This window comes from Solanum verrucosum, unplaced genomic scaffold, assembly GCF_900185275.1.
Source record: "Solanum verrucosum unplaced genomic scaffold, falcon-dt-bn FXZP01000125.1, whole genome shotgun sequence".
In the NCBI taxonomy this organism is placed as follows: domain Eukaryota; kingdom Viridiplantae; phylum Streptophyta; class Magnoliopsida; order Solanales; family Solanaceae; genus Solanum; species Solanum verrucosum.
Window position 1 is genome coordinate 1,416,129 of NW_026019923.1, and position 72,063 is coordinate 1,488,191.

Genomic DNA, 72,063 nt, shown 5'->3' on the forward strand with positions numbered 1-72,063 from the left:
TTCAGGTGAATTGTTTTCAAGAATTAGAATCTCAAGGCAAGAGAATAGTGAACAGTGATAAACTAGTGGTACCATATCTAAGAATCCGACAATGCAGAAAATAAACACATATCAGAAGCAGGAGGAGGTCCATCAAAGGAAATTTGTTCCTCAGTTTCAAATCCTCAGAGAGGCGAATTATGAGGAACTGATTTTTTCTAATAATTGGCTCAATTTTGCAGTACCAAGAAAAAAAATAATATGAAAATGGGCAAAAGCACAACAATAAGATAGGGGCATACACACAAGTACAAACAGTGAGCCACAGTGGTAAACACAAAAAGCAAGCAACTCAAATAGAAGTGGTGGTTCATGCTACTACTGAAAAATCAATGAAACACAGGAAAACCCCAACAGACAGAGCTCATCCAATAGTCACAGGATCTCGACATAAAGTATCCAATGAATATGGATCACTGATCGTACCAAACGATGGATCCCAACATCAATCTTGCAATTAACACACAAAAATGGAAAATGAGAATCACAACAAAAAGAAGAAGAGAAAGAAGGGGACTGAACAAAGAGGCAAACATTCACTCAAAAGAGAAATGGTCCTTACCAGGACAAAAATCGATGAGGAAATGGCTGACCATGGAGTTCTGGAGAGTTCCAAGAGTCATTTCAATTTTCACTTTAGTGCTTTTAGATATAGAATTTATTTGCTTTGTTTTTATTTGATTTATGTTGGGTCAATTTTGGTCCATCTTTTGAACATAGCCCAATGGGCATTTCTTTAATAAAAATGGCCTGATGGCCAAAAAGTGTTAAAAAAAAAAAAAAACATCTTTTCCTTAAATATAGTGTTTTATAATTAGCATGATATATCTATCCCTTGATTTTCTCCCATATAGTTTGGTCACTATTTTGATTGCTATCAATTTCTTAATTAATAACCTTATTCATCTCCTATTTTGATTTTTCCTTCATCCTTTTTCTCTAGGAATTTTTTTACTGCTTTGAAAATTTATATAGTTTTTATTTTTAGTTTTATTTGAAACTATATTTTTAGTTTTATTTGAAATTCATTTTTTTTATAAACAAACTAAGTATTCTTATTCCTTAAATCTGTTCTTGTCTCTTAAATTTGTTTTGTTTTTGGAATATGTATTTCTTGTAATATATTTTTTAGACAAATACATTTTTATTGTAGGGATCAACATAAAGTTGACAATAAATTTCTGTTTGACAAGACGGTTTAATTTACCATTAGCATCTTATACCATGGTTTTTATTTTAAAATTTTTTTAAAACAAATAAGTATTCTTATTTCTTAATGTATAATTTACAATTATCATCTCATATAAAATAAATCAAGTTTATCAGTTTGTACAAATTTTTCATACGGAATGTATAATAACTCACACGATAAATTTAACTTTAACGAATATTATTGAAATCAATTTGTATACCAATTTCATATATTAAATAATAATTTTTTTGATAACTCACATGTAATTTCTATACCAAATTCATTCAAAAGTTTAACCACGAATGTGTGTATATAGTTGTTATATAATTAGACTTAAACGAATTCATGTTATATATATAATTGATATATAAGTAGAATTCCAATGTATAACTAAAGTGGATATAAAAATTCAAATCGCATATCATATTCATATCAAGATATTTTGTGAATCTAATTTATATTCGATTAGTATATAAATAAAACTTCAATGACTAACAAATATTCAAATTTCATACAAAATTCATACGAAATACTTTTGTGTATACATTTAATATGTAACTGAATTTCAATGGTATAAATTAATTTACACAGTTTGAATATTACGTAATTGCTTATGTATACAAAATTACATAAATAAATATGAAATATAATATAGAATAGTTGCCCTTTTTGACCCTTGGTGGCTATGCTGGATCTGCTAACCTAATTTGATTTTAAAATGAATTTATATTTGGTTGATTCACGTAAATATCACTTTTCATATTATTTTTTAAATTTTGTTTTTATATTTTAGAAAAAAGTACTTAAACACATAATTTATTTTATGGTATTCTCTAAAATTCGCTACTATAAATTTACAAAAAAAATAATTAATTATCTCCTATTCTCGGATACATCGCTCTTACGCGATGTATAAATACATGTGTGTCTTGTATCGATAAAAGTAATGTATCAGGACACGATGTATCAGACATTGAGTGATATATTTGAAATCGAGACACTATGTATCGGAACATTAAGTAATATGTCCGAAATCGAAATACAGTGTATCAGGACGTTGAGTAATTATCCTAAATCATTAAATTTTAAGGCATTTTGTAATTTGAAAAAGAGTAAGTGCATGATGTAATTAACTCTTAACACTATGAAATTCGTGTAAACTTACCTATATTTTAAAATATGTAATATAATCTTGGGAACTTTAATCATTAGAATATTCTCTAACTTCTACAGAGTTTTAGATCGCGTTCTAATATTTTCTTACAAAAATTGATCTACTCAACATAAATTTCGGATCATGGTCCAAGGATTCATTAATTACAAAAAAAATAAACATACATAGTAATTAAGTTATTCAAAAAAGGGTTTATGGACCTTTTAGAAAAATAAATTTAAATTATGACCTAAAAAAAGGATGTTTATGTAAATTTGAATTAAATATTGGAATTCCTATTCCCAAGAATTTCTTTTTCTTCAGAGTCACATGGAGAGTTCGGAATCTAAATAAGCCACAAAAAAGATAAAAGTGATCAAAATAAGTCACTATCCTAGTAAGTAACTAAAATAGGCATAATGGAAGAAAAAACTTTGTTTTATGAAATATTTCAAACGTTTTTTGTTAGTCTCATAACGGATATATTTTAATATATAACGGAACTATTTCTTACACTTTGTAAAGTGTAAGTTTTTCTTACACTTTGTAAAGTAGATGTTTTTCTTACACTTTATAAAGTGGAAGAAAAAATTATGTTTTACAAGGAATATTTTTCATGTTTTGCATTAAATTGTATCTTTTTATGAAGCTTTTGCAGTGTTTGTCATACAATTATATTGATTTGACATATCATAAAAACAAAAAAAATTATTACATTATGTATTTTTATTTTTTTATTCTGAAAACTCCTCCAAGCTCTATTTAAGGAAAAAATTATTACATTATGTATCATAAATGTTAACTTGATTTGATCTATGTAGTCATTTGGAACCCTCAAAAAGTCGGTCAACGATTCGTTACTATAGATAATTCACTCTTCAAAATTTACCTGTCCTTGTGACAAAAATAAAGTAGGATATTTTCCGACTATAATCAAATTATAATCAGTACTATTTATACCCATTCTTTTATAAATTGATGAAAAAAATTTATGATATCGGACATTAATTAAATGTTTGGCATTGTGTTTAGAAAGACAATTATAATAAACAATATTTTCGTCATGTACAATTTCGTCATCCCAATAAATCGAAACTCTAACTTTTGGTTTAGAAGACATTTTTTTGTGATTGAAATGAAGAAAAATAGAAGAATAAAGATGTTGAAGGTACTATGTTTGAACGTCCTTAAATAGAGGTTGGAGGAGTTTTCAGAATAAAAAAATAAAAATACATAGTGTAATAATTTTTACCGTTTTAATGATATGTAAAATCAATATAATTGTATGACAAACACTGCAAAAGCTTCATAAAGAGAACATGAAAAATATTCCTCTTTGTAAAACATAATTTTTTCTTCCACTTTATAAAGTGTAAGAAAAACTTCCACTTTACAAAGTGTAAGAAATAGTTCCGTTATATATTAAAATATACACGTTATGAGACTAACGAAAAATGTTTGGAATATTGCATAAAACGAATTTTTTTTTCCACTAAGCCTATTTTAGTGCAGAGTGGATCATAAATTTCTTTCATCAATTTATAAAAGAATGGGTATAAATAGTACTGATTATAATTTGATTATAGTTGAAAAATACCCTACTTTATTTTTGTCACAAGGACAAGTAAATTTTGGAGAGTGAATTATCTATAGTGACGAATCGTTGACCGACTTTTTGAGGGTTCCAAATGACTACATAGATCAAATCAAGTTAACATTTATGATACATAATGTAATAATTTTTTCCTTAAATAGAGCTTGGAGGAGTTTTCAGAATAAAAAAATAAAAATACATAATGTAATAATTTTTTCCATTTTTATGATATGTCAAATCAATATAATTGTATGACAAATATTGCAAAAGCTTCATAAAAAGATATAATTTAATGTAAAACGTGAAAAATATTCCTCGTAAAACAGAATAAGTGTAAGAAAAACTTCCACTTTACAAAGTGTAAGAAAAATTTACACTTTACAAAGTGTAAGAAATAGTTTCGTTATATATTAACATATATCCGTTATGAGACTAACGGAAAACGTTTGGAATATTTCATAAAACGGATTTTTTTCTTCCACTAAGCCTATTTTAGTTACTTACTAGAATAGTGGCTTATTTTGATCATTTTTATCTTTTTGTGGCTTAATTAGGTTCCGAACTCTCACATGGAGAATTAAATAATTGAGGTCGTCCTTTTGAGTTTTGACCATAATTATTTTTGTTATTTAATTGATAAAAAGAATATCTAGAATTAGAACTAAATAAATTCGACCATTTAAATATCACTATAGAAACAATTGAACTTTTCAAAAAATTATTATATATCTCTATGTGATTTTTGCATAGAAATATAGATTTGTATGAAAAAATGTTGGCTTTCGATTGCACCCCTAGCAAACATTGTACATCCGCCTCTTATTCAAATATGAAACGACATTCTGATAGGTGTTTGGACATAAATTAAGTGATATTTGAAAAAAAAAATAGTGTTTGAAATCAAAGTCGGTAAATAGTATTAGAAAAATCAAGTGATATTTAGACATGTATTTCACTTGGTCGAGAAAATGTTAAAATTTTTAGTGTGAATTTCTTTTCTTCTGATTTTGAAAAACTCATCTTTAAAAACTTAACAAGAATCATTTTGAAGTGTAACCAATTATTATTTTGAAAAAACTAAATTAAATTAATGTCCAAACATACCCTTGGAAAGCTAATTATAAACTTTCCAAATAGTAGTGCACAAAATTATACATGTACACCTCTATAAATAAAAAATAATCCAATTATATACACAATAAATCTTGAGTTTTTTATTTTTTTTCAAGTTATTTATAAATTTCTCAATTTATAACACCACTAATTTCAGCAATCTAATTCATAATTCAATTTACTTTGCTATAAATAAAGCTATTACAAGTAAAAACATCTCACAAACTTTTGATTATTCACAATGATTAATTCCCAAGATAAACAAACTTCACTTCCTATTAATTCCTTTATTGCCCCAAAGCCAAATAATACCTTTAACAAATTTTTCAAAATTATTAGCTCATCATGGAGATAATTACAATGCTTCTATCAACGAGCATAGTTGTTTGAAGTGGCTTGATTCAATGAAGCCAAACTCTATCATATATGCTTAATTTGGTAGCCTTCGTCACATTTCATTCTCACAAATAAAAGAAATTGGATTAGGTTTGGAATCATCAAATGTCCCCTTTATATGGATAATTAGGGAACTAAATGTTTCATTAGAAGTTGAGAAATGGCTAAGTGATGAGAATTTTGAAGAGAGGGTAAAAGGAAGAGGCATAAGAAAATTTTTATTTTGGGCCCACAATTCCATGTATTAAAAAGTGAGTGGATCCTCATACAACTATTGTTGGTTGTACCTCGCTCAATATAAAAAAATTCAAAGGAATAATTATCAAAGGGTGGACCTCACAACTTTTGATCTTGTCTCATTCGTCAATTGGAGGATTCTTAACGCACTGTAGATGGAACTCGACTTTAGAAGGAGTTGCATGTGGTATACCGATGATTACTTTTCCTATGTTTACTGAAAAATTTTACAACGAGACGTTAATTGTGAATGTATTGAAGGATTAAATCAAGAAAGCAATAGATCACCTAATGGATGAAGGAGTGGAAAGTGAAGAAAGAAGAAATAGAGCAATGATGTCAAAGGAGGCAATGCAAGAAAATGGATTTTCTTACATGAATATATCAAGTTGTTGATTCAAGATGTCATTCATTTAGTCAATAATTAGGGTCAAAGCATTGTATTAATTATGGAGGATTTTTATTAATCATGCTGAAATAAACATTGAGTTATATATTGTAGAATAAGTACCATATTGAAATTATTTTACTTTATACTTTCAATTTCTTCAATTTTGGTTTAAATCACAATTCGAATTCACTAGAGTTCAAGACACAATCAACAACATTGAATAAGTGTTTATCTCATGAAATGGTATAGGTCCAGTATGCTTTGTAAATCAAATTACACACTCTTTTTTATGAAGTGATTACATGTAAATTTCTATGATAAACATTATTTAGTAAACGGATCATCGTAGTAACAAATATGATATGACTGGTTAAGTATAGTTTACATAAATCTCATAGGTGTTAAGAGCTAATTACATTATTTCCCTATTCTTTTACAAATTACATAAGTCCCTTAAAATTTATGGATTTCAAATACATCACTGAACTTTCGGGCACATCACATCATTGAACTTCCAGATACATCAGTAAACATCCGGATACATAGGCGAAGATGTACCAAAGAGGGTGTTGTATCAGAGAGGGGATAGGACATCCAGATACATAGGGAAGGGATCTATCCGAGAGGGGAGAAATGTACCAGAGAGGGGATACGGTTTGGATACATAGGGGAGGGTCGAGATGTATCCTAGAGGAGTGGGATAAGGCTATATCAGGGAGAGGGAAGTGATGTATCCAAGAGGGGATTTTTGAGATTTTTTAAATGGTAGAGAATTTTAGAGATTATAGTAAAATAAGATATGTATTTGAATAATTTTTCCTAAAATTCGTATTAATTTTTTAAAAAAAAAACTTCAATACCATCGGTGTATATCAATTCCTTATTGCCAATATAGGTGTGAGTTCATAATGAAATTGTAATGCAATGTTGTTAGTCATGTGTTTGTTTATTTGGTAAAAGTTCAATACTTCAAAGATAGGGTTTGGACCTAGGCAAGTGGAATGACTTGAGTGTTTAGTATACATGTATGTATATGGCATAAAAAAAGAGTACTTTGTTCAACCAAATAATAATTATGCCATAATAATAATAGCATCTCTAGATCAAATATTGTTGCACAAAAGCTAATGAGTTTCTGCAAATCAATCTGACATGAACAGACAATACCTTGATAGTTGAATCAAGAATGTTTTGCTATCTACATGTACATAATCATAGTACAAAGTAAATGAATTCCAATATATCAGTAAAAATAAGAATTAGTGACGAACAATTTATGTCACTAAATAGGAAAATATTGAATAAATGTGTAAGAAACGAATAAAGAAAGGTAATGGCAACACTAATTTGATATTAAGAGGTGGTGGAAATTCATTCAGATATCAAAACTCTTTGTGGGCCAAATTTATAATCTGACATATAAACATGCAACCAGCTATAACTTTTGAGTAATAACAACCTTCTTTACAAAACTTTTATACTCTAAAATTCATCCCTCTCTGATAAAATAAGACTCAAATATACATATGTGATCAGAAATCGCTCTACAAAATGGGGGGAAAATCATCTTTGGCAACCTACTACTCATCTGGTGCATCACTTTCCGTTTCAGTTTCAGTTTCAGTTTCAGCTTCAGCTTCAGTTTCCTCATGCCGAATGATTCGACATTTAGGGACCATTTTTTCCAGCATACATGTTCCTTTGAAGGTAATCAATTGCCAACAGGTTTTTTTGTAGCTGACAAGCTGCAATGTAAAACAGTTGCTTAGAAGATGAAAACAAAAAGGGCAATCGTTTTGTATTTGAAGAAAAGATGCAGATATACCAGATCTGGTGGTATCTCTTTGAATCCAAATTTCTCGGTCCATATTGACATTGCTTCAACAGCAGAAGGAAGTATAAATCTTCTAACATTCAAAAATGCGAGCAACTTCTCTATGCAGGAGAGGAGCAACTGAAAGTAACCCTATAAACAACATTCAAAGCATACAATTCTCAACTTTTGTACATTTCAAGAACAATAGCAGAAGAAATATCACTCATAAGATGTATTTCACGATTTCTAATAAGCAAGAACAATGATTTCCTCCCATAAAAGCATCATCAGAATTCACAATCATCTGGCCAACGTGAAAATGTTAAATGCATTATGCTGCCAATCAATGTTTCCGCCATGGCAAAATATGAATTAGGATTAGAGTGGATGTTAAGGGACATCAACTTTAGATCTAAAATGTATCTTAGTATTTAAAGCAACAAAAACTGAGAGAAGATCATCTGATAGAAAATAAATGGGGTCATTTTCCTGAACAGTTACACAGCTTTACCTGGCCCTGGCTACCAATACGTGTTGCCACAAGAGGAAGCTCTGCCATATCCTGACCAAAAATACGGAGGATCCCTGCTGATACTACTATTGAACTGCATGATAACCAAATAGCCTCGTAAGTTATGGAAAATGTGCTTTAAAATGAGAAGTTTCAAATGAAACAAATTGCAACACAGTTCTTACTTTACTGTCAATATAGCACAGTACATCCCCGCAAAGTCTTGGCCCCTAATATTCCTTCTGCAAGGAGAAGAACAAATATCATAGATAACAATGCAATGGCAAGATAAATGAAAAATCCAGTTAACTCAGCATAATAACAAAGAAATTTACCCATAGACCATAGATGGAATGAAATCACGTCCAGTTGCCGAATCAACAATAGGATCAAAGCAATCCTGAAAAGTCATGATGATGATGATTCTAACTTTTCCACTCATTTTTCATTGGAAAAATAAAAGATACAATCTAAAAGTAGTTTTAGAACCCTTAAAGTAAACAGAGAAAATCCAAAACGAACTATTCACTAAACATCGCAGAATAAGAAAATCACAAACATCTATTGGAGCATACAAGAAAAGAATATGATGAAATAACATCAAGAGAACATTAAATCAACTCGGACTACAAAAGGAAATGGCAGGTAAAATTCCACGAAAGAAAGCTACCATGAAAAATAGACATGACAAGTCTGTTTCGCATGATTAGCAAATTGTTTGAAGCACCGATTTTCATTTCTTAAAATTAAGCTTAATTAGGCAACATCAAAATCACAAAACCAAAGTTCAAAAAACGGATGCACGAGCATAAAACTGAACCCTACTCAACAACAAACCCATCCCATCTAGATAAGTGACTAAACCGTCTTAAGCAGCATCACACAGTCAACGTGGTTATCATATCCTAAGTCTACTCACTGTAAGTTTGGACAAAATAAATTCAGGGCTAATGCTTACATGGAAGATTGAAACAGCTTCTGCTAATAACACTCTGGTTTCACGAGAAGTAATTTTGCCACTGATAAGTCTCCATCTCACATCTAGATCACCAACAAAATCCATACGTTTTTCCTTTAACTTCATCCTTACTGCACCCAGGCACGATTCTGACAGTCTCTCTTCTCCTGAGTTCAGTGAATTTTGCAGTGCAGAATATATCCTCTTGCAATCCGCACAGCAGAACCATTTTCCTTTAGGCAGCTCCTGTTGTAAGTTGCATTAAATTTTAACTTGAGAATCCATAAGTAAATAATTTTAAAAAGGAAAAGAAAGAGAAAAAAGGGAATTAAACAAAATAAAGGAGCAGGAATCCTGGACAAAAAATGGAGATCTTCCATGAAATAATCCTAAAAATGCAAATGGACTAACCTTTAAATCTGCTATCTTGCGTTTCTTCAAGCAGCCAACATGATATTCCTTCTCACACTGGATATGAAAGGTAGGAAAGGATTTTAATCATAGAAATTGGTCGAATAAGGGATTTATAAAAAATGTAGAGGAAATACCTGGTCACAGAGGATAACCGTGCGTGGACCAAATCCAGACTTGCTAAAATCATAACACCTGTATACAAAAAATATGCACTTCATCATACTACAAAAACTAAGACATTAGGCTTTAAACAACTTCACAAAGTAGAACTACCTGCATAAAGCACATGCTATAACTTCTGCCTCTTCTGGGTTCTTGACAGTACGCATGCAACGCTTACTTATTTGATCTATGGGGTCAATACCAGAAATCCTCCCAGCAGAAATGGCATTAGCACTGTGCTCCACAAACTTCTCCCTCTGAAACTTGTTTTCACAATACTTACAGTACCATTTACCACGGGGAACAGCCGACAATGATGCACACTCTGCATAGATAATTGAAAACACACATTAATGCCACTTAGATGGAATTTTGAAATCTTAACAACAAAGCAACCAGAATTTCTAAGAGGTGAAAGAAAGAAAAAAGAAACAAAACAATGACTATGTGCTGCTCACCTAAATGGAGACACAGCTTATTTGTCATTATAGGCAAATATATAGGATAAGTAAACAACTATAGGTGCCTTAATTTTTTCTTTCTTTTATTTTTATAGATGAACAGACAGTTGTGTACCCAAGCCTTGATGGGAAGAATTACCATGTGCTTTGTGTGGGGAGGGAACAGCTACCCGAACACCGCCGTCATTAAAAAAAAATAGTAACAGATACTTGTGATAATAGATTTTATTTATCTCCTTTGCTAAGTAGTGGGAGGAGGAGGGGGGTTGTGCCCCATTTGTCTAACTCGGTGCTCTAATGCCAAACCACAAATTTGTGAGCAGATGTCATGAACTGACCCAACACACCTTCCCAACACCAGAACTAGAGATGATAATGTCGTTTCTTTATCTCTTTTGCCTATCTTACTCGCGCCTTTCCAGTTCCTCTCCACATCCTCCTGGGGGGGTGGGGGGGGGGGGGGGGGGGGATAGTGGGGGGAGGAAGGGGGTTGTGTCCCAGCGTTAACTTGGTGCTCTAATGCCAGACTACAAATTTGTGAGCAATTGTCATAAACTGGCCCTACACACCTCCTCCATCCCCACCCCCCTCCAAACCATTTAAAAAAAGAGAGAAGAAAAGCTAAGTAACGCATGGGGTAATGACATAGAATTTGATGGTCTTAATCATCATACAGGAAAAAAAACATGCACAAAAGAAAGTGTTGGGTGGATATATTAAGGAAGGCCCTGCAACTCTAACCTTTATGGAAGGCCCTTGGACATCCATCACAAAGCACCAGTATTCCACCATCTGCGCATATGATGCACAGATCATCACTGTCTTTGACAGAAGACTTACGACCTCTCAATAGGGACATAGCAAATTCATGTAGAGACACTCCATTTGAAGTGTAAATGTATCCATAGCTGCAGAGACATGAGACAATGTTAAACATCTAAATGGGAATGTGTCAGAAGAACTAGGTAAGCTAACAGCTAAAGAGGATAAAGATCCCTCGAAAGCCAGCTAAACAGAAGAATGACACTGACGGTTTTTTGCGCGACGCCCAACCTGCATGAGCTTCAAATTGTGATGGACTAACCTAACCATGACAGGAAAGCAATCATTATGTCTTACGTTACGGTTACGAAACCCTACACAAAGAACCAAGGTTTTCATTTTTTGGAAGAATTATGCAAGCTACAAGAATTGTACCTCAGAGTTGCAGCAAGAACAAACTATACCAGATCCCTGCTTATAACCGACAAGCAATTTCTGCCAATAATAAATGAGCAAATAACAAATATGTCACAACAAACCATATTTAGCATCTAGTACTTATAATATGTCTCAACTACTAAGCAAAAGGGTAGAAAAGGGAATGCTTGGCACCTTTCCACGAGAATAATAAGCAACTTCAGTCCCATCGGGCAGTCCACCTTCCTCAAAAACCAACCAATGCATTTTCTGATCCCTAAATGCAATGACATTGACTATAAGAAATGTGCTGACAGATGAAATTCAGAATAAGCAAATGTCAGAGGAATGGTACCAACTTCTTTGTAATTTTCCATTGGGTCCTAGAGTGTACTGAAACATTAAGAGAACCAATTGTTGAGGAATTTGAAGCTGCAATGGATTTTGACAATCTGAATTAAAGAATACAGGCACCATACAAGTGAGAGGTAATATTTCATATAAAAGAAAATTAGTGGCAATTGACTAGCCAAATATTCACCAACTTTTTTGAGATCTTGCTCTGCATTTTATCTCTGAAAGAGTTGCACATCGGGGAAGCTTCATTTGAGTGTGGAGAAAGAACTGGATTGGATAACCTTGATGGTTCCAAATAAACGTGTGTAAGAGAAAGATTGCAAAGTTTAGCATTTTTACCCAGAAAATTTGATGTTGCAGACAAAGCAAAAGTGAAAATATCAAACAGAGAAATATTGAGTATCATAACATACTTGTTTGGTGTCTTCAACTGATCCTTCCTTCCTGAGATTGTATGTGCTGAAGATATTCTAAGGGACTTTTTCCTTGAACATATTTCCACAGGCCTTAAAGCAATAATAGAACATCATTATTACATGTTTCCTAAACCATTTAGTCATGTTGAAAAAGTTCATTGCGTGCAAAATCAAGCAGAATTAGTCAATCGGAAAAGATACCAACTTTTTCTTTTTTCTTCCTCTACGCCTTTTTAGAGAAGTATCTGACGCAGTTGAAGCTTCAGAGGAATTTATGTTCAGGTCAGGCTCAGATATCCTAATTTTGCAAAAACAAGACCGGCAATGTCATAACAACAAAAGCAGAGACTACTGAGACCTTCTGAGTATGGAAACACATCTATACAAACAAAAAAGAAATATAAATTGCCGCATGACCATTCCTTAAAGGAAATCAACTAATGCTTACATGGAAAAACCATAAGTTCAACTCTCGAAAAGATATCAATAATAAGGAAACGTGAATTGTGACAAAGAGTCCTTTGGTTGATGCAATTAAAAGTATTAAATCCATGACACTTGTCCAAGAGAATGATAAATAGTTTTAAGTTCATGACAAGCACCAGTTTGATTCCATTTATCAGAAGCATTATTGCATTAAATCCTAAAAGCCAACTGAGAGCAGTCATGCCAAATAGGTTTTATAGACCATGCTCTTCCTATTCAATTTAGCCTTTTGCTTGGACACGGGTTTGAAGTTTATGGATTCCTACGACATCTTTAAGTTAATATACAATTATAATTAAGTTCACTGTTAGGGAAGGCAATGGGGCAGGGGTTGAGCTTAACCCACCCCGCATAAGTTTTTTTTTGTCTTTTTATTTGCTTAACTATTTAAATATTTGTAAATTGACCATATACTAATCCGTACTTACACACACAGACAAAAGAACTTCACTCTTCTCTTAAGCCAAGGTTAACAAGATCTGTCACTGTCTTCATCTACTGTTAATTGCTAAAAACAAATTAAGCCACACATGCTTATGCACACATGTAGACGTTAAGATTGACTAAATTAGACATTTACCATTTAGTTAACCTCTTTAAGTTAATGTTACTACTGATAAACAATCACATCCCATATTTAAATATTTACAGAAAACAAAGCATGCAAGCTGGAAGGATTAAATCACTAATTTAGTTGACTAAAGACTTGTTCATATATCAACCCGCCCCGCCCTGCACCCACATAGCCTTAAACCCGCCCTGCCCGCATAGCTTAAAACTCGTCCCGCACCCGCCCCATTGCCATCCCTATTCACCGTCAAATATTCATAGATATTTATTTAATTTCTTGATACATATACAGGGTCTGGGCCAAAGCTATTTAGTTTAAGGCCACAAGATTCGAAAGTTCCTTTACATTCTTAACACTTCATGCCCAGTCAAACTAAGAGACTTAAGACACATAAAATAAATCTGATGGAGTATTAAGAAGATTAGAGTCCAGCGAAGCACCCAAAAGTATAAATATAATCATACATACCCAACTTCAACTTTTATTGACTGAGATGGAGTGGCTTCTGATCTTAAAGAGATTATGCAAGAATCACAAATTTGGTCAATTTTTCCAACTGAAGTTGCAGCAAAAGACCCTGGCCACCATGAAAAATCAAGAAATAGATCATCTATTGTACTTGAGCGAAAATGTGTCACCATATTCAAGTTCACATAAGAAAACTCACCATTGCAATTCTGACATATGATATTTTCCTTCACAGGAATCGGGCCAATGAAGCTTCGAATTGTTGCTTCCAAGTTCTTCAAAGAACCTTTCCTACATTCTTTGACCACATCAAGGAGACTCTTTCCATTTTCCAGGCAGATATATTGTGATGCACGTCTATAAGTTTTACATGCATGGATCTCAAATTTGCCAGGAGGAACAACCTAAAAGAACCAGATTTGGTATAAAACTTAAAAGTCATACAGCGAGTTAATGGAATGTCAAGTACCAAACAACTAACAGCGTCAACAAAGAGTAAAAACGAGAAACATAAATAACATATACTCACCCTGGCACCCTTGCACAGATCACAAGAACATAGAATTCCAATATCTTTGACTGTTCCTCTCAGTGGAATTCCCTAAATTAAGACAACTTTAGCCTTCAGAATAAAACAAAAATACTCAATTTCATGACCATATTTAGATTTTGGTCTAAACTACATGAGGAACAATTGATCAGAAAAGCTAGATAAGTTTTTGACAAGAGAAACGGCACAGCAAGCTAAATGATGTAGCTAAATGCAATAATAAATCCAGGAAACATGCCCATAGTCGATGCTTCTTTACTGTTTTCAACTCGTTTGACTCCCAGTCATGTTCAAGCTATAACTCTATAAACAGAGCATGCTCAACATACATAGTTTTCTACATTCATATCGCATATTATAAACTGGCTCAATAGTTCTCCCATAACTACCCAGCAAGAAAAGAGGCCGACCACTTGCTTTCTACACACACATAGAGTGTTTTCCGGCCTATTTATTTTCTAGCTGTCATAGGCGGATCCAGAATTTAAATTTATGGGTTCCTACCATAACTTAAATTAATATACAATATAAACTGGGTTCACAATTAAATATTTAATAAATTTCTTAATATATATACATGGTCTGAATAAAAGCTACTCGGTCAGTGAACTCGCAAGTTGTAATGTGGATCCGCCATTACTAACAGTAGTGTATGGGCTCGCTTACACGCATGCACTCGACTAATTCCATGGGGTACCTGCTACCTCCCACCAGTCCAGGGACCAGGTAACTCTACCTAGGCTTGGACAAAAATAGGATAAAAAACTGAAGTGTTATTTCCTCGGCTGTGAATTAGCGGGTTTCCAGCCCTTTCTTCCACCAATAATGAATATGTATCTACTATTGAACCTCTGTCAAAATGATATGTAACCAGTCTATTCTATCCGAACCCAAATCATTCCAAACAGAAGTATAGCATAGTTAATTACGTATAATATGTAAAATGATATTTTCATGCAAGGTTAATGTGTAAGAAAAAAAAATCATTACCCTCTTGCCACCATTATAGAAAACCGGATAGCCCTCGAGCAAACCAGTCTCAAAAAGCTCCCTAACGGTAGTAGGCCTTCCTATAATCGAAATCTTCTTCGATATTTCCATCTCTGATTCTTCTGCAGGAGATGCACCATTACATGTGATCAATTTCCCGTCCAACACTTCCAAATTCTCATTCGACATATCAAGAGGTTCCACATTCAGCTTCAAAACCGACCTTGTAAGCCTCCTCCCAGCAACAGTAGCACAGCTCACTGTCAACGTTGACTCCTCTTTGACTTCAACCTCCACCATTTCCTTCACACTCTCCACATTGCCGGAAATACCCTCTGTACCATCCTTAATCACATATTTACCACCTGAATTATTAAACTTCGAATCAGTCGATTCACCGCCATCAACATTAGCCGCTCTCTTCAACCTCTTGTTCCTCCTATACACAACAACTCCATTCCTATCACGATCCTTAACCGAAGCAACTTCGTTGTACCTAACGCCATGAACCGAACCGTTCGATTCCTGTTCAATGCAACACGGATCACCAGTACCGGTACCAATTCCGGCTCCGGCTTTGACAACCGGAGACTCGGCCATCGGCGCCGTCATCGGAAAAAGGTGAGCTATGGATCTGAGAAAAAGGGAGAATTTGAGTGAAACTGAAACCCTTCAGAGAAATTTGTGAGAAGAAGACGGAGCATTGCGTGGGGTGTTATTAGGGGGGTGGGGTAAGAAAGGCAGAGAGCGTGAAAAATGTGAAAATTCATATTTAAGAATCTGAAAAAATATATATATGGGTAAAAAAAGGGCAAAAAAATAATAATAAGCTGAAGAAAATATTTTATCCTGTTATTTAATTATTATTATTATTATAATTATTATTGGCAGGTTCCTACGCTTACTCACCCGTCCGCCTGAAAACATCATTTTCCGTGTTCCCGTCTAACTTGCATGTGTTAAGCATGTCGCCAGCGTTCATTCTGAGCCAGAATCGAACTCTCCGTGAGATTCATAGTTGCGTTACTTATAACTTCCTTGTTCGTAGACAAAGCGGATTTTGAATTGTCTTTCATTTTAAGGCATAAGTTGTATTTATACGCTTCATATTCGCTCGGAGTTCGCTCCCAGAAATATAGTCATCCCTGCCATCTCACGTCAATCCCATGAGCCTCTTATTATTTTTAGTATGACTTCATTATTTTATTATATGTGTTATCTGAATTGAAAGTTTTTCAAAAAGAGTCTTCATAAAATAAGCAGGAGTGAAGCTATTAAGAGTGGAAAATTAGATTATTTATATATAGTTAGAATTATTTTTTATGTACGTCTTATAAATGTTGAACCCTAATCAATTTATTTGTGTGTTTAGTTCTTCATATTTTGAAGTCTTTTAATGAAAAAATTGAGTTCAATATTATTAAATAGAGATAAAGTAATGTCACACTAAATTGGCTATGTTATTTTAATTGTTGTTAATACTAATTATATTTTAATTTAATAAATTAATAATTATTTTTAAAATGATACTTTTAAGGGAAAAGGGTTCAAAATATATTCGGTCTTTCTAAACTTTGGACATGACTTATTACTCCTGCACTATTTAATAATAGTGTATTTTAAAGATATATAGGCATCCATGTGGACATCATAAATATCGTATAATTATAAATAGTAACTTGTCCAGCTAGACACTTATATAGCTTTAAAATACACTACTCCCTCTGTCCAATAATACTTGTCATTATACTAAAAATAGATGTCTACCAATACTTGTACACTTTATGAAATCCATGAATAATTTTACACTTAGTTCCTAATTTACTCTTATCATTAATTATAGTCATTTCCCTATTACATTTTTCATGATATTGTATTTATTATATTCAAATGGTGATATAGTAAAATTATCCTTCTATTTATAGTTTCTTAAAGGATGTATCAAGTCAGTACTGGACAACTATTATTGGACAGAGGGAGTATTAAATAGAGCAATTTTCACATATATGAAACAAAAAAATCATATTTGTATGCTATAGCAAAGTGTGCATAATTGTGCTCCATAGCAAACATTTATATGCATAATTCGCTATACATATACAATTGAAAGTTATGTCTATTTCGCTATACATATATACAAAAAGAAGCAATTATATAATTTGTTGGCTCCTCTTTAGATTTGTATAATTTCGTTGGCAGGCCATTTGTATAAATTGTTGTTAGCCTCTCGTTTGTATAAATCGTTGACAAAAATATTTATATATAAAAAATCGCTCTTTCTTTCGCTTTATACAAACATAAATTATACATTATATTTGTATAATCTGTGTTTGTATAAAATGAGAAAGAGAGAAAGCAATAGAGAACTGGGCAGGAGAATATTTGTATTGTATAATTATAAATGTATAAGACGAATATATATGTATTTGCATGTGTATATACTTTTTTCTTTCGCTTTATACAAACATAAATTATACATTGTACAAACATAAATTTTACATTATATTGTATAATTTGTGTTTGTATAAAACGAGAAAGAGAGAAAGGCAAAAGAGAACTGGGCAGGGAAATATTTTTATTGTATAATTATAAGTGTATAGGACAAATATATATGTATTTTGCATGTGTATATACAATTTTCTCTCGCTTTATACAAACAGAAACGCAATTTATACAATTCTGTTGTATAAAGCGAGAGAGGCGAGCATAGAGGGAGCGAGCGAGAAAGGGAGGGTGGCGAGCGAGAATTTGGAGGGAGAGAGACGACTGACAAATGTTTGCTACGGGGCGCAATTAAATCAAACAGTAGCTACTCCATTTATTTTAGATTATAAGTTTATCATTCTATACAATTATCCCTATTAAATATTGTAGGGATAATATGTCCTACCCAAAGTTTGAGATGTTACAGAAATTTTGATCAAAACTCGAATATATCTTTTTTCTCTACTTTTAATAATGTTGACAACTAATATACTCGAGTACATAATGAGTGAAATTATTTAAAGTGTTAAACGCCCACAATGTAGTACTGTGTACTGACTGACCAATTGGAGAAATATTCTATTTTAAGGAAAATTTTGTAAAAGCACTTTCATCATTTGTGTACTTGAGAAAAATGAAAAATTTGGTCTTAATTAAATTGACTAAAAAAATTTATATTTGTGTATGACATTAAAAAAAAATATTATAATATGGTGTGATATTATTTATTTTAAATCAAAGTTTAAATGAATTTCTTCGAAATATCTTATATTAATGTGGATTTTATTCACCCACGCAATATATCTTTTTCTCCAATTAAATTTCATATGATTCATCAATCATCATCACCTTAAGAGCTTATAAAATTTGACTCTTTACCTCACAATATATTTGAAGTTTTGTTAACATATTATTTTAAATGTGTGTAGATATAGTCTTTAAAAAAAATATCATTAGAAAATGCTAGATTTTCGTCTAATATTTGTTATAACTTATAAATTTTAGATCGTAATTTAATATATCCTAATGAGATTTTCAATTTATGCAAAAATAATCTTATACACTCTTTTTCCCTTTTCTGTACAATTTTTTGGGCTTACTTTTATGTAGAAGAGAACTTGTCAGCCTATTTGATATTTCTCAAAATAGGTGTTTGGCCATAAATTTTAAATATTTTTTTACTTTATTTGAAACTTATGAAGTTGGTGTTAAAGAAGTAGTCATATTAAGTTTTTCTTTTTTATAGAATATTTGAAATAATATTCATGCTTGAATAATTTTAAACACAATTTAAAAAGTGAAAATTGAGCTAAAAAATAGACAAATCTGAAATACAACTTCAAGTTCATTTTTTTTATAAAAAAAAATGTCAAATATTGATTTACAAATAAAGTGAAAAATTATTTCACTTTTACTCAACTTTTTGGCATTTCTTATGGTTCATTTTATTGTTATTTGGTTAATAAGAAAGACAATTAATTTTTAAAGTAATGATTAATGAAGTAGGTATTTAGTTTAATGAAGTAATTAACATCAAATCAAATGTTCAAAGGCATGAAGTAATAATTATTACTTTATTGCCTAGATAATGACCACATTGTATTATCTTATACATTATTTATTCTTGAAAAAATTGATTGTGCAAAGATGTTTTTTGGCACTAGCTTGAATGACATCCAATGTTACTCTTACAATGTATTTCAAAGATACTTTATCATCCAATGAAAAATAATGGAAGAAAATTATTTTTAAGTCTAAGTAGACATCATCTTTTTTTCCTATCATGTATATTATATTGCCACTTGTACCCTTGTGATTAAGGGAATAAACTTATAAGATTCTTGCTCTTAATATAGTGATTAGTGAATTTGGAATTATTTCTTACATCATAAGAGAAGAAAAACTAGGTACTCTAACATGCTTAATTAGTAAGATATGTGAAACCATTTTGATGACTTAGTACTCTTATATGTTGTGTATTAAAAAGGACTATATATTCTAATAAAATAGGTCATTCCATCATTAATGATTATGACGGGATGATAAGTATTCCTTAATCATTAATTAGAAGACTGAATTTGAGCGTTGGAAATGAAGTTGCATTTGGTAGAAAACATGTTTTTAACTTCAAAGTGGACTTTCTTACGTGAATTTAGACTAATCAAACCTCAAATGGATGAGATTTCTGAGCGTGAATTCATACTAATCAAGTCTCAAGTGGATACCGAACACCAAATGAAAAATCAGACAACCACCAAATCACAAATGCAGTACAAACTTCATACATTAACCTAGGAAAACATAATGCTTTAATTTAAACAAACCAAATCATAAACAACACACAATCAAACCATTATACAACACTAAACCATTATTCTGGCCATATTAGGCCTAATACATAATATTAAGTAGATTACAAACACATACAACATTTAGTAAAAGAACTCAATAAAAACAAAGTAAAGAACAAGATTAATTAGCATATAGAATATGCCTTGCCTGTGAGATAATTGTCTTCTTTTTACTACTATAATTAAATTCCTAGAGCCCATCAAGAGACTCAAATGCCAAAGGATTAGAAGTTGCCCTTAATTAACCACCACACTATGAAGAACATGTCCATTACCTTACTCCATGGGACTAATCAAGATTAATCTTCATGAATGCATGATAATAATTCCCACCAAGCACCATCACCAAAACCATCTTTTGCGGCTACCCTTTTATTATCTTTATGATCTGACGATCCCAGTCTTTTATGTTTAGTTCTTCCTCTTCCTCCATCAAACGAAAATTTACAATAAGTCAAGAAAATTACACCTAGAGGATTTGATTAACTTAATAAGGATGGGATATTGATGATGTTCATGAAGGCAAATTGAAGGTAACTTAAGTAGGGATAATGTGATCTTAAAGTAGGAAAAAAGAGTAAAAATAGGAGGGGTGGGTTGGCAAGTTTAGAATCTTATAAGGGATATGCCATGGGTACCTCTTTACAATATCACAAAAATGTTGGCATATATTTCTTTTAATGGCCTAATATTCCTTTCCCACCCTTGAATATTTTATATTGTCTTTGCTTTACTTTTTTGTACCTAGTAATATTTTATTATATTTATATATATAAACCATGTACATTTTTTTTTGCTGGTTAATTTATTACGACTATATTATAAGAGGTTGAAATCATCATTCACATGATTGAATTTAGAAAATCCTCGATCATTGATCAGAAATTTTGAGTTTGAAACTTGAAAATGGAGAAAGCATTTGTCTGCCCAATAAATTTCACATACCTTCTGGTTAAATATTTTTTTTCCTAGAAACTCTCACTAAGAATTATAATCGGAGCGGATACATTTACATTAATTTTATGAATTATCGAACTAGTAGTTTTAACTCATACGGTGTATATGTGTTGACCAATTATTCACTAAGTACAAAAATAATAAGATTAGAATTTAGTAAACAAAATGGACTAGGTAGAACTTGAATCTATCAAGTTCAAATTCAAATAAAATAAACTGGCGTAAATAAAATGTTACAAAACGAATAAGTAGTAGCTAGCGTTAAGGGGGTTCAATTAAACCCCTTTTATCGAAAAATTACATCGTACAAATATAGTTAAAATGATCTTTTTAATTATATGTGAGTTGTTGAATCATCTTGACGTAGTGATAAAGGCGGTTCAAAATTGCTTTCATTTATATGTTCAAATTACAATCGTGACATTTATAATTTTCTGATTCCGCCCCTAGCTATTAGGGCTGCGTATCAGTCGGTTCGGCTCGGTTTTGAAGTTTATCGGTTTGGCTTATTGGTTATCGGTTTGTAGAGATGCTAAACCGTTATAGAATCATTAAGAGATATTGGTTTATCGGTTATTGGTTTATCGGTTTTTGATCGTTATCTATTCGATTTTCGGTTTAACCGTTAAGATTTGACACAAAAAAAACATTGAAAATCAGTTAGAAACAAGGTGACAAACCAAATAAACCATGCACATGAGTTCACAAGTTACATCTTGCTCAAAAGCAAATACTTTTACATTGTAGAATAACCAAGTGTTTGAGACAACCAAAAATAAAAGTAGGAAACCAAACTCTAAGTCAAGGACTTTATATACAAAATAATATAAATATAATTATTTAATTTACTATCGGGTTATCGGTTAATCCTGTTAAGAAAAAACTTCAAACCATTAAGAACCGATAACCCGATAATAAAAAAAATCAAAACCGTTATCAAAACTACCAAACCAATACTAATAAACCAATATCTTTTTTTCGATTTAAATTATCGATTTCGATTCGATTTTGAACAACTATACTAGCTATACATATATACGTGTGTTTTTCTAAATGTTAAATACAACTTCTTCTTTTTTCTAAAAAAAAAAAAAGCTTTTTGAGGTGACACAAGCAGCAGTGCAGTACTATCAGTTAGTACAATTTTTATTTTATTTTTTATGAGACTTGAAAACTTGTACTCCTAATAAACTTTAATTTGATTGCGTAATGTTCTTTTATAGTATAGAGTCTTGACCTTTGAAGATTCATGTGGTACATCTGGCCAATGGTTAATAGGTCAATGTTTTTCCTCTTTATAAAATCAAATTGTCTTTATTATATAATTTAAATTCTTAATATTTATACATATGAGAAAATCTTAGTCGTATGCATGCATATATGATATATCATATATCCATATTTATTAGTAGTTTAATTTTGATGGCGTGAAGAAAAGTAAACATACCTAGATCTAACATATCCAGATAGTAACAGAGCCAAAAATTTTATTAAAAGGTTTAAAAATATGAAAAAATAAATACACTAATAAATTAATCAGAAATCTCAATATATATATATAATTTTAACCTTATATATATAATATATTTTCTATTAAAGAAAGTTCAAATGAATACCTTCTTGATCCCCATGGGGACCCATGTGCAACTATTTGATGAGTTAGTATAACTCTTATATGTGTATTAAAATAGTGTTCTATAGTCCAATATAAATAGGTGATTGCATCACAAAAGAAACACTTCGAGAAAACATGGAATTAGCTTTAGAATTTGTCGATAATTCATAGTTATTTTGTCACTAAAAAGCTCCTAGCTAGTTCATTGAATTTTCTTATAATATGTCGCTAATCCATAGTTGAATCGAATAAGCATTAGATTTTAGTCTGTTGTTTTGCTATGAAATTTTGTCCGCGCTAATTTCTTATTTTCTAATAGTGATTATGGTGCGACGGTGAATTCCATATTTATCATTGCTTAGAGAGGTTTTAAATTTGAGATTCTGGACGGCAATGAAACCATCTTCGGTACGATATAGGGAAAGCCTTACCTCCAAAATTGATTTTTTTTATGCAAATCTAGGTTAATCAAACCCAATATGAATATCAAATATCGGGTAAAAACAAAAAAAAAATAGATCCTTACTCATATATATATATATATTGCAGTGGAAACTCATGAGTCATGATCATAATGACATGATGGAAGGAATTAAGTATATCAAAATAGTCATAAGGAGAGAAAGGAATATGTAAGTGCATATATCATCAATCCTTTCATTTTCAAACAATTATATATTTGTCCTCTCTATGCATGACACAACATTTCAACTAATGTTTAGAAGGCAGTCAACCATCAAACACTCATAAGTCATCTCAAATCAAAATTTACTACAAATATATAAATTAAGGGCTCGTTCGGTACGAAAGATAAGGAATAACTAATTTCGAGATTAATTTTGAGTTGAATTTATCTCATATTTGGATGTGATAAAATTGCAACAATAACTTCCTGGAATTACTTATTCTGATTTTTGAGATTGTAGTGTTATTATCAACCCATATAAAGAGGTTGAGATAATAAACGATAATCACTTGCTCCGAAGTCCGAATCAAACTAGCTCAAGAGTTTAAGATATACACACCATCAAAATACATAAAGAATATTGTATCTACTAGGTTTATCTAAAGGAAATATATAGGTAAAACTCTAAAAAAGACAAGATTTCTAATCTTGAAAATAAAACAAGTTACATACTATAACCAGTAAAAATGACTTGACATATAGTGTAAAAATTTCTTGCAATGTATAAATAACTTAAACCCATATAACAAAAACACACTCAAGCATTAATACATCACTAAACCATTATTATTCTGGCCATATTAGGCCTAATACATCAAAACACTCATTAATTATTAGTAGCTTACAAACACAAGAAAAATACTGAAATAAGAACTAATAAGTAAAAGATAAGATAATTAGCATAAAATGCTAGTCTTTTTTACCATAAATTTAATTCCTATAATATAGATCCCATCAAGAGACTCAAATGCCAAAGGATATAGAAGTTGCCCTTAATTACCTTACACCATGGGACTAATTAATATCTTCATGACTAATGATCAAGATTAATATCTTCATGACTAATCAAGATTCTTCATGAATTAATGATAGTAGTTCCCATCAAACACCATCACCAAAACCATCTTTTCTGACGCTCTCAGTCTTTTCTGTTTACTCAGTAGGTCTTCCTCTTCCTCCATCGAACGAAAATTACAACAAATCAAGAAAAGTACCCTAGGGTTTGATTAACTTATAATGATGGAATATTGGTGATGTTCATGTAGGAAAAATGAAGGTGACTTAAGTAGGGAGAATGTGATCACTTTGGGTAAAGGAAAAACAAAAATGAAAGTAGAAAAAAAGAGTAAAAATTAGAGGGGTAGGTTGGCAAGTTTAGAATCTTATAAGGATATGCTATTGGTATACCTCTTACATCACACCAAAAAAAAATGTTGTTTCTTTTAATGGCCTCATATTCCTTTCCCACCCTCGAACTTGTGTATATTGTCATGCTTTACTTTTTTGTAGCTAGTACTATATTAATTATTAATCATATAAGCCATGTTCTTTCCTATAATGGCATCGATATCTTCAATTTAAAGGGAGAGAGTTTATGATTTTAAAAAAATCAATTAAACATATATTTAAAAAATTAATATATCAGTAAATAGAGTTATATATATATATATATATATCAGGTGCCTAGAAGCATTTCTAGACAAATATTTGGTTAAGTTAATGTCTAGATGTGCTTCGCTAACTATTATGTGATATATAATTTCGATAGAAAACTCACATTCTCAATAGTTCAATAAAATGAGATAACATAGGTGTGTTTTTTATCCTTTAACTCTTTAATATATCGTAAGAGGATGAAACCTTCATCATTCACATGGCAGAATTTTGGAAAACTAAGTATTAGAAACTATGTATGACCAATAAATGTAATATGATGAACGTTATATTTCTATTTTTAATTAGAAGTTTTGAGTTTGAGACTTAATTAAGATTAATATATGATAAAAATATATTCACAAAATAGCTATATCCTTATTCAATTCTTATATTGTAACAACATCATTGTAACTCCGCAATATAACTTGTTTACCAATCAAACGACTAGTTAAATTATTGGAATAAAAGTAAAAAAAGCTTTTTGAGGTGACATAAGCAGTACTATCAGTTAGTACAATTTTTTTTATGAACCTTAGAAACTTGTACTAAAATAAACTTTAATTTGATTGCGTAATGCTCTTTATATAGTGAGTCTTGACTTTTTTTGTTAGTTTGATGACGTTTTTTTTTTCGAAATTCCCACCTAAGGTACGTATTCGCATTGCAGGGCCTATTTCTGAACACATTACTTTTAACCTGATTTTTCTCATTCTCAGATGCTTAGTCTTGCAAGTTTAATAACTTCATTATAGAATTCAAATTTGTGCAAGGTTTATAACCATTTCTTTTCTTTAGGTGGTTGATACTCAAAATTCACTCGTTCGATTAATTTAAATTCGTATCGCATAAATTCACTATGGCAATAAAACGTTTAATGTCAAGGCGTTTAGTATTTAAAATTCATTGATCCAACTAACTTGAAATTCATACCTACTATACTCACTAAGGCGATAAACTGCTAAATGTTCGCATTCAATATCCAAAATTTACTGATTCAACTAATTCGAATTTATCTGGACTCATCAAGGAAATAAAAATAAACCCTCCGGCCAAGAAGATTTGATGACCTAACAATGGAAGCTTTTGTGTCTCATCGACTCACTAAGAGGGTAAAAGGTTGAATATTAAGGCATTCAATATTCAGAATTCTTTACTCCGATTAATTTGAATTTAGCAATGAATTCCGAGGGTTTCAATATTCGAAATTCATTGACCTGATAAATCTGATTTTGTGTTGCATCGACTAGTTATTCACCAATCTGACTAATTGATCAAATTAATTCATCTTTGATAAAATATTTAGTAAGGGGATAAAACGTTCTCTATCAAAATGATTTGATGACCTAATAAATGGAAGCTTTTGGAGCATTACTTAGAGAATAATACGAATATGCCCAAAAAAAAGCAATAAAATATTCCCATAAAGTACAATTGTTTATACTTATGTTAATATATATGACTATATGTTATATGTTCATGTCTTCCAAGTTGTTCTATTTTTTCTTGTTTTGTTCACTCAAATATCTTTAATATTTTTTCTAATTGTTTTTTTTTTGTTTTTGCTTTGTACTTGTGGCTAAATCTTGACATCAATAGCCATTAGCCAGCATCTATATAATTCAGCACATTTTTTATTTATTTTTTGGTAAAAAAAAGTTCAGCACATTCAATGGCATATTCAGTACACATTTCTTTAATCTTTTGTTTCCATTTTCTTTTCTTAAGAATTATATTTTCATATTAAGAGGATATGCTTTTTTTTATTAATGACACATACCGTGAAATATAGTATAGGTCAAATATTACTTTTAGCGCATATATATATATTATATATTAAATCTTGAACACTCTCAGCAAAGTTCCTAATTTCGCCACACTGCCACATTAGGGGGGTGTTACTAAGTATGTCGAAAGATATTTAATTGAAAATCCTTTTTCGAAAAAGTATATTATGTATATAGATCACACATTATTTTTATTTGACATATACACACATATATTAATCTTGAAGACGGTTGAAAACCCTTAATAAAATTTCTGACTTTGTCACTGTGTTGTTTTACTATACATAGAGAATAATATCACACTTTTGTTAGTGTGTACTTTCTTGTCTAAAAAATCCACTATGCCTTGCCACTGTAACAATCTTATTTGGTTCTAATTTTTTATTGTCTATTGTATCTTGCTTTAGTTATTTTGACAATAAATTACAATGGTAATATATGTGCTAAGACTATATAGCTCGTATCTCTGCGAAAATGTTGTTGCACCTGTGTTAGATCCTCGAAAAATGTAGTACTTTTGGAAGATCTAACATGCACTAGGAGACATTTGCTGAAGAGTCCGAGCAACATAGGTGAAAATGTGGACTGGTTTATCTAAGGTTAGGATGAATGCTCCGCGAGAATGCTAGTCGTGATTCAAGAGAACCATCTCTTTCCACTCTTAACTGCCTTCAGTTTCATAACAAGATCCTCTCTTTGTGCTTCTACTTCAGCATACTTTAGACTCATTTGAAAGTATCGTTCTCGAATGTCTTTTAGTTCTGTTTCTAGTAATGCCTTTGTATGTTCGAACCTTTTCACCATTGCACTGTCCCCTTCTGACTTCTTGGAAGCCGGTGAATGTCCTCTACGTTCCTCAGTCTTGAACCTACAAGAATAACAGCTCAAAAGACTCGAACATCATACTTAAAAAATGCAGATGTTTTATTATCTTTGCTCTGTGAATGTGTTGTATTAAATGTGTAGAGGAAATCCTAAGTTCTATATTTTGTTTTATAAATGACTTTACTATGTAATTTCGTTAAGTTGAGTCACCTTTGGAGGAATCAACTGTTTCATCAACCAGACTTCGTTTCTTGTCTCCTTAGAGCTCAAGGATAAGGTGGTGCTAGCCTATAGAACATACCATGTTGAAGTAAGGTTGTTAAGTTCTATATTGAGATGATGGATCGTTGATAAATATTCCGATAGCTTATATAACATATCATGTGTAGATTATCGTAGTTCAGCATGTTTATAAGTTTAATCCTTTTGAGCTGTGAAAAGGTACATAGCTCTTTCTAAAATTTCATCGCCAAACAAATATTATTTTCCATAGCTATTTGCTGTTAGGCATAGTCTTTTTAAGGTCCTGTCAACAGGGACACAGCTAGAGGGCGGAAGGGGGTTCATCCGAACTCAATGAATCCACTTCACCTGAAAATCACACTATATATACAATGACTTTTTTTTTTTTATGTATTTGAAGTAGATGATGCACCCCGCGAGCAACAGGAAAAAACTAATAAATGTGACAAACTTAAATTCCAAGAAATTGAAACATACCTTTGAAGCTGAATTTTGTACTTCTTATTTGCCTCTAATGCTTCAGCAAGCTTGTTCTCAAGCAATTGTATTCTAGCCAAGTAATCCACTTCAACGGAAGAAGTAGAGAAACTATTTTCACCCTGGATGAACAAAAGTATTTTGAAAGAGCAAAAAGGTAGTTAAGCATTTGACAGGGAAAACTTGAAACTCAAAAGACCAGCTAGCCCCATTGGTGATATATTGTGCTTCACTATGTTGCTCGGATTCTTCAAAAATGTCGCCAGGTGCTTGTTGGATCCTCCAAAAGTAGTGCTTGTTCGGAGGATCCGATACAGGTGTGGCAATATTTTTGGAGAGTCTGAGCAGCATACTGCTTCAAAGGTGAAAATGAATAGAAGGGAATAAAGGGTACCTCTGATTCGCTACTTTTGCGATCTGAATGAAGTCGATCCACCCGAAGTTCTTGGGACTGACTAAGCTTTTGAGGTGCTCTATTGAAGTTAGTGTACTTATTGTTGCTCTTTGGAGTATCATTCTGTTCAAACTGCAAAAGAACATAAAGTTCTGTCATTCATCCGCATTTAAGTTATGCGAAAAACAGTAAAAGGATTAAGAAAGAACGTCGTAATAAGCTAACCTTTTTGGCGTATAATTTTTTCTCCTCCTCCATCATTTTCACCTCCGCTTCGAGTGCTTGAACTTTCTTCAAGCAATTGTCCTTCTCCTCCTCCATCTTGTGTATTTTCTGCCGATATTGCTCATTATCTTTCTTAGTTTCACTAAGCTCATTTCTCAAATCAGTCTTTTGTGCAAAGAATTTCTCCTTTTCAGTTAACTCACTTTCCATTTGCTCTACTTTTTCTTCCAAGTAAATTCTCCTTCTATTGCTGTTCTCCAACTCCAACAAGACCTTCTGTAAGTCGGAGATCTTGCCAACAAACGAGGCCTTTTCAGCCTTCATTTCTTCAAAATCTCTGGATATTTTTTCCAGTGATGCTTCTAATCTTTCCTTTTCGGATATGCAATCTGTGAGCTCGCTCTTCAGATTGAACACTTCATCCTGAAGCTCCTTTGTTTTCTGCAGCTGAAACTTCAGATTAGCACTTTCTTCATGAAGCTTTTGATGTTCATAACGCGAAAGAGTGAGCTGCAACTCAAGGTCATTAATAGACGTCTTAAGCTTTTCCTCATTCGCCCTGTAATTTGGTAAAAGTTTCAAAATCTTTGCATGATCAATCATCAGCTTCTCATAACTTTGTCTTGAAGCAGAAAGTTCCTTCTCAGTCAATGTACATTTTGATTCGAAGTCATCAAGTGCTGATACGAGCTTTTCTTTATCAGCACGTAAACTGGAAACTTGGTTAACAGTGTCAGTGGCTAATCTCCTTTCCTCATCCATTTCAGAAATTTGCTTGGTTAGTTGTTTTACCTCTTTCTCAAGGGTCTCAACTTCCGTCAACTTCTCTAAATATTTCTGATTAGACAAACTTTCTTGTTGCACGAGTTTCTCAATTTCGTTCTTGTTCTCTTGAATGAGTTCGTTTAGTTCAGCATTCAGTTTCTCCTCTTTCGAGGAAAACTCTTTCCACATTGCATTGAGATTTTCTTCCAGAGCCTTAACCTTTATCAAACTATTAGACAAGCTTTTCTGTGATTCATGCAGCTGAGCTTCTAGCTGCATACGATGCTCGTTCTGTTCTGCATTCTTTCTTTCCATTTCAAGAAGATTCTGTAAAGATTCTTGTAACTTTTCATTCTCATCGGTGAGATGTTCACATTCTTCTCGAGCTTGTGACCATAGGATCTGCATGTCTTCTAACTCTTCTTTGAGATCAGCAATGCTCGTTTTCGTCTCACTCTCCAACTTCTCAATTTCTTCTTGAAGATTCATTATGACAGACTTGGATTCTTCCAACTCTGATTGACGAGATTCTCCCTCAACTGTCATGAGCCTAATTTGTGATTCCATATTTTCACTCTTCTCTGTCAATCCTACAAACTGATCCTCCAATGTATGTTTTTCACTTTCGAGCTGTGCTAGTTTCCTTTCCAGAAGCTTGTTCTCAGAAACTAGAGCATTCATGTTATTGCTGAGCTCCTTATAATCACTTTGCAGATCATCCAAGCGGCTAGAGGTCATGACACTTTCTCTTGAGACGATTTTCATGTTTTCTTCCACCTGATCCTTTTCCTTTTGAAGACCAGCTACTTTACCTTCTAGTTCTCTTTGATGCTCCAAAAGGCGGCTTTTTTCCTCCTCGTTGTTTTGTAACTCGGAATGTTTTTTATCCAACTCTTTTAGTAGACCGGAACATTGCATTTGTAGTTTTGCCTTTGAGATCTCATGTGCTTGAACCTCAAAACTGTTATCTTCCAGCTTTCTATTTTTCTCCTGGATCTCCTGTTCATGCTGTTTAAGACATTCCTCGCATTCAACTGTTCTAGTTTCCAAGAGATTATTCAGGTCAAACAGATACGTAAGGACACAGTTGGTTGTCAATAGTTTTGAAGAGCTTGCACCGTCCTCGTTCAAATTTGCCAAGTTTTCCAGGTGATGTTTGCACTGATCACTCACACTGGACGAAAGTTTATGCCATGGTCTCTTTAGATGGTGGAAAGCTACTTCAAGCTGCTTCACTAATTGAGTGAAGTCTTCGGAGTTTTCATTTTCACCAACTTGACAACCGGACTCCTTAAACTTGATCAGAAGGTCCAGGTTTTCCTGAGTAAGCTCAGCACAATCCCTCTCGAGCTCCTGTATTTTCTCTCGTAATGCTTCAGTATCTCTTATTAGCTCAGTACTATCTTTCTCGGAGTGTCCAATCTCCATCTGTCTGTTCATTGTCCGTTCACTCTCAAGCTCGTGATTCTTGTCTTGTAACGACTTTGTGAGGGATTGAACACTTCTTTGCAATGTCTCTTCCGATTCTTTCCAAGATGAAAATTTCTCTATTTCCTCTTTCTGCTGTTCTATTGTTTCTTCGAGCTCCTGAAGAAGCGAGAGGAGCTCGATATTTGATTCCTGGCTTCCTTTTAGCTGTAAGGCTAAACTGGCATTGAACTCCTGTTGATGTCTTACTTCATTTTCCAGTTCCTCCTTCTGACCTCTCGGTTGAAATATCGAATCCTCTGCCACATCGTATTTCGATGTTGACTCCTCCAACATTAGTTTGAGATTCTCAATCTCTCTTTTCAAGTTACCTTGCTCTGAATAGGAAGCTGAGAGATCCATCACCAAGTCTGCTTGCTTTTTCGACTGAGACGCGAATTCCTCTCTCAGTATGTCCAAATCGAGCATGAGCTTCCGAGCATTTCTCTCCCACATCTTGGCTTCTATTCGGAGTTCTTCAATTGTATCTTCTGCAGCCTCCAGAAGGTTTCTTGAAGAGCCTGAATTTGTCACAGAAGACGCTGTGAAATCTTTTCCGTTGTTCTGCAGATGCTCCATCGAAATTGTGGCTTTTGTATTATATGATGATCGGTTTGAAACAGTTTGATCATCGATGAAATGATCGTTCTGAGGTGAAGTATGGTCAGGACTTGCTCTAACTTGTTTGGATCCTTCATTCTTTAAGTGATTTCTGGAGGGGAACTTTTCTTTTCGCGTAAAACTCTCAGCTGAGCTAAAGCTGTTATTTGATCCGGATGCCGAGAAACTTCTCTCCTGAAATGAAATGAAGAGGTAAATCAACCACACAAGGCACTGAATGTGGAAGAGAATTTACTACTTAAAACTGAGTTGAATACAAAAATCAAATAGAATTACGTTCATCCGGCCTAAGCAAACTCGGATAATATAACTGGCTTATGACTATAATAAGGGCACCTTGGAGCACAAAGCATTCTGCATACATGCAGGGTTAGGGGAAATGCTGATGCAAGCACATATGGTTAATTTTATGATAAGTCATATGGAGACAACTTTACTGTTACTCCAAGTCTCGCCTTCAGTGTATTACTATAATCTAAAGGCAAAACATCATGCTACTACATTGGAAGCTTAACTTAAACCTGTCAAGTTCAGCATAAAACAGTCAAAATGGATAAAAATTTGCATTAGTACCTTGATCTCAAGTTTACTTGGACCCGAGTTTGAGCCGGGATCATATGGAAGCACATCACTCCCAAAAGAGAAGTTGCCAGACTCGTTCGATTTACTGTCAACATCATGATCTAAACCATGCTCTTTCACACCAGAACCTGAAGATTTCAATTCATCTCTGAAAGTATATAAAGAGTATTTAGTTAAATGGTGATTCACTTTTACATTATTTAGTATGATGAAGAAGTGGGGATTCATATAGCCGACCCCAAGAAGTGGGAATTTGACTGTTTTAATAATACCTGAATTTACTCCTTGGTGTTAGGCAGTGAATTTTCACCTGTAAATAAGATTGACAAGAAATTATGTAAACAAAAAGTTAATAGTTTTTACATGGTCCATATTTCTCTCTATGTAGCTCGAACCCTCAAAAAATGTTGTCACGCCCTTGTCGGATCCTCTAAAATGCATAGCTTTTGAAGGATTCGACACACTCAACTGTATTTTCTAAGAGTCCGAGCAACATTACCACAATACCTTAGAGAAAAATGGCGGGGGAAAGAAGGACTTATCGATCATAAGACTTGCCTGTAGTGTTGTTCCCTGATTGCATTTCTTTAAAGGAACCAAAACAGGAGAAGACATTCTTGAACCAACATATGATGCTAGATTAATTGTTCCCTCTCCAAGTAGACCAGATCTAGCAGAGCCCTGTGTTGAAGAAGCAATTAAGAAATCGAATAAGCAAGTCATCTTGACACGTTTTAATAGAAGAATCCTTCGGGATCCCCCTAAACTTGACACGTTTTATTCAGTACACACCTAAGTTTTGTCTAGTCCTACAAAGAGGGTGTATTCCCTTTCTTTGCCATGTCAGCATCTAGAGGGGTTCAGGTGTGCACCGAATAAAACGTGCTAGGAAGTGAGATGAACTTGAAGAAAACTAGCTACGACATTGTATTACTATCAATTAGATAGATTTTTGAAGCAAAACAGAAGGATTTCTATCATACCATTGAAACAACAAACTTGTAGAGAGATTCTTCGAGCTCTAGAGATGAATCGTCTTGTGAAATCCACACGGATTCCAAAAGAGTCTCTGGCCATTGACAGCTTCCGTTTTTCACAAGTGTTTTGCCTAGCTTTGCTGCTGTCTTTCCAGTTTCTACACAGCTTACAGACAAAGATAGCCTGTCCCATCCTTTTGGTACCTATCTCATTACAACATCAGAATCAACTGTCAACAACCATTTGTACCTCTGATACATTGTTATATCGATAAGCTAAATGAAACCACGCAGGAGTTCTTTAGTAAAATTGAATCAACTAAACCAACATAGAACTATATCAAACAGTTCCATATTAGGCATTACATATATCAGATTATACTCTGGTGCGAGTTGGAGTTAGTTAAAGGCTGACCGAGCCAATGATGCTTAGCTGGTCTTTACGGATGATCAGCTACGATGTTTAGCCTAAATGCTGCTAGTTCCAGACTATGTTGCTTGGACTCTTCAGAAATATTGTCGGATCCTTCAAACACCTATGCATTTTTGGAGGATTTGACAAGGGTGCGGCAACAATTTTGGAGGGTCTGAGCAACATAGGTACCATACCACTATACTGTTAACTTGACTGTATTCGAAAATAAAATACTGGAAACTTTGATCAAAGTAAACAGAAATGGAGAAGAATCTGACAGTACCTCATTATGGGAAATCAAAAATCAAGAGGGAAAACCGGACTCTTCAAAAATGTCGCCTATATGTGTATCGGATCCTTTAAAAGTAGTGCATTTTTGGAGAATCCGACAAGGTTGCAACTTGCAACGACATTTTTGAAGAGTCTGAGAAACATCAAAAGCCACACACTACCGGAAATTCCAAACTATAGTTTATTCATATTGCATAAATTTGAAACTATAGTCTTAATTATCTACATAACTACATTAAATTATTTAATTTGATATAATTCAAGATCACCTAATTAATCTCAACCATCAAGTCATCCTATTAACTGTATGATCATCCTCTCAATTCAAGTATTGCCACGGGACGGAGCTACAAGCCTATCTACAAATTCGGCAGAACTTAGTAGCTTTGGCTCAAACCCTTTATAAAGCTACAATCTTTATCCAAAAAAACAACAGGCAATAACAGAAATCAAACAGAACACTGATTTTTTTATTTACCAATAAATTTAAAGGGTATGAAGAAAATGTAAATTTGTACCTGAAACAACAACAACAACATACGAAGTGTAATCCCACAGGTGGGAAGGACATTGTGTACGCAGACTTTACCCCTACCTTGTGGAGGTAGAGAGGTTGTTTCCGATAGAACCTCAGCTCAAGAAAAACATTTTTCAAAGTAGTTTTGGAAACAACAAAATAATGTGATAACAGAAGCACAAGAAACAACAGAAAATAACATAAATCGAAGAATAAGAAACTACGAGAAGGTTTTACCTGAAGTAGTTGAAAATTGGAGAATCTGAAATCAACCCTTTCTCCTGAATTGTCCTGTTTATTATTCTGCTTCTGTAACTTGAACATTTTTCTCTTTTTTTATCACCTTAATGTCTAATATTTTCTTGAAATATGATACATAGACAATAAAAAGATACTAATTTTGTAAACAGAATAAGAATCAAAAGAAAATAATAATCAAGAAACAAGAAAAATAGAGAAGTTAGCTAATTGGTCTGTGTAAATGAACTTGTCATAGGTTGTTATATTGTTTTCTGTCTTTATGATGTTGCATTTGAGCTTATTATAAACAGTTTATATTATAACTGTACAAATTGAAGGACAAAAGTTTGAGGAATTTGTGTTTCTTGACACTCAAATAGAACAGTCATCTTGTAATACTCTCCCGTTCATGTTTGACTTGACACATTTCTTACCAAGCAACAATTTACAAAGTAAGGTAACGCCTAGCCCCCCTTTCTTGTACTTTTCTCATTGAGATCCGTTTCTCTTTATTAATAAAACTAGACCTAGGCACACATTGCCTAGCGGAATTGTTTAAAAAAAAAATGTACATCAAGTAGGGTCTGGAAAGAATAAGGTGTGGAAAGAATAAGGTGTACGCAGACCTTTTAATATATCACTAGTAACAATTACAAGTCATCTCAATTCATTGGAAATGAATCGGAAATAAATAGTGCTTATTAATAAGAAGGGTAAAATAGGTATAAAGTAGTGAATTATTTGTTGAAGTGTTGAGTTTTCAAACTGGATAAGTAAAAGTAGGGATCTATTTTTAGTATAGTAGACAAGTAAAAATGATCATCGAAGAGTGTAGTAAAAAGTTTCTTTTTTAGTTGTTTATTCCGTATTTGATACTCGTTTTTCGACTCGATCAGGGGCGAAGCTAGAGAGTAGGAAGCGGGTTTGTAAAACCTAGTTTTTATCTTTAAAAAATTTATTTAATATGTATGAATTGTTATTATAGAACTAGTATCTCAAAATAAAATAAAATTTCAAACTCTCACGCTACAAATTTTGAATCCGTCTATGAATTCAATTAATTCGAATTTGCACTAGAATATCCTTTTTAAGGCAAGATGCTCCTTAGCATTTAACAAAGACGACTTAATATTCAAGACTAAAATCCAAAATATTTTATTAAAGACGATGGAGTACTTACCGTTCTTGTCTTGTAGTTGTTAAAATTGGACTTAAAAAGGAAGTCATTCCTCTTTTTTACAATTTTTTTACCTAACAAGAAAAGGAGAAATAAAGAAATAATCATTTATATGTCTATCTACCTTATGGGTGGGTAAGCTAAACGTTAAAGGCAAGAAAGGAGTTAATTTCCTTTTTCATTTTTTTCTTTCCTTTGTTTAAATTAGAAAAAAAAATTCCTTTTTTCAATTAAAATATTATCTATATATTTACAATTTCTCATTCGTAGTTTTGTACCTTTTAGCAAATTATATCGTATTTGCTCTTGTATTTAACAAAATTTCATATGAAATCGACGAACTCTACGTGTCTAAATTTTATGAAAAAAACAGATTCAAATTTATCTTTCAACTTTTAATTATAATTTTAAATTATAATTAAATTATAAGATCTCCGTTGGGAGTCGAGGGCAAAAATAAGATTATTTTTTTCTGATAGGAAAAATAAATAGTGGGCCTGTTATTTTTATTTCTGAAAAGATAGTTTGGTAGGAAGTTACAAATAAAATAACTACGTTACAACTTAAAGGGGCATTAAAGTGGAATATATATATATATATATACACTCTCCATCCACTATTGTTTGTCAGGATAAGATCATACACAACCTTTAAAAAATTTAATATAAGGTACAATTTGACTAATATAACCCTATTGTTAATCATTATTAAAATAGTTTGTACTTTTTGAAAACTGTAAAAACAACTTTTTTTCACATTAAAATTGTTTGTAACTTCAAAAGCAACATTTTTCACATTAAGGGCAGAATTGGAAAAAAATAACTAATTATTTTTTGATTGTTTAAATTGACAATTAATTTTGAACAACTTTTTTTAGTATACCTGACAAACAATAGTGGACGGAGGGAGAATATGACAATAATAACTCACATTGGGAGTTACAAATATAGGTATACAAATACACTAAATTAGTCGTCGTATTTCTCGTCTTTTAAGTAAATACTTCCTCCGTCTTATTTTATATGTCATCCCTTTTTATAAATAGTTGGTCCATAATACTTGTCATTTCATTAAATCAATGCATAAATTATCATATTGTTCCTTTTTTACCCTTATGAGTTATTAGCCTTGAAAATATACATTTGACCAACTTAGAAAAGCTAAGTAAATGATTCATGTTCATTGGTTAAATTAATTAATCAAAATAAATTAATTCATATTCATTGAGTGAAAACTTGAGTTCCAAAAAAATTAAATAAGGGCAGAAGGACAAAGTTACATCATTTCTTAATGCAAGTGCAAAGTAAAAATGTGACATATAAAATGGGACGGAGGGAGTATTAGTTATGAAGAGTTTTTTTTTTAATTATTTGATTCTTATTTATGACTTAAGATATAATCATCTCTTTTCATCGGATATTATTAAGGATAAAATAGAACTTCTGAAATAACAAATAATTTGAGATAACTATTTTGAAAATCACGTTAAATAATTTGAGACGGAGAAAGTAATTTATTGAGATATTAGTTTTAAATTTTTAATCAATAGGAGCATTGATAGTAATGATATATTCTATATATACTATGTGATTTGGATAAATAGCTGTCATTTATATTGTTTTTGGCGATAATTTCTATTTTTCATTGAGTTTTAACATTCCCTGTCTTAATTTGTCATTTTCTCTTTATGAATTAAAAAGTAATAATTTGTTTTGTTTTTTCTTTTTGCACAATGACATTAGAGGCGGAGCTACAGTTTTACTTGCGGGATCGATAGAATTTAGTAATTTTATCTCAAAACTTGTATTTGAATTTAAAAATTATTTTTATGTGCATGAACAATTTTTCAAAAAACTAATAAATTGCATTTTTAAAATTCTGAATACATAAACTCAAAACTCTAACCTCATTTCTTAAAACATGATTTTTCATTTTAGGAGTTAAACTATATATTAGAGTTGATTCCTTAAATATGATGGCTGTGGTTGAAACTACTTTCCATATATATCATCTAATGTTATATATTTTTGTTGGAGCTTCAGCTAATTCAAATTTATATCGCATAAAGTTTCTATGAAAACAAATCGAAGTGCTCTCACAAGTTGAATCGTCGTAACTTGATGATCATATATATAATAATAATAATAATAATAATAATAATAATAATTTCCCTAATTTCTCTACATCATACATCATTAGCTTTTAATCTCATCATAAGTCCATGTTTGTTAATTAATCAAACAACCACTGCATTATCAACAATCAAAAACAAATATATAAAGACTAGCTTTTCTAGAAGTTAAATTAATTACTTATAAATTTTTATTTACACCATCAAGAAACATCATTAGCAATGATGCTGGTGGCTGGAGTTGGAGACTTGAAGATTAAGCCAAACCTTAAACAATTTCAAACTGGTTTTATCTAATATTGTTGTGTGTGGATCAAAATGATTGAATTAAAAATTGATGGTCGAGAACATACTTAAATTATTTCTTTTACGCGAGTTTCATAATTTAACTATCAGTTGTGTTGTTTCATTTTTTTTCTTGAACTTCAACTAATGCGCTCTAATACATAAGTGTTGATAGTTCAAGTAAGAAAATAATTGAATAGTTGGTGACAATTCAAGTAAAGAAAGAAACCAATTGATAGTTGGATATAAAATTCGGGAAAAAATGATAGTTCAAATATGTTTTTATCATGTTAATAAATGAGTGAAATATTAACCCGCTCAAAGGTTATTTGTGCTAACATAAACCATGCAGGCGCGATTAAAAACGAATATAACGTGTCAACTTTTATAATAAATTTCAATTTATTTATTATCTTATGATTAATTTATTTAATTATCAAATGCCTTTAATCATGACTTTCTTCTTCTTTAGGTTGATATAATTGTCAATAAATTTATTTCTTTAATTAGAATGTGTCAAGAACATATTTGAGAAAAGAATCAAATATTATCTTAATTTTCTGAAACATTAATTATTTTGGACCAACTTTTAAGAGCTAAAATATTAATTATTTTGGATAGGATATCTTTTAATAATGGTTAATTCTTGATGTCGATCATTATATCGCGATTTAACCTTCATGCATGAATCACTATAAAAGAATATGAATTATCCATAGACAACTTTTGTCACTAAATAGAAAAATAGTAATGAATTATTAAAAAAATTGATAGCTATGAGCTATTTATTAGTAATAATTTAGCAATAAATTTCTTAACTAATTCTATTTTTTTTTAAAGTGAATGTGGAACTTTCTTATAGTTTCCTAATTAGATAATACTTGTATTTTCTTCAAGACAAACTAATTAAATTATTCCTTTTTTGTGTAGTTAGCAGCGTTTGTACAAATGTCATAATAATTTCACGTGTTCAAACTCAGAGTGCACATTAAGATTTTTTTTTTTTCTTAAGAACGGAACGATTTTATTTATTTATAATAAATTTTATCAACCTCAGACGTTAAAAGGATGGGTTCATAGTTCATACTTCATACAAAGGAAAAACTATTTTGAATAAATAAATAAAATTTTATTTATTTTTTAGGCTTAATATATAAATAAAAAAAATTATTTTAAAAGTATTTGTATATAATGTAATCAAAAGTGGGATAATAATAGGTAAGTTTACATAAATTTTATAGTGTTAAGAGTTAATTACATCATATCTTTACTTCTTTTTTCAAATTATAAAAATTCCTTAAAATTTAAGAATTCCGTGTACATCATTCAACGTCCCGATTTCAAATACATCATTCAACGTCCCGATACATGGCGCTAGAGATGACAATGAGGTGGGGTGGATTTCAGGCAATGCGAAGCGGGGCGGATTTGAGGTTGTGTGGGGTGGGAAGGATGCGGGCGGGTTGAAGTGGATTTTTAAAAAAAAACTAATGTGGGGCGGGGCGCGGTATATGTGATTTTATGGGTTCAAATTTAATTTTAACTTTTTACATGTTATAAGATTGATAGAACATTATTTATTAAGATAATTTCTTTAAAGCTACTAAATTATCTAAGAAAGTAAATGAAAATGGTTCAATAAAAAATAATACAATATCTTACATGTTTCCCAATTGACCTCTAAAAAAATAAATTTCTAAGTCATTTTCTATTAAATTAATACAACTTAATGAAAAAATGAATTTTATTTTTAGTATCAAAGTTAACTAGAAAAATAAAATATTAAAAAAAATTATGTGGGGCAGGGCGGGGTGGGGCAGGTTGAAAATGAAAAAAGTTGTTATGCAAAGCGGGGCGGGGTGGGGTAGGTTGAAAATGAAAAAAGTTGTTATGCAGAGCGGGGCAGGTTAAAAATTTTGCGGGTTAAGTTAAATCCTCCCCGCCCCCGCTCCACACCACCCCATTCCCATCCTTACATGTCGTTCTGATACATCACCCAACGTCCTAATACATCACATTTACGTTACCTTTGTTGATCATATAAGATACACTTGTCCCGATATGACACTCAACGTCTAATACATCGCGTTGGCGCGTCCCGTTACATTACCTTTGTTGATACAAGACACACCTATCCCGATACATCTCGTCTCGATACATTACTTTTGTTATACAAGATACATCTATCCCGATACAATGCTCAATATCTGATACATCAAGCCCCGATACATTCCCTTTGTTGATACAAGACACACCTGTCCCGATGCATTGCATCCCGATACATCACATAAGAGTGATGTATCCGAGAATAAGAGAGAGAGAAATTTTTATAGTTTTTTCAAATAGTAGGAAATTTTAGAGAACATGATCAAAGAAGTTGTGTATTTAGATAATTTTTCCATTAATAATATAATATCTCCTTATCAAAGAATGTTGGATCCTATTATATTGGGCTTATAAATGTTTAAGCCCAACCCATCTTTTGAATCTGAGCCCATTTTAAATGACCAATTTTAAGCTGTGCCCATTCTAACTTAACACTTACTTGAATAACTTAGAAGGATTTACGTCTAAATTCTGACGATCATCGTGACTTATTATTAAGAAAAATCTTGGGATTAAATATTTGTGATTCGTTAGGATTTTGCCTACAAATTCTTGACAATCACCGCAAATTATTGTTAAGACAAGTCTAGCCCAATATCATATAAGCAATCTTAGCAATTGTTGGAATTTTGCTCAAGATTCTAATGAAATAATTATCTCTTGAACTTTTTTTTAACGAGATCAATTTTTTAAAGGTAACACTAAAATTGTCTTATTTGTATAAATCACTCATTTGCATATCCAACTTAAATATTTAATGTACTAAAGATTGATTTTATTACAATTATTAATGTGTTTCTAGCTACGTGATAAAATCTTCTACAAAAATATAAGATTTTCATAAGACTGATATTTCTTTCTACACCTAGGTAATACATATTGTACAAATCTAAAATATATCTAATAACTCACTTTAGAATCAATGATAATTCAGCTCTATAAAATTCAATAATATTGTATGACATGAAAATATTATTTCTTTAAGTTGATGCATTTACAACCTTTCCAACAATAATAAAAAGTAGTAAAGCTCTACATGTAAGATCCGTAGAGGATCGAGTATATGTAAATCATATTCCTATCTTAATAAGATGGAGATATTATTTCCGTTGAATTCTCAATTGAACAAATGATGAGAAAAAGACAATAATAACCAACAAAAATAACTAATACTATACAAATCAAATAATAGGGATATATTGCCATTAAAATAAAATTTGTTCACCTTTTCCTTAAAAAAGAAAAAATTCAACAATGTGGCTTGTTTGAAAATAATAAGAGAAATTATGAATTTATAAATATAATAGCCTAAGTGCCTAACTTGTGAACATTATTATATATCCGCTTGGACTTAATGGGACAGCACGTATTTGTTTCTTTGATTAATTTATTTCTGGATAATGGAATATATTTTATATATATAGTTAGCTATAGTGACATAACATAGCTGACTTTGAGAGGATAATGAACATGTCGATAACTCGATATGAAATTTTAAATGTGAAATTAAAATTTTCATTAAAGAGATTTAAATATATTTTTTAAAAATTAGATAAAGAAACTAAAGAGATTCAATGTTGAGATTAAACCTGAGGCTTGAAGTCATTTGTTTATCACAGAACAAGTCCCCATCAGTCACTGTCGAACAGTTCGGGCCAAATCCTGAAGAAAGCTAAAAAGCGTTGTTTGATGAGCCTGCGTAGTATTAGAATCCTTTGACTTTTAATGTTAAAACCTTGAAAGCAAGGAAGGGCCGGATATCTCCTACTTTAAATAAAGAAAATCCCTGGAATTCTCTAATGCCGAGGATTATGTCTAAAAATTTCTTCTATGGTTCCACATGAGAAACCAATACGAATATAACCTACATGTCCAATTAAATTATGAGCAAGAAGTCTTTTTACTTTCGTTTGGGCCATGGCGGCCAGTGCTCCGTGTTTTGAAGTATATTTGCTAGAGGTATTAATTAATGGTTGATTAGTTATTTTTTAAAAAAAATTTATACCATGTCGATTTTTATTTTAATTACTTCATCATACATAATCAAAATTAAACTTTTAGAAATCATCTTGATTTCAGTGCAATTCAGTTAATTTTCAATTTTTTTAACATCATCTAATGACGCCAAAAATCCTACAAATTGATTCTAATACAATCATTTTTCCAATACTACTCAATTGTCAAACCCTTTTGCCGGCTTTACTTAACCAATTGATGACCTTAATCATATAAATTAAATTATTAAAGATTTTATATTATTATATTCAATAATCAAGATCCACGTTTGTATATTATTATATATATAGATTCCCACATTCCACCCTCAAAATTGGTAACTAATTTATATTATAAGACATACTTTTATATGGACAAAAACAACTCACTAATAAACCCCACTTCTTTATAAATTGTAATGTCTGAATTAGTTTGAGTACAATCCAATTAATTTCACGAACAATATAGATATTGAGTGCTCTATTTTATCAATACTCGAACATATCAAAAAATAATTCTTTAGATTCAAATACAGTTTGTGCTCAATACCATAAGTTTGCCTTTATTTTCTACGCTTTGACTTTCCAAATTGATTAATTAGGATCACTATAAGACTTTCTTAGCTTGTAACGTAGGCTCAATTGATGTTGACCTATATTTTCTTGATTATTTTGGTTGTCAGCCTTGCGAATAAAACAACAGACGATAACAAAAACATATTCATTTTAGGAGGACAAAGCAACATGTCTGGTAGAGGAGGAGTAGTGAACAACATTTTTGATGGATTTATTCCACCAGAATGTCAATCCAATTCATCAATTCTAAGACTAACAAAAGGACTTACATGGGAAGAAGCAAAAGAGCCAATTCATCAAGACATTGATTTCTATGCAATTTGTGGGATTGGTCCTGGTATGTCATTTGCTAATTTTGTGTTGAAAAATGATCCAAACATAGGTGTGATTGGTTTGGTTCCATGTGCTGTTGGTGCCACAAATATTAGCCAATGGTCTCAAGGTTCAATTTTTTATAATCAAATGTTGAATAGGACTCGAGTCGCGTTACAAGGTGATGGAATGCTTCGAGCCCTTCTTTGGTATCAAGGAGAGACTGACACTCTGAATGATGATGCTAAATTGTACAAATTAAGATTGTATAAATTCTTCACCGATGTGCGCAATGACTTGAATACACCTTCCTTACCTATTATTCAGGTAATTTGAATGTCTTACTCATAATTGTTAGTGTGTATAAATTATTATCTTTAGTATATATAATTGTCAGATAAACAACTTAAATTTACCTTATCTTTTCACGATATCCTCTTGCTAAATTTGAACAGAATTTAAGTTATATACTCTAATAGTATAAATTAATGTCCAAAAATAGGTGTAATTCAAGTGGAATTTAAGTTTTATGAAACAACTACTTAATTAGACAAACATTCATACCATAGTTACAAAAAATGTCCTTATAGTTTGAAATAAATACATATTGTCTTATTAATTCATAATTTCATACCAGATTACATGTCAGATACACCTAGATACATGCATTTTTGCTACCAGATACACAAAAATATGGAGAGAGACGAGCAGGATATAGTCTGTGTATCTCATATACATGTGAATCACACTAGATACATATATCTGGAATCCCAAATATATGGAGAGAGGTGAGTGAGAAAGGAGAGTTGTGAGTGAGATAGGAGAGAGGCGAGCGAGAGAGTCAGAAACATGCGAATCCACTTAAATACAATGTATCTTGAATAAATTACACCTAATTTTGACCCCATGTATCTAAAGTCCAAACTCTGGCAAGATGCATAACATTGCAAACTAACATAAATTCAAGTAATTAGCTCATAAACTAGTGAAATCTCTATAAATTACCCTTAAGTTATATACGCTAATAATGGGCTTTGTTTATGGATACACAGGTGGCATTGGCATCAAAATTTGGGCCTTATACAGAGGAAATAAGACAGGTCCAATTAGAAACTCAGCTTCAAAATGTGAAAACAGTTGATGCTAATGGGCTCAAAGTAGGCCCAGATTTTGTGCATCTCAGTACTCCATCAGAGGTCCAACTTGGACAAATGTTGGCTAATGCCTTTCTGGGCTTTGGTTCAGCCCATAATTTATTATAATTTTTTCGGAAAAGGGTCAAAATCATTAGTTCTTATAAATTTAAATTTTATGCACTAATGATAATAAAAAAATATTAATACAATAAGATCAATGATAATGATATACTAAGCATTAATTATTTCATTCAATGAGGCTATCATAACTCAATAATTCTTTTTTTTTGTTTTTCAGCTTGTGTTTGGTATTCACATTGAGACTTTAATTATTTCAAATTTGCGTAGTGTAAAACCTATTTAAGGAGAAAGTGTTCCTAATCGATCTTTTTTCATATCCAAGAATCAAACTCAAAACTTCTAATGAATAATGAAGGTATCTTATTTATCCCGCCACAACCTTTATTTGCTACCGACTCTCTCAAGCATGAGTATTTTTTTTTCTTTTTGTTTTCTCGATATTTGATATTTGTATTAAGGGTCGACTAAATTTGAATTCGTATATTGCATGTCTTATTTCTGGGTCAATGCTCCTAACATAACTTTTTCCATTTTGAGTTACTCGAACTTAAGACTTCTGATTAAGAATATAGGAATCTCAATCATTTCATACAACTCAGATTATCAACTTGCTTTAAAGTATACATATTACTCAATTGTTAAACACTTTTGCCAGCTTGATTAAACAAATCAATTATGGGCATAATCATTCAATTAAAAAATAATAATTGACAACAAATTTTATATTATGATATTCAAGATTCAAGATCCAAGTTTATAGGTCATTTCCACGTTCCATCTCATTGGTAATTAATTTGACTTTTTAGAGATCTTAAGTAGCGTTTGTTTGAAGTTGTTTTAATTTAAAATGTGTTAATATGAACTGTTACTTGAAAAACAAAATTAACTTAAAGGTGTTTATGTGGAAATAAATAATTTTCTTATCTTTTTTTTTTCTAGTGTATGGTAGTATAAAATATTATCTCAAAAGTATTTGTATATAATTTATTCAAATTCTATGAGGATGGGATTTGAGGTATGGGGTGAAGGCGATCAAAGGCGGAGCTAGGATCTAAAACTTATGAGCTTGAGATTTTAGCTTATTTGAGTTATTACATTCTAAATTAATAATTTATACCTTTTAAATAAATTTTAAAGAAAAATACATAGTTTAAACCAAAATTACAAAATCTTGCCGAATCCCCTCCCTACACTCTACTCTACTCTAGGTGGCGATGGGTTTATGAGGGTGAGGTATATTGGAGGGACAGAAGAAGATAATCAGTATGAAATATTATTTATGTAACTTATTTTTCTGCTTCCATTAGAAATTTCATTTTCCTAATTTTGGAGGTGCATGAAGAGCCAATCAATATGAAATATCATTTATGAAACATATTTTTTCTGCTTCCACTAGAAACATCATTTTCCTCATTTTTAAAAAACTCGTTTTCCTAAAGAATGAGAAAACATTTTCTAATCATCCATACCAAACCTATCTAACTATTTCTCTTCAAATTTATGTCATTTTCCACCACTCATCTTTTATCCTAAAAGTCCTTCAATTGATACCACATAGAATCTTCAATCTTTATTGAATCTTTTTATTTTCCTTCTAAATCATGTTGTCCAAATCTCTGATGTTCAATCTTCATCATCCTCATCCCCACCATGAAATTTTCACAAAGCCAAAAAACATACTTTCCCTTACAACATCTTCAATACCAACCACCTTAACCAATAGTACTAAAATTCTTGTTTCACAAAAAAAACTTGTACACACTTTTTTCAACAAAAAATGTAACAAAAACATTCTTTTTCCTATGGCATCATCAATTAGTCAATTTGATGAATTTCACCCTGATCCTAGCCTTACAAATGATGATCTCAAACCTACGTCAATCGATCAACGTAACTTTTCAGGTTGGGAAATGGCTAGTTTATGGATTGGACTAGTTGTTGGTGTGCCCTCATATTATCTAGCTGGTAGTCTAGTTGATCTTGGCATGTCATGGTGGCAAGGTATTGCAATTGTTGTATTAGCCAATTTAGTAACTTTAGTACCACTTATATTAATAGGTCAACCAGGCACAAAATTTGGGATATCATTTCCTGTTTTAGCTAGATCATCATTTGGTATTAGAGGTGCACATATTCCAACACTACTTAGAGCTTTAGTTGGTTGTGGTTGGTATGGTATTGAAACATGGATTGGTGGTGAAGCAATTTTTCTATTATTACCAAAAGTTGTTAAAAATTCATCTTTGTCACAATCAATATCTTGGCTTGGCACATCACCTCTTGAATTTGCTTGTTTTATAACATTTTGGATAGCACAATTGGCTATTGTGTGGAAAGGGATTGATGGTATTAGAGAATTGGAAAAATACTCTGCTCCAATACTTATTTCACTCACTTCTTGTTTACTAATTTGGGCTTATGTTAAGGCTGGTGGATTTGGTCATATGTTAGATTTATCATCAAGAATCACAAAATCCGAATTTTGGTCACTATTTTTCCCATCACTTACTGCAAATATCGGATTTTGGGCTACGTTAGCACTCAACATACCTGATTTTACTAGATATGCCAAGAGCCAACATGATCAAATTATAGGCCAAGCAGGGCTACCAATATTTATGGGGTTGTTTACTTTTGTTGGTGTAGCTGTTACATCATCAACGAAAGTGATTTTTGGTCATGTAATTTCAAATCCCATTACTCTTTTAGGTGAAATTGGTGGATTGTTTACAATGATTTTAGCTATTTTTGGTATTAGCTTAGCGACAATTACAACAAATATTGCAGCAAATGTTGTCGCGCCGGCTAATGCATTAGTGAATCTTAGTCCTTCAAGATTCACTTTTAGAAGAGGTGCAATTTTAACAGCATTGCTAGGGATTGTTTGTCAACCTTGGAGATTGTTGAAATCAAGTGAAAGTTTTGTGTACACATGGTTAGTTGGATATTCTGCATTATTGGGACCAATTATGGGAATAATTTTGGTTGATTATTACTTAATTCAAAAGATGAATTTGAGTATCAAAGATTTGTACACATTGAGTTCAAATGGTGCATATTATTACTCAAATGGATATAATTTGGCTGCAATTTTGGCTTTGGTTGTTGGGATTTTGCCAGTAATTCCAGGGTTTTTGCAGAATGTTGGGATTTTGGATTCAATTCCAAAATCATTTGCCATTATTTACAACAATGCTTGGTTTTTTAGCTTGTTTTTAGCAGGGGGACTTTATTGGATTCTTTCAATTTTAAAGAAAAATCAAAAGGAAATAGATCCTTTGTTGCCTAATACATCTTAGGTTAGTCTCTATTTATACAATTGTTATTTTTCCATTGTATTTGTCAAATATTGAAATAAAAGAAATACGTATAGTATTTGTTTTCATATTTTCTTCTCTTGCAAAAATAGGTTGCCTTATGTGTTACGAGCAAGAGAAATGACATATTTTCTCTCGCGATATAAGTCCATGCATTTCATGTTGTGAGTTGTAACGCAAGATAGTTAGATTGTTCATAGAATAAAGTTATATATGTATGTGATGACTTGTATAAAAGTTATAAAAGTCGACATTATTAGAGGTATTGAAAATAGGCAAATATCAAGTTTCAAGCCTCTTTTCCCCCCTAAAAAAGGGAAAAACATAGCTAATTAATGGAAAAATAAACAGTAACAGAAGGGGAACGATTAATCGTTCTCTGGTTCGATCCAAATGCAGGATTTTGGTTGGATCAAGTTGAAAATATTTGGACTTGAGTAAGCTTTGTTGACAGAGTAATCAAAAGAGTAGTATTTGCAATTGGCCAAACAGCAGAAAACGCCCTTGTTGTTGTCGTGAAACATTGGGAAATATATCTTGTTTTCTAATCCCTGCGCAACACATGTTTTCAAGTACAATCCTCCAGAGCTCACAAACAATGTTTTATTATCCAAACTTTTTATTTTTTCCCTTTCCAACACTTTTCCATTTATTTTGTACCTCCAAACCTCTACATCCCCTTTTTTCGCGACTTAAAATCACAGCTAATATTCCTCCATTATCAACATCTTCTGCTGTGTATGCCTTTCTAATTAATCCTTGTTTTGAACTTGGAAAATAACTCCCGTAAAATTTCCACCTAGGTCTTTGTGCAGCTGAGTTTTCGTTGATGCGTAGTGTTCCCAAGTTACCTTTATCTCCGAGTAAGTAGATAGTATTGTTTTTGAAAAATAACGAATTATTGCACCCGGTTACCATAAATTTTCCTGGGTTCAAGGAGTAGTGAGACATCCATTCGGTATCTCCAACTTTGATGATGTACACATTTGGGACATAACTAATCATGAGTTCAAAACCAAATGTGGTAGTTCTCTTGATTCCAAATGTGTAACAAACCCAATAATAAGACCAACACAATTCAAACTCAAACAATCGATAAATCTATTTCATTAACTTGTAATTGAAATTACAAAGGAATTTAAGAACTAAATGGAAATTGAAGAACACAAGTAAAAGAAAGGGATGAGAAGTAGAACTCAAAGAAAGGGGATGAGAGGGCTAGACATTTTTTCTCAACAATTTGCATAATCCTTAAATCACATATCACTACCCTTTTTGATGGAACCGTTCTCATGCCCACTACTCAACCCGGATCCCAAATTAACCTAGCCCTATTGCTCGTTCTCGGCCCAATAGCTCTTATCAGCCCAATGACTACTTGTGTGACCTCGATATCCACATTGGGCTGGACTTAGTTCATAACAAAATGTCTATATATTTTCACTATGATATGAATGTTGTATTAATTACTTTGTTAACACCTTAGCTTGTTTGGGTAGTTGTTACCCGTGGTATTGAATTATATGTTGAATATATAGCATAAAGTCATACAAATCTATCATGATTTACATGCCATCGTTACCCCTTTTTTATTTCATTTATGAGATTAAATTCTCTCCACTACATCGTTAGTTTATTTTTAGAAATACTTAATTGTCTTAATATACTCATATATTGAGATTAACTTCTTGTCCACTGTAATTTTCTCTTGATTTATATGGTGTAAAATTCAATAAAATAAAAGCATTAGTTTAGTTTGGTCTCGGTTTTGAATGACCAAATCTTGTGGGCCTCAGCCCAAGTTAATGGGCCATGTTTCAAATCATTGGGCCCATCTATCTCATTTTCTTTTGTTTTCTAAAGGCCTTCTTCAACAACATTCAAATAGCTGTTGTACTTGATTTTTTGGGCCTCTTTCTAATGAGCAATATTTGGACTGTTGAAGAAAGGGGTAATGCTTTGAGAGTACAGTGTACACATCTAGCTAAACGCTTCAACTCGTCTTTACTGTGTCAGTTGAACAGTACTCTAAATCTCCAACTTACAAAATAATTATATGAACACTTTCAAAATTTATGTGTCAGTCAGCATCTGGTGTCCACGAGACAGAATAGGAAAAAGTTTGGAGTGTTTAGCTGTCGGTTAATGTCAAGTTAAGGTGTCTAGATGTGTGCTTCAAAGTTAGAGTATTTACTCGTCAGATAATCCTATGTGTTATGTCTAAGTTTAGCTTAAATTACTATAATAACAAGAGGAAGTCAACAACATATCGAGTGTGCATGTCACATCAAATTTTAACAACTCAATATTACTATCATAAAACTGTTTTGTAAAGTTCACCTCTCAATTATATATAAAAATAATATTTGTCTATCGCATAACACTCACATAATATTTCTCCATATTGTATTCAATGAAACTTGACCCATTAATAAGATATTTACTGTTTTCTAATTACTATTAATTACTAATTATTATTTTTATTGCTTTGCTAGTTCTTATCGTCTTATTGCTTCAATTTATTTTCAATTTTGTTGTCACTATCCCTTTTCGTAATCGTTGGATTTTAGCATCCATAATCAGTTAAAAATATTAATTATTTTTTCCACAACAAATAGAAAATAAAACTAATATCAGGATCTGCAGCTTATTTAAAACAACAGAAAAAAAGTGAATTGAAAACGAGTTTATCTCACTTTATACTTAGTACTTATATTTTACAGTAATAAATAGCTGGTAGTCATTATGTTTCGCTCTGTCTCAATTTATGTAGCATATTTGAAATTTTGAGAGTCAGCCAAGGTTTTTTTGGGCGGATTTTTTCATTTGTCATTTAATTTTTTAAGGTTGTTAATTATTGATTTTATAGTATTCTTACATAATTTTCAAATATATAAATTTTATTTTTAAAAAAACTTATAGCTTTTATGTTCGAGCTCATGATCAAAATCAGAAATTTGAATCTCAAAATTTTAATTATATTATATAAATTGGGACAGAGCGAGTATCAGTTGGACTCATGTTAACCTCTAAGCTTTTAAATATTCTTAATTTTTTATTACTTTTTAACGAGGATGGAATTATAGTTCTGCTTCTAGATTCCGCAAAATTCAGTAGTTTTGACCCGTTATTCTACATTTGTATTTACAATTTTGATTAATTTGTATAAATAATTTATGTAGCACCTAATATATATATTTTTTCTAAAATTCAAAATCCTAGTTCCGTCTGTATTTTCATTAAGTTGAAAATTTAAACAAATTTATAAGTGGATGAACTAACCTATTAATATGTTAATTAAATCCGCCCACTAAAAGAAAACAAAAGAAGTAATTAAACCTAACATATACTCTTAATTAGTATTAATTCCAACTGTCTCTGTCTAATAAAAAAGATATCTAAATTTAATTATGTAAATGATTAAGTATTTAATTCTAACATTTGCTTGCCAGTTGCCATGCAATTACCTGTTTAATTTGACGTCGATGGATATTGTTTTATGGTGACGTTTAATTAATAAAAAGTAAATTAAATTAAAAATTACACTGAGATAATCCTCCTTTCTTGACATTTTTTTATAACTAAATTCGAAAATGTCATGTCAAACTTCAGATAAAAAAATGTATGAAGTTTTGCTTGTAAATGAGGTGTTCTTAGACAAAGTACAAATTACTATATGAAAATATCGATAATTTTAACTTGTCAAATTAAATTTCAGATAAAAATACAAAAAAAAAGAAAAGGATTGCTATCAAACTTTAGAAATTAGATTTTTGATAACTGCCTAACATCAAATTGTATATTATAAACTTCACACTCAATTTTTTCAAATTTAATTTCTTAAATGTGAAGTTGATTTGAAACCGCCTTCTAAAAGGATATAATAAAAGTAATAAAACCTAACATCATCTTAATTAGTATTCTATGAGCCTCTGTTTGATAAAAAACGATATCTAAATTATTAAATGACTTATAAGTATTTAAGTCCAACATTTGATTTGATCTAAACTAAAAACAAAATAAAAATTGCCAGTTGCCATGCAACATGTTGTTTAATTTTGACGTCGATGAATGTTTATATGATGACGTTTTATTAATTAAGAAATAGTAGCACTTTTGTTTACTTAACTCGATAAATTTTAATTTTGATCCTTATGTTTTACTGTATATATTATAACTTTTAAAGGAAATTACACGAATAAACAAATATATACTAGTTAATTAGCTAACATAATTATAGTTTGAATTAATTACCACTCGCAACCTCTTTTTAGCTATAATTATGTGGGCCTCTCTCCTATCTTCCTCTCTCTCGCGTCTCTCCTCTCTTATACATATATAAATACAAATTATACATATACATATACATATACAATTATATGACAGATATACAAATATAATTCACATCTCTTCACTTTCTGCCCTCTCTCGCTTGCCTCTCTCTCCTCCCTCTCTCAATCTCGCTCGCTCAGATTTACAAATACATATGTATACCAGCTATATATATACAATAATCTGACAGATATACATGTACAATTCGACAAATATACAAATACAATTCAACTCTCTTCCCTCTCTTGCTCGCCTCTCTCCTCCCTTTAACATGTAGCTACGAATCGTAATTATGAAATTATAGCTATGGAGCCTAATAAGTTATTTTTAGTGGCTATTTGCGAAATTTTCCCAAACTTTTAACTAATTAAGATGTTTTTTTTTAAATTTCTTTAAGTAGGAATTATATTATATTTAGATTATTTTAGAAGTATATTAATTATCTTTAATATTGAGTAATAGTACAAGTTAAACAAAATACATGAATATAATTAAACAGTAAAACAATTAATAGTTCTAAAAAACTATGAATATTCCTAAACGGAGGGATCAAAATTGTACATTTCAAGTATTTAAAGATTAAATAATTGTCCAATTTTTTTTGTATGTTTTGAACGTTCCTAGGAACCTAGAATCTAGATTCATCTCGCGATTTTATCAATCTTTGATCAAATTTTTCAATTTTTTATTATTAAAAAGTATTATCGAACATCAAATCAAATTGATTAGAAAACTTATCAACTTCGGTTCATTTTTTCTAAAATCGTTTTTTTTTTAATGCAAATGAGTAGAATAAAATGAGGACTAAATTAGTTTGATCTGTTCCAACTTTTATTTTATTTTTTGATATTTATACTCTACCCTAGCTCCTATAAAGAGAAAAAGGAAATATTAGGATGTGGTGCATGCATCTCTTGATATAGTTTAACAACTTGGTAAATAGAGACAATAATTATTGGAAATATTGTCTTCTTTTAATTACAATCTCTTTCATAAAGCACACAATAAGTCCACTTAAAACCGTATACTTATTAAGTCCCGTGATATTGCATGATCGAATAATATAAGAAAATTAATGAATCGTAAAGAAAAGCGTTATTTTTTAAGTGAGTAATTAGGTGTTCAAAATGTAATTTTTTCGAAAAAAAATAACTTGAATGAATTTGTTTTTTTTTTTTTGAAAAGAAAAGTCGTTTTTTTTCATATGAAACATTATGTAACATATTTTAGATACTTGAAGGGCTGTCACGTCACAAGATGATTATTAGAAAAGTTTTTCTTCGTTGATGGATGATGATCTCATAATCATCAATAATCTTACTTCTTTTTATATTAAATCGCAATTTTATTTTGCTTCTGATTAATAAATTGACTTTGTACGTATTTAACTTACGCCAAAAATTAGCTCACGAGAGAAGAATCGATAAATAGAAATAAATAATTATTGGAAAAATTGTATATAATAGCAAACTATTAATTCAAATTAAATGCTATAAATATACTTTGATTTAATTGTACCCTATAGCAAACTATTGTTATTTTCACCACTCTCCCTGTGGAATCTCGCTCGCCACTCTCGTTTGGTGGCAGTCTCGCTCGCCTCTCTCGCTTTTATACAAACACAAATGTATAAAATGTGTTTGTGTTTGTATAAAGCGAGAGGAAATTGTATATATATACATATATTTTCGTTCCCCTCTCCTAGATCTCGCTCGCCACTCTCCCAAATCTCGCTCGCCACCCTCGCCTCTCTCGCTTATACAAAATGTATAAATTGCGCTTATGTTTGTATAAAGCAAGAGAAAATTGTATATACACATGCAATTACATATATCTTCGTCCTATACACTTATAATTATACAATACAAATATTTCCCTGCCCAATATTCTTTTGTCTTTCTCTCTTTCTCGTTTTATACATACACAAATTATACAATTGCTTTCTTTTGTATATGTATAACGAATTATACAATTGCTTTCTTTGTATATGTATAACGAATTATATAACTGTTTTTTTTGTATATGTATAGCGAATTATACATATATATGTTTGCTATGGAGCACAATTATATAAACTTGCTATATCATACAAATATAAATTTTGTATTTGCTATATGTGAAAGTTGCTCATATATAATTATTGGTACTGAGCCCACATCATTAGACGTGACAATAGTTTTAGAAATATTGTCTTCTTTGACAATAAATCGTAAGCACCAAGTATTTTCAACCATTGACATTAAAAGAGATATGAAATTAAACAGTACTTAAACCTCGTAATAATACTTAAATCTGATGATATTGCTAGCCCTTCTTTTCTTTTCTTTTTCATTTTTTCTTTTTCAAACTCATAATTCTATAACATCAAGAAAATGAGAATATTTCAAATCAAATATGACAAACAATGATTTTGTTTTAATAATACTAGCAAAAAATCTAGTGTAATTAGCATGTATCTCGCATACCAGATACACGAGCGAGATAAGAGAGTGACAGGCAAGATTGGAGGGAGGCGAGGGCGCAAGATTTGTCTATGCATCTTAAATACATGCGAATCTATTTGGATAGATTGTATCTAGAACATATTAACCTAATTTTGAGTCTATATATTCAGAGATGCATGTATCTAGACGTACCAAAATTTGATAAGATTCATAATATTACAACATATTGTGTATTTAAGTAATTAGATTATATACTAGTAAGATTATTATAAGTTACCCTTAAATAAAAAGTTTTGATCCATGGGTCGACCCTGATCAAGTTTCAAGGGCCAATGACTTATATGGGCTGGGTTTATAAGCCCTACTTTTAAATGGGCTTGAAAACCGCCCCCATGGGCTAAGCCCAAGAATCATCCAAAAATCATAAAGAAACCAAATTTCCATCCAACAAACGACATGGGACTCGATCCAACATCCCCTCTGCATATTTAGGATTGGACAGTTGGAACATAAACATATAACACAAGGGCCCCCACATAAAAAATAATAAATTGAGATAGACTTGACTCTAATATCATGATTCGTATATATAAAAAGAGAACGTCAGACGTAATTCACTTCAAAAGTTAGCTTATAAAAGGAGGATTACCCTATACCATATAAGATGACCAGTTTCTCATCCTACAAATGATATGAGATTCCGTCTTTCTGATGCTAACCTTTAATAAGATCGAACGATTCTTTAATTTTTTTATTTATAAAATATAGTTTTTTTATGAGAGAATGCAATTAGCTACCCTACTATGATCATTTGAATTACATATAAAAAAAAGTCCACTCGGTGGGTGTTAAGACAATCATAATGTCCTATACTACACGAAATAAAAACAATTAAAGCAATCAAAACTAGCCATTGACATTTTCATTTCATCTTTTTTATATTTTCGTTTTACATATATTATTTATGATTATATACAAAGAAATAAATAAACTATGGTACAAGATGACGTGGATAAAAAATCATGCAATGAATCAAGAACAAAGTGACAAAATAAGTGACCAGCTTGGCACAACCCTAACCACACATGCATCATCACATTTTTATTTGATAGGATGGTTAGATAATTGACTTTTTTTTTAGTTTTTCTTTTTTGTTAAACAACTAATTTGCAGGTCATTCGTGCCTAATAAAATTACATAAACTAAAAATAATGAAATAAAATTATGTCAACGCACCATTCTAAATACATAAGTTCATGATCAAAAAATAAACTATCATTCTTTTTCGAGCTTGCCTCAACTGTCGATTGTTTACTTTACATCCTAAACTACCAGTCTCTTTGTATTATAGCTCGCCTCGATGCTAAGTTGGTGAAATATTTGTTCTCAATCGACAACAAGGTATGTGTTTTAATACAAAATGAATGATAGTTTAGATAGGTAAATGAAACGATAAATTGTTGAGGTATGAAATTCGTATGATAATTTAGATGTGTTTTTAATTATTTGCTCTAAATACTTCAAGAAGTAGTACGTACAACTCATAGTATAATTTATATCTAAATCACATATTGATATTTCGTTATAAATATTTACACAATCAAATAACTTATAAGTATACATTTCGTAAGAAATGACATTAATTGATAGTGTTGTAAAATGGTGACGATTAATTGCTATCATATAATTTGGATAATCTTTACACTATCAAATATATATAACTTTATATATTTTGTATAATAGTATAAGAAAATGAGTAAGTGAGAGATTTCTTTTCCTTTATTTTTATTGGTTTAAGGAAGTCAACTTGAGAGTTTCCTATAAATTAAATGATTAGTCAATTTTTAGATTTGGATTATTGAAAGAAAAAAAGTCAATCTTTTTTATATTGAGAGCACCCATTGAGATTAGTGAAATGTTATATTAGGAATATACTTGAATATGTACAATAATAACTATGTCCCAAATATATATATATATATATTAAGGGGCTAAATATTTGGAACCATAGGATAAATAAATATAGTGGTTATAAGGTAGGAGGGCACAAGGTCAGACACTAATTAATTGAGGAAAAAGTTAGTAATTAATCACGAATAAGGATTGAGAGGTTTTTTTAATTAAATATAGAGTGGGGACTTTATAAACTTATTAGATATTACTATTATTATAGTATGACATGCGTGAAATAAAGTTAGTAATTAAAATACCAAGTAATTAATAGCTGTAATGCATGGATTAGTTTAGTATTAGTGTTTTGGTTGGATGGAGGATGAATCTTGACACATTAATTTATTTTCCTAATGGAAGAGATATCACATGTCTTATACAATTAGTAATTCCAAATGAGAGGACAAAAAAAACAAAAACGAAATTAAAGTTAATGAAAAAAAAAAGTATCTAAACATAGGGTGTGTTTGAAAATGTTTCTAAATATTCTGAAAATAACAATTGGTTTTCTTATTTATTTTAAAGTCTAATTATATACGTAAACATACAAATCTGTAAGTATCACTATAACTTCTAGGGTTGTATATTGGTTAGTTTAGTTCGATTTTAAAGTTTATTAGTTCGACTTATCAAATTTCGATTATTGAACGCTATTGGTTCGATTATCGATTTAACCGTTAAGATTTGACAAAAAAAAAACATGGAAAATTACTTAGAAACAAAATGACAAACCAAATGAACCATGATATGAGTTGACAGATTGCATATTTACTCAAAAGTAGACACTGACACATTGTAGAGTAATCGAGAGTTTGTGATCGACAACCAGAAATAAATATATGAAACTAAGCCAAAGACTTTACATATCAATATAATTTATTAATTTACGATCAGATTATCGATTAACTCGTTTAAAAAACCTTAAATGGTTAAGAACCGACAACTCGATAATAAAAAAAAATTAAAATCATATAGAAACTTATAAATTAATAATCCATTATCGATAACCAATAAGAAAATTCAATTTGAATTATCAATTTCGATTTGGATTTGAACAGCCCTAATAACTCCCTATGTATTATATCAAAACATATGTTGCATTTGCTTTAGTATGATACAAAAACGATATAAATTTATCCGCATCGAGTAATGATGAAATCATATCGCTCTAAAATTTATACTTTTTTTTTTAAATTTCTGAAAAAATAATAGAATGATCATTATTTAATGTTGGATTTTAATATGAGTGATTCTATTGGCTATATGCGTGTGTTGGTCTCATGCAATTTTGGATGATAAGAGGCCAGGTCACTAATAAAGTCAAATTAAATCAACCAACCAATAAAAAATAGTTTTTTTTCTCTATTTAACACGTATTTTCTTCTTTTATTTTATTTCAATTAAGGTGATGTAATTGTTTGGAAATTCTATATAATGGTGTGCTTATCTAAACCAAATTTATCATGCTTCGAATTAGATGTCATTTTTCAAAATTATAAAAATCGAAAAAATTGAATGCACATCCCCCCCCCCCCCAAAAAAAATAAAAAAAATAATTGTTTTGCCTTATATTTTATGGAAGCACATAAATATGGATATACGAAGTAAATAAAATGGACATATTTGTTTTAACTATAATTAGTTAGTTCAGGACTTTATTGGTGAGATTAAATTAGGTATGTTGTATTATTTATCACATAGTCATAGTAAATTAGTGTGATTTAATGTGGGTAGGGAATCCAAGTCAATTTTGATAGGGTGGGACTAGGATTTTAGTTATACTCGAGTTTGATATAACACAATAACTTTGATTGAAGTTTTTGTATTATTTGTTTAAACAATTACTTATCTAAAATCAATAACAACTATTATTCCAATCCAAAACTTATAAATTGAAAATTCTAGTTATGCCTTTTATGTACAATATGTTATCATATACAATGCAACATTTATAACTATCGTGTTTCAGTGAGTTTAAAGATTCACTTGACAAAGTCGTAAATATAATGATTGAACTGACAAATATAGTTAAATACAAACGTCTTCCAACTCATTGCGTCTAAATTAAATGAATATCTTCTTCTTTTGTTTTTTTAGAACGTGCTACTAATAATAGAGTAAACTATTAGTAGATGGACCAATTCACTTGTAAAATTTCAAGGTTTTGAACCAATCAATAGTAATGGGCAGTCAAAAATGGCATGACAATTTAAAATTAGGCCAAAAAAAGGACTCAAATCTTCATGACCATTGAAATATGAAGGACTAATCAAGCTTCCAAGAAATTGTACAAACATGAATTATATCAAATTATTGTGATGAGCCAAGAGACCCCACCTCCAATTGTACATAAAAAGTCAAGCCACTATAAAAAGAACAACCCCCCCCCCCCCTTAAAAACCTCCCAACTCCCCACATAAACCAACTCATTGTTTTTGGTTTGCCATGAAAGGAGGAGGGGTTGTTTTGCATATTGTATGATGTATACTACTAAAAATAATGCAAAAATCGATAAAAAAAAATATCAGTCCAAAAAATTGAGAAAAAATCTACTCAATTCATCAAATTTTTATTTTTAAAAAATAACATCTAATAAAAAAATTGATGAACTTTTAAGAAAACGACAAACGTTTGCGAGTAAAATAAATCAACTCTCCACCCCAACCTCCCTATATAAACCAACCCCTGGTTTTTGGTGGAGTTTTTTTGTAGGTCCTATGACTATATATATATATATATATATTAGCGAGTTTATTAAAATGTTCTTCTTCAGAAACTAAAATTAAATGTGTTCAATAGGATAGAAATAGATTTAATTTTTGGGTGTTACATATAGACGATTGAATCCTTTTAACATAGGGATTTTTTTTGGGTGTAGTAGCAAAGGAATTTATATAAATAGTATTATGTTATGTCACATGTTCAAATACCAAATATGGCATTTTAAATATTTTTTGGAAGTTTCCTTGCTTAAAGTTGTATCTAGCAATGAAATTTCTGCGAAGACAAAAATTGTTAGTTGATTTTTTTTTATTTGTCCAAGTCATCAATAAAATTATCCGATATTTATATTGGATGAAATTGATATATACCTAGTAAAACTATTCGAAGTGTATACAAATTGACTCAGATATACTATCATAATTTTTATTTTTTTTGTTTTCCATCATGATATTTGGAGTCCAAATTGCAAGAGCCCCAATTAAATATGAATCGTGCATTGCATGACTCATTCGAGGGTGACACTCTTATTACAAGATTTTCTTCATAATCAGTGCTCGAACCTAAGATCTCTGATTAAGGCTGAAACAATCTATATAATCTATTATCACCAATGAGGTCAACACTTCTACATTAATGTCAAACGATTTTTTCAATTTAACATATCAAAAACCACCACTTGGAATTCAAGATTACTATTTTTTTCTTTAAAAAAAGAAGAAAAAAAACCAAAGCTGGTTTTGGAAACTAGATCCTATTTGTTTCTTGATATATTTTTTTCTCTATATAAGTACCTCACTTATTTTCTTAATTCCCACCATCTCCTTTTCAATATACATACCAATCCCTCTATATATTTCTCTTCTTTTCAATTTTTTTTAAAAAAATGTCTCCAGCATTGGCAAAATCTATTGAAAAACTGAACAATGAAATTGAAGATAATTATCATAAAGGAGTAAAGTATTTGCATGAAAGTGGAATTCAAAAAGTTCCAAAGAAATACATTTTTCCTATTTCAGAAAGACCAAATTCTTATACTATAAATGGAAATCCACAAGTTACTAGCAAACACAATCTCAAGTTGCCTATCATAGATTTTGCTCAACTCTATGGTCCTAATAGAGCTCAAGCTCTTGATTCACTATCCTATGCTTGTGAAAACTATGGATTTTTTCAGGTAAAATAAGATTCCTTTGAATGGAACTTTGTATTCCATCTGTCTCGTGACATACTTTCTTTTTTAGTCAGTCCTATAAACACCATCATCTCTTTATATATATATATATATATATATAGAAGTATATTAACTTTAATTTTAAACTTCATATATCATACATTCTTAATGATATAATTTTATGGTCACAAAAATGTCTATGGAATTTCTTATGGTAAGTCAATTTTTGACAATACCATCAGAAATTCATATTCTTTAGCAGTGACGTGGCTTGTTTTAGACCACAAATTTTAGTCAAATCAAATATCATCACATCAATTGAAACATAATGAGTATATCATTTTAAGAGGTCCTAAATGACTATGAGTTGACCCTACACTTAATTAGTTGTATCTGCCTTATTTTTAATGGTTATTAATGGTAATAAGTAATTAAAAAAGTTGTGATTTTAATGTTGCCATGCAGTTGATAAACCATGGAATTTCAGAAGAGGTAATAAAAAGTATGGTGGATGTTGGAGGAAGGTTTTTTGATCTTCCATTAGTAGAAAGGGAAAAGTACATGACAACAGACATGACAACACCAGTTAGATATGGGACAAGTTTTAATCAAACAAAAGATGGTGTCTTTTGTTGGAGGGACTTTCTCAAGTTGGTTTGTGACCCTCTTCCTCAAGTCCTTCCTCATTGGCCTTCTTCTCCCTCTGATTTTAGGTAAGATCAAAAGTTTTTTTAGTTTATGGTATTAGGGTCATTTGGTCAGGAACAAGTTATTCTAGGATAACTTATCTCACTATATATATATATGATAACTTATCATATCACTATGGTATAAATGTTGGGATAAGTTATCTCAAACATGGCAATCAAACAAGACACCAAAATTTTATCCTTGCTATTTTTTTATCCCAAGACTATTTATTTTTATCCCTCACACGAAACGACCCCTTAATGTATATAAATTGAGCTCGAGTTTTGGAGCAATTGTAAAATATAAATCTTTACTTGATTTATAAATCACGAGTTTGAGTAATAGAATCAGTCATTGAAACTTGCGTCAAGATAAATTGTCTACATATAACATGTCCCTCTAGCTAGGGTATAACCCTATGTAAGCGTAGGGATACTTCGTGCAGTGAATTGTTTTTTTTTGTTCGAAATAAATTAAGTTGGAGTCTTAGAGTAATGATAAATTTATCTTTATGTGTTCTACAGGTCACGATGTTAAGTTATAGAATCATCTTTTCACACTTACATCAAAATAGGTTTCATATAAACACCCCTCTAGGGTGTGGCCCTTCCTCAAATTCGATGTAACTTACAATACTTTATCCATCAGACTGTCTTCTAAACATAAAAATTATACTCCCCCTATCAATTTTTCCATTATATATTATTCTTGCATGGTTATCACTTTAAGCAAAGGGCTAGAATCCCTAGTCTTAACAACAAACCATGTACTAGATAATTTGTTCATGATTTGATAGTATTATATTATATTATATTATATTAATAGGGTCATAATCATTATACTCTGTTTTAATCTATTTGTATTTTTTTTCCTTTTTAGTCCATTTTTAAAAAAAATGATGTTTTTTTTTTTTTTAATTTTTTAGTTTCAATTTTATATATATGATATATTTAAGACCATAAGATGAAAAGACATTTTAATACATTCTACATGGTGTATCTTTTAGTTTAAAACCACATAATTCAAAAATATTTTTTATTTTCTTAAACTCCTTGTCCTGTCAAAATCAGACAAATAAATTAAAACGATTTTATAATTCTTTTTAACATTTTGTATTGAACTTTAAACAGGGAAATGACAGTTACATACTCAAAAGAGACCAAAATCTTATTTATAAAGTTAGTGGAAGCCATCCTAGAAAGCCTTGGAATTAATGTTGCAGCAAAAAACAAGACACAACAAAATGATGATGATGAAGAAATGTTAAAAGAATTTGAAGATGGAAGCCAGCTAATGGCTGTTAATTTTTATCCACCTTGTCCTAATCCTGATTTGACACTTGGAATGCCACCTCATTCTGATTATGGATTTCTAACTCTTCTACTCCAAGATGAAGTTGAAGGTTTACAAGTGAAGTGCAATGATGATTGGGTCACTATTCAACCTATCCCTAATGCTTTTGTGGTCAATGTTGGTGACCACCTCGAGGTACGAGATATTTTTCGAGTTTAACTTTTATATGTTGACGTGACATCTGACGTATATTAAAGGTCTTATAATTACAATTTGATTGCTTAATAGAGAGATTAAAGATTTAAATTATATAAGTTTTGTGTTTAGGTAGCTAGGTTTTTGTTGCTGAACTCGTTAGATGTTAGACCACCTTGAGGTACGAGATGTTTCGGAGTTTAACTTCTATATATCGATAACATGTGAAAATTTATCAGACTGCTCAACAAATAACTACAGTTTATATATACAGAAGCTAATTTAAAATTTAAATTTCATAAGTTTATCGTTTAAGTTCTTAATGTTGAACAAATCTGACATTTGAAATTATGGGTTCAAGATTTCAAAAATGCCTCCATAATTCTTTGATAACTTTTTGATCTCAATATTTCATGTGACAGATTTAAGATTAATTCAAAATCTTCGTAATTACCTCCTCTAATCCAAAATAATTTGACACAAAATCAAGAAATGTATTTATCAATTCTTTTTGTCAAACTTTCCCTAGACATATTCCTACTTCAATAAACAAATATCATTATGTCAACCTAAAGAAGAAATCATAATTAAGAATATTTTAATAAAACTCCTATTAATTTTTAGGAGTAAGTGAATCCCATAATTCATGTGCTCAAGCCTAAACCATCAATTATTTTAGACGGGGAAGAATATTTTCTTCAATTTCATCGTCAGTCAAATCAAGACACATAAAAGAAACAAATGGAGTACTATTACAAACACTAAACTATTAACTCAAACAATTTATTTTTTTAACTTTAATTTTCTTTTGAAGTTCCAATTTCATGATTTTTTTATTTTATTTTCTTACAGATATTTAGCAATGGGAAGTACAAAAGTGTGTTACACAGAGTTCTTGTGAACTCTTTAAAGTCAAGAATTTCAGTGGCTTCTTTGCATAGTCTTCCATTCAATAGCATAATAAAGCCATCACCTAAATTAATTAGTGAAACAAATCCAAGTGTTTACAAAGACACTAATTTTGCTGCATTTCTTGAGTACTTAAAATCCTGTGATTCCACCAACAAAAGTTTCCTTGAGACAAGAAAGTTAACATGAAAAAAAATAAAATCAAACACTACTAGACAAGTTCGATTTTATCCGAATCTTCATAGAAAAAGAAGAAGTGATTCACTAGTCACTACATTCATACTAAATTCCATCAAATCATTAAACATGATGGTTGCTCGCTCTTGGATGATCAATGATTAACCGACCATCAGATCGATGAAGAGTCTCTCTAAAATTTGCTCTTTGATCAGAATTTTTTTTCGTTGCAATTCCGACAGTTGACCTTTCAACGAAAGGTTACGACAAGATAAACTATTTATCATAAGGATAGGTGTCAAATGAAAGTGCAGTGAAAGAACTAGAAGAATTTGGACAAATTTTGTGTATTTTGACTTTTTCATTATTAGTATATATTTTTTTGATCTGTTAGATCAATTATTATTAGAAATTATTGGTTTGGTATATAGTCACATCAAGTTAATGACATATTTGTACGGAGAATATTATAAACGTATATACAATAGCTCTAGCTTCTTCCAGATTATATTTTATTTACAAGGAATCTACCCTCTTCATTAATTTCCTTTGTAATTGGTGCATGCTATTTTTATTAGTTTTTTTTTAAAATAAGGAAAGATTGATTATTTATTTCTTCATATTCATGTATTTTGAAATTTCTTAACCAAATATTTATAATTCGAGAATCCTAAAATAAAGCACTTTCCCTTAATTGGTCTTATTTATCGGCGCACGTTTTGATATTAATATAAATTAGAGTTGTATTTGAATTTTTATGAGTGAGTTGTAAAGAAAATTATAAAAACAATTTTTTTAGAGTTTATTTTCCGAAATTAATCAATTTGAAAGTTGAATTTTTCACTTTAAGTCAAGGGTGTATCGGAAATAGCCTCTCTATTTTTACAAGGTGGGGATGGGGGGGGGGGATTAAGATTGCGTACACACTATCTTCTCTGTACCAAACTTGTGAGATTACACTAGATTTGTTATTATTTAATTTGAAGTTGAATTTTAAAAAAATTATAACAATTCTATGTTCAAGCAGTTTTTAGGGAAAAATTTCAAGCGAAACGGGCACAAGTGTTTTGCCATATATTATAAAATTGGAACTTGAAAACTAGAGTTTTTGATAACATTTTATTTGGAAAATATTTCAGAACAATTTTTGGGAACTTGAAAATGTTTGAAAGTCAAATATTCAAATTTTGATTAAATTTTATAATTTTTTTTTTTTGTTTTCCATCCGGTGTTCGATATCCACATTGAAGTCCGACTAAATTTGGATTCATGCCGGAAAGTACCATATTGGGGTCTGGGGATAAAGCGCTCCCTAACAAATCAAATTTCATAATCAAACACATATTTAAAGATACATTTTGAAAAATGATTTTCAAAATTTATGGCAAAATGCTAGATTGTGATTGATCCTGAATACAATTTAAAGTTGTTTTTGACTTTTTATGGGTAAAATGGAGTGAACAAAGTGAAAATATCTCACATTCTTTAAATTCTTGAAAATTCTAAATACAATTCTAACGTGTTTTCTGGTGTTTAACTCTGGAAAAAGTAAAAAAAAAAATCATAGTAAAAAGTGTAAAACCCTTCACTTTTTAAGTTTTCAGTGGTTGTTGAAGAGGATTTTGTCATTTTACTATTGGAGTCACATTTCAACTGAATTGGCCACGACAAAGTGACGTGGAATATTAAAAAATATTTTAAATTTCCTTGTTCTTGTTATTTATACGTTTAATATGATATATTTTTAATTTTCAAATATTATTTTTCACATTAAAAGATAAAAGTTATTTTTCTAGAAAAAATTCACAATGAAACATGACCTACTGCTCAAGCTCACGTCAATTTAAGATACTTTAAAATAATATTTTGTCCTTATATATGTTCACAAAGCAAAAGAATGATCAAGAAGCATTGAAAGGAACTCTCCATTTAAACATTATAAATTACAATAGTGGTTATAGATATTTATTTTTTGGTATAAGCCATCACACTTTTTCATATTTGAAAATCATGTTTAGACATTTAGTTGGATCAAAATGAATATATTTGAAAGCCATCACACATGTTCATTGTATTTTGTATCATTTGGAGATAGTGTGCACACTAACAAAAGTGGACAAAATATTCACAATAACATGTATCTTCAAACAAAGTTTAATGAAATTAATATACACTATCACGTCATCTAAAATACTGATAAACACATAATTTTAATAAGAAGGTTCGATATTAATTATATATATACACACATTAAAAAAGAGTAATTTTATATATGCAATGTAATTTTTTGAATCGTCCAATTGGGAACTTTTATGGTTTAGTATTGAATTGACAATGTGACTAATAAACTGATTAATTATGTAATTAATTAGGATTGAGTTAACCCACGTGTGATGTTCATTTCACGTGGTTAGTGTGAATATAAGAACACGACCAAGTACTTCCCCTTATTTTTTCCTCGTCAAACATTTTCTTTTCTTTTCTTTATTTATTCTTAATCAGAAGTATCACGTTCAATTCTTAAAAATAAAGAATTTTTAGATATTGAGTGTTTTATCTCCCCTAGCTCTCTTCTCGAGTTCAATTTAATATTTAAAGTTTATAAATCCTACATCAATCTTGAGGGGTCATTTGATAGTTGGATAGGTAGATAGGACGTACGTTTTTCATGTATGAAATTAATACGATGTTTGGTTTTTACAATTTAGAACCACCATACTAATATATGTATAAGTTATGAGGGAATTTATGTATTATTTTATGCAGGATATTTGATATATAATGAAATAACTAATATATATATACATGTATAACTAATACATGAACAATTAATCTCTGCATAAGATAATAAATAGATTGATCATAATTAATTATTTTATATATTTCTAATATTTGCATAACTCTAACCATCTACCAAATACTTAATTAGTTAATATACAATACAACTGGATTAACAATCTAATATTTGTGTAATATATGAACAAAAATTAATTGATTCACATGAACCCATAAATGATACTCTAAATCCGTTCTTGCTCCGCTCGTCCTCCTAGCGGCAAAAGCAAATCCAGGATTTGGACATTAAACTTTCGAGTTTTGAATTCTCCTACAATTCATTTGGTTCATGAAGTTCGAAATTCATTATTCTAAATTTGTAAGCATATTCAATTCATGTGATCATATAGTCTAATTCATGATATAACTTAAAATTTATGTACATATACGAACACTTATACAAGATATATAGTATGGATCTTTACATGAATAGCCTATCGGATTTATTATTTATTACTTTTAGTCAGTGCATTGATAATACTATTTATTCACATCTTATACATAAATCGCACATATATTATTTAGTGTCCGATTTTTTTAGTTTAGGTAATTGAATAAGCGACTATCTAGATTAATTTTCAAAAATTGATAATCAATGTTAAAGGATCCAAAATGGATAAGTTTAGTTGACAGGTGGGCCTACGTAGAATTAAGCCTTCTTGGGCTAGTGAGCAAAGCCCAAATATTTATACATATAATAACTCTTTTTTTTTTTCTTCATGTTTTTGAGTTTTGACTTTTTGGATGCTTATATAAATGGAAAGAAAAAAAAGCATCTTTAACATAACTCAAATTTTAGTGTTATTATTTTTTTCATATAATTTTTTTGGTTCGTTTATAAAATGGCAAAAACGAAAGGTCTTTTCAACTTTTCTTATTAAAAAAAAATTGTTTTATTTTCCTTCTAAAAACAAAACCCCTTCACTTCTTGTTTTAAATAAATAAAGACACAATATCACATATTGCAATACACAAACACAAATTTTATTTTATTTTCTTCATGATTCAACAAAATTATTAGCCATGGAAAATATAGGAGCTCCTCTTGCTTTTTCATCAAAATCTTTCAAAGTCCCTCTTATTATTTCTATATTTTGCACTGCCTTTGCCATAGTTATTTACCACTTTATTTATTTAAGATTTTTCCAAAGGAGAGATCAAATATTAGAAACAATATTATTGATCAATCATATAATTTAACCATTGGAATAGACCAAAAAATTATTGAATCAATCCCTCTTTATGTTTATTCAATTCATAAAGAACTCTTGGTATGCCAAACAATAACATTGGAGCTAAAAAGTATGTATACTCACAAACAACTTCATAATTAAAATAATAACCAATGACTCACATTTTATCTTTCAATCCAAATGCAGCATCTTGGTCGGGACAAGTTATAATAATTGGGACTTGACAAAGGTTTTTTTAGAGAATAATCAAAAGAGTAGTATCTACGAGTGGCCAAACAATAGAAGACGCCCTTGTCTTTGTCATGATACATTGGGAAATATATCTTGTTTTCTAAACCACGTGCAACACATGGTTTCAAATAGGAACCTCCAAAGCTTACAAACAATGTTTTATTATTATCCAAATTTGTTATTTGTTTCCTCTCGAATATCCTTCCATTTATGTTGTACCTCCAAACCTCAACTTTACCTTGTTCATGAGTTAGAAAGACAGCTAACATACCTCTATTATCGACATCTTCTACTGTGTAAACCTCTGTAATTGACTTTTGTTTTGTACGCAAAAAGGGAGTCCCATAAAATTGCCAAGACGGTGTCTCTAAGTCCCTTTATCTCCCAATACAGAGACAATATTATTTTTGAAAAATACTGGATTATTACACCCGAGTAATGAAAACAATCCTTGACAATTTCTTAATTCATTAACAAAATAATGATACGTCCAAGTAGTACCTCCAACTTTAATGATGTATACGTCAGGGGGAGAACCAACCTCATCGAAACCAACAACAAAACAAGACGATGATAATGAATCTGGAGGACACGAAAAGGTCCAAGCAGAGAAACAATTGTGTATCAATGGCAGCTCAGGGAGTTCAATTATGTCATTGCTTTTAGGATTAAAAAAGAACATACCACGATTGCCATGACTCATAAGCAACCAATTAGCTTTTGAACTTCGAATTCTTGAACCCTTTAATTTTGAAATAACCATCGTAGGAATTATTAGGGCATTGTATACCGGATTAAAAAATTCTACAATGCCTATTTCTTTATGTAAAGTCATCAAAAAAGGTGATGGCGAATCATCTTGATCATCATGGTGTAGGTGTAGCTGAGGTGGGAGAGGATGTTCGAGCCATGCTTTACAAACAGCACAGAAAGCAAAGTAATCACCAGCTACGAGACGTGATGATATTGATTTGAGTATGTCTATTGGAACATGGTCAGACCATAAATCATCATATTTTTCACTTTTCATTCTTAGAGTTTATTTTTTTTGTAATTCATAAGCAATTGAGATCGAGGTTAAATAGTGTGGAAATTACACAATCAAGTCCGACTAGAATTACAAAAAATAAACTTAAATAGTGTGAAAATTACACAAGTCCGACTAGAATTGGGCAAAGACTTGTTACCTTATTTAAACTAAACTAGAATTGGAAATACCAATTATTTAGGAGAAATGAAAACAAATTACTGTTGGTTAGCACACCTAGCTTGGATACTAGATGTTTATGGTGTATTCTGGACAATCCTTTTGTCAAAATATCTGTTGGTTGCTCTCGTGTAGGTAGATAGTCTATTTTGATCAGGCCTTGTTGTATTCTTTAACTTATGAAGTGACAATCTATTTTCATGTGCTTTGTCCTCTCGTGGTACACTGGATTTGCAGCAATTTGTATAGCAACTAGACTGTCACTATATACTTGTACTGGTAGCAAAGGATTTGTATGTATGTCATTATTATTAATAGCTACTTCGATGATCATATTGTCTAGTACAACCATATCCTAAAATAAATCGATCCAAATAGGCTTGGGTTGTTTCATTGTCAAGGCTGCAAAAGAAAAGTGAAGCACTTGACAATAATAGCTAAATTTCAATCCCCATATTTTGAAATAGCTAGCTCCTATTCTTTATCATTTATTTAGCTTATTCATTTCAAGTCTTCTCAATCGTATTTAAGTGGCCTTTTCAATTGATCAAGATAGGATACATTATGTGTAATATTAATGATTATATAGGTATAAATATTGTAGCCTAAGTTGAATTTTATAAACAAACAGAAACCACCCAAAATTTCTCTAAAATTTTCACGTTGGTTGATTTGAAACCATTATTCAACAACATTGACATGATGACATCCACAAAATGATGAACTACCATATATACAAAATATATTGAAATTGAACAATTAAATGATAAGGAGATTCAAGTTCACTGCGTCAAATGTTTTTCACTGGTCCAACAGTAGTCCTCTTGACTTGTCCCCTCCAGGTTGCAACAGCCTAATCACAAAGCATAACTCAATAAACTCTAGACAAGAGTTGAGTTCAAAGCTCCACAAAAAGAAGACATCTCTTCTACTAATAAGAAATCTGTATTTGCAACCCTAGTTGGGTCAGCCTAGGGTGATTGAGAAGATTTGAAATCGAACAAAATATTGTCACTTTTCGGGTCTGCCTAGGGTGATTGAGAAGACTTGAAATTGAATAAAATATTTTGTCACTACCTAGTTCTTCTATTTCTTCTTTGAAAAATAAAGAAATTGATGATTTTGAGTCAAGAAGATGTAAAAGAGTTAGAGTAGAAAAATATTTTGATCCTGATTTTTATGTGTCACGGAGAAGGAGAAATTTCATTGTGTATGCCAATAGTAAAATATTTTTGTTAATTTATTCAATTTGAAGGCTAAATTTTCAAAAAAAATATATTTCAATATTATAAAAATATTATATTTATTATTAAAATATATTAAAATTGCACAAATGCGGGCACATTAAATAGTATTCATTAGTTGATAGACATATTTTTAGGTAGAAGGAGTGCAAATTTGAACTTTTTCCAATAGGTTAAGTTTTTTTTTTTTAAAATTTAATAGGTGAAAAGAGTGTATTTTTGAATCATTTATATATACTAAGGACTTTTTTTACCCAATAGATGAAAGAAAGACATTTTTAAACCATGACTAATATGTGATGGGCTTTGAACATTTTCCCTTTTACTTTTATTTTTAGATTTGAATTAAAGGACATGAAACAGAAAAAATATTAAATTCTTTTTTTTGGATCATTTTTTCATCTCTCAAAAAATGGAGTTTAATATATTATTTTTATTTCTTACTTACACAATTCTTCATTTTCTAAAAAATGTGAAATCTTATTACTATTATTTTTATTTCTGCGTTAACTCTTTGATGATAAAAGATAACAACTTAAATTAAAACAAATAAATTTTATCAAAAAAATGTAAAATAAAAAAATTCTCTCTCATCTGAGCTCTGGCGCACATTAGTATGCACTAACTTGCACCTCGCCGGAAATGGGGAGGGGACGACCACGCAGAGCAGCGCAAAGACATTGCGAGAAAGAAATACTTCATGGCATTAGCACTAGCACTAATAAAACAATGCAGGCAGCAAAACAAAGGTTCGAGACAGCTCCGAACACTCCAGAAGGAACCAACAATATTTCGGAGGTGAAATCAGATAAGAGCAAAGGGGAAACTGCAAGGGCGGAACAATGGCCGGAACTAACGCAATACAGAGGAACTGGAGGAAACAATAGCCAATCTTTGCAAGGAATGAATGGAACAGTAACAGAGGACATATCTGCAATTAAATTGAATATGCTTGAAAAAACACCAGAAAAATCATGGGCGAACTTGTTTGCTACGAATCGTATGGCTACTAGAGGTATGAATCTAACTTACATACCTCCAATAATTGTTGAAGGAGAAAAGGTCTTGGAAATACTAGCTGAGGATATAGCTCAGGATGAAGTGAAATGGAAACCTTCAATGGTTGTCTATGTGGTGGGTACTGCACCATTAATAGGAGCTATGAAGAGATCATTCATTCTAAGTCAAGGTAATTTCTCTAGTAAACTAGTGGTATTGTATCATGTTGATGGATACTTTGTCATAAGGTTTGCAAATGAGGAAGAAAGGATAGAGTGTTATGTTCAAGATCTCATTACTTACTAAGGAGACCAGTTATTATGAAGCCGTGGGATCCAGATTTTAACTTCAAGGAGGAAATCCTCACTACAATTCCATTGTGGGTCAAGCTTCCGAACCTGCCTTTAAACTGCTGGAACTCTGTTGTGCTTAGTAAAATAGGCAGTAGTCTGGGGAAGCCTTTGTATGCAGATGGATGTACTACACAAACAAGTAGAATCTCATTTGCTTGAATACTTGTTGAAATGGACATAACAAGGATACTAGCT

General features: G+C 31.0%; 5 protein-coding genes across 6 annotated transcripts; 3 read left to right on the forward strand and 2 right to left on the reverse strand.

Moving 5' to 3' along the window:
* Positions 1–7,596: 7,596 nt before the first annotated feature.
* Positions 7,597–16,207, reverse strand: LOC125826155 (uncharacterized). Of its 2 annotated transcripts, XM_049505470.1 has the most exons (21): positions 15,455–16,207; positions 14,444–14,515; positions 14,114–14,318; positions 13,915–14,023; positions 12,595–12,687; positions 12,387–12,479; positions 12,162–12,254; positions 11,976–12,068; positions 11,812–11,893; positions 11,635–11,694; positions 11,469–11,521; positions 11,179–11,345; positions 10,088–10,301; positions 9,949–10,006; positions 9,812–9,868; positions 9,401–9,646; positions 8,778–8,842; positions 8,628–8,684; positions 8,443–8,536; positions 7,941–8,081; positions 7,597–7,860 (listed from the first exon to the last, which is right to left on the reverse strand). In XM_049505470.1, the coding sequence occupies exons 1-21, from the start codon at positions 16,064–16,066 to the stop codon at positions 7,696–7,698; spliced, it is 2,829 nt and encodes a 942-aa protein (XP_049361427.1). In that variant the 5' UTR covers positions 16,067–16,207; the 3' UTR covers positions 7,597–7,695. The 2 variants fall into 2 exon arrangements, with proteins under 2 accessions (XP_049361427.1, XP_049361435.1); XM_049505478.1 differs by lacking the exon at positions 12,595–12,687.
* Positions 16,208–27,311: 11,104 nt separating this feature from the next.
* On the reverse strand, positions 27,312–34,952 carry LOC125826138 (uncharacterized). The gene is made up of 9 exons (XM_049505451.1): positions 34,804–34,952; positions 33,350–33,547; positions 32,925–33,047; positions 32,639–32,676; positions 32,358–32,514; positions 28,932–31,958; positions 28,707–28,838; positions 28,313–28,434; positions 27,312–27,635 (listed from the first exon to the last, which is right to left on the reverse strand). Exons 1-9 carry the CDS (start codon positions 34,888–34,890, stop codon positions 27,404–27,406), a joined length of 4,116 nt encoding a protein of 1,371 aa, XP_049361408.1. The 5' UTR covers positions 34,891–34,952; the 3' UTR covers positions 27,312–27,403.
* A 4,815-nt stretch (positions 34,953–39,767) lies between these two features.
* Positions 39,768–44,649, forward strand: LOC125826679 (probable carbohydrate esterase At4g34215). The gene is made up of 3 exons (XM_049506037.1): positions 39,768–39,832; positions 43,183–43,714; positions 44,440–44,649. The coding sequence occupies exons 1-3, from the start codon at positions 39,768–39,770 to the stop codon at positions 44,647–44,649; spliced, it is 807 nt and encodes a 268-aa protein (XP_049361994.1).
* A 1,448-nt stretch (positions 44,650–46,097) lies between these two features.
* On the forward strand, positions 46,098–47,973 carry LOC125826207 (purine-uracil permease NCS1). Its single transcript, XM_049505531.1, has one exon. It carries the CDS (start codon positions 46,206–46,208, stop codon positions 47,901–47,903), a length of 1,698 nt encoding a protein of 565 aa, XP_049361488.1. The 5' UTR covers positions 46,098–46,205; the 3' UTR covers positions 47,904–47,973.
* A 12,225-nt stretch (positions 47,974–60,198) lies between these two features.
* LOC125826295 (probable 2-oxoglutarate-dependent dioxygenase SLC1) lies at positions 60,199–64,305 on the forward strand. Its single transcript, XM_049505618.1, has 4 exons — positions 60,199–60,545; positions 61,008–61,255; positions 62,363–62,720; positions 63,573–64,305. Exons 1-4 carry the CDS (start codon positions 60,255–60,257, stop codon positions 63,816–63,818), a joined length of 1,143 nt encoding a protein of 380 aa, XP_049361575.1. The 5' UTR covers positions 60,199–60,254; the 3' UTR covers positions 63,819–64,305.
* Positions 64,306–72,063: the final 7,758 nt, after the last annotated feature.

Coding starts and splice junctions, on each gene's coding strand:
- LOC125826295 (XM_049505618.1), top strand. CDS start 60,255: ATGTCTCCAGCATTGGCAAAATCTATTGAAAAACTGAACAATGAAATT. Junction 60,546..61,007: donor AAAACTATGGATTTTTTCAG/GTAAAATAAGAT, acceptor GTTGCCATGCAG/TTGATAAACCATGGAATTTC. Junction 61,256..62,362: donor TCTTCTCCCTCTGATTTTAG/GTAAGATCAAAA, acceptor AACTTTAAACAG/GGAAATGACAGTTACATACT.
- LOC125826679 (XM_049506037.1), top strand. CDS start 39,768: ATGGCGCTAGAGATGACAATGAGGTGGGGTGGATTTCAGGCAATGCGA. Junction 39,833..43,182: donor CGAAGCGGGGCGGATTTGAG/GTTGTGTGGGGT, acceptor TTTGGTTGTCAG/CCTTGCGAATAAAACAACAG. Junction 43,715..44,439: donor CTTCCTTACCTATTATTCAG/GTAATTTGAATG, acceptor ATGGATACACAG/GTGGCATTGGCATCAAAATT.
- LOC125826155 (XM_049505470.1), bottom strand. CDS start 16,066: ATGACGGCGCCGATGGCCGAGTCTCCGGTTGTCAAAGCCGGAGCCGGA. Junction 10,007..10,087: donor ATAGCATGTGCTTTATGCAG/GTAGTTCTACTT, acceptor TTTTGTATACAG/GTGTTATGATTTTAGCAAGT. Junction 8,082..8,442: donor GTATTGGTAGCCAGGGCCAG/GTAAAGCTGTGT, acceptor TGTTGTTTATAG/GGTTACTTTCAGTTGCTCCT.
- LOC125826207 (XM_049505531.1), top strand. CDS start 46,206: ATGTTGTCCAAATCTCTGATGTTCAATCTTCATCATCCTCATCCCCAC.
- LOC125826138 (XM_049505451.1), bottom strand. CDS start 34,890: ATGTTCAAGTTACAGAAGCAGAATAATAAACAGGACAATTCAGGAGAA. Junction 31,959..32,357: donor CAAGTAAACTTGAGATCAAG/GTACTAATGCAA, acceptor ATTTCATTTCAG/GAGAGAAGTTTCTCGGCATC. Junction 28,839..28,931: donor AAAAATTATACGCCAAAAAG/GTTAGCTTATTA, acceptor GTTCTTTTGCAG/TTTGAACAGAATGATACTCC.